The sequence below is a fragment of the Pollicipes pollicipes genome, unplaced genomic scaffold, assembly GCF_011947565.3.
Source record: "Pollicipes pollicipes isolate AB1234 unplaced genomic scaffold, Ppol_2.1 Scaffold_3087;HRSCAF=3621_pilon_pilon_pilon, whole genome shotgun sequence".
Classification (NCBI taxonomy): Eukaryota; Metazoa; Arthropoda; class Thecostraca; order Pollicipedomorpha; family Pollicipedidae; genus Pollicipes; species Pollicipes pollicipes.
In genome coordinates this window covers 16,049,456-16,120,495 of record NW_023596225.1, presented here as the reverse complement: position 1 = coordinate 16,120,495, position 71,040 = coordinate 16,049,456, and the positions used below count along the sequence as shown (strand labels likewise).

Sequence of the window (71,040 nt, the reverse complement as noted above, 5' to 3'; positions counted from 1 at the left end):
TCCCGTACCATGTCCGAGTCGCAGCAGCAGCTCGGGCGCCAGGTAGTCGGGCGTGCCGATGATGCGGGTCTCCTCTGAGCGGAGCCGGCCGCGCAGCACCGACTTGGGCGTGCGGAACGGAGTGCGCGGCGTCACCGGAGCCGGCTGCCGACGCACCGGCGGGCGCCGCGTCACGGTGGGGACGCGTGGCCTCGCGGTCAGCACGGCACACGACAGTCAGCCAACACACCGCGGAAAATCTGGACGAGCGTGGGCACGGAGCTGATATAGACGATGCATTGGATGCGGGACTTAACACACCAACAGCATGTGTGTGAGGCTCCTCAACCAAAGCGACATGATCGTCACGGCTTCCCAGGCGCTCAGGCACGACTCCCGCTCGGTCAGCGCGGCTGCACACGGCGCGCCGCACCAGGACGGCCCTGCCGCCGCCGCGCGCGTACCGTGGCGGGCGTGCTGCGGCAGACCCTCTCGAACGACACATCCATGGGCGAGCCGAGGCTGGCCGGGCGGCGGGCGGCCGGGCCGCGGCGCGGCGGCGTCTGCGCCAGCGAGTTGAAGCAGACGGTGCGCAGCGGCGGCCTGGCCGGCGCGGCCACGCGGCTCAGCTTGGCCGGCGCCGGGCCCGACAGCCGCACGCCGTTGAGCGCCGCCGTCAGCCCGGTGCTGCGCGGGCTGGCAGAGTCGGCGCGGCACCGCTTGGTCGGCCGGCCGGGCTCGGCGGTCGGCGGACGCGCCGGCTCGGGCGCGTGCTGGCCGCGCCGGCTCGGCGGCCGTGCCTCGGGCGTCGACGTGAGCGGGTCCGGAGCGGCCGGCGACGGGCCGACCGCTGCCGGCGGCGCGGCGGGCCAACCGTCAACATGTAAGAACGGTCGTGCTTTATCCTGTAACTGGCTTACCAGGCGCACGGGGGCCGACGAAAAAGCTGACGAAACGCTTCCCTTAATAATTGGCATACCGTGCGCATTTTTGAACGATGAACTTGGTCTACAAGTACATCATACCACCGGCGTTTGTGCGGATACACGCGGTATCATATATCACGCTGAGCATGACTGAATATGCTCGACAAAAGCCATCAGAAATCCGAGCAAATTTATGTTATTCCTACACACGCCTTTGCCGTATGCCCACAACATCGTCCAATCCATAGTTAATCCGTGTGAAACGACCACGGTGCTCATGTGGGCAGCTTTCGCGGCCGCTCGGGCGCGGCCGGCCGACTGACCGTCGTCGATGGCGGCGGCCACGCTCCGCAGGCGCGGGGTGAGGTGGGCGACGGGCGCCGCCAGACTGCCGGCGGCGCGCGCCCGGGCCGCCCGGCCGCAGTACGAGCCGCCCGCCTCCAGCGCCGAGTCGGCGCAGCTCAGCGAGCCGGCCAGCTCCATCGGGCTGCCGTCCGAGTTCTGCCCGGGCGCAGGCCGGGGCGTCGGTGACGGGTGATGGCACGGGGCGAGACCATTCGCCTCTGCTGCGCGCCAGTGTTGGCACGCTCGAGGGACGCGGAGGTGAAGCCTCTGATGCCGGGCCGGGCGATAAGCTGTCGCAGCTCTGTGAGGAAGCAAGCAGGAGCACCGGGCCGACAGCGAGGTGGAGGTGGACAAGAGGAAATATGGGAAGGCAGGGATGGACCAAACATTTTCTGATAGTTGATAAGAGGATGATAAATACAAAGTCCACAATCGAAACAAGTCATGTCTACAGCATCTTAAAACATCACACAACATACCGAGCTGAATGGCCAGAAGCACACATAAGACAGCGAGTTTGCACCAGATTACTGCCATATGTCTAAAAGCGTCTTATCATACTTCCCAAACCTCTTCATCGAAAGCCCAGACTGAAATCACATACGTATCGCGTAGGCAGCAGAGGCAGCGCTGCACATTTCCCTGAGTCGCACCCACGCGCCGGCCACCCCCTCCCCCTCCGTGGCCGTCGGCCGGAGCTCACGAAAGAGAGGTGCGAAGTGAGCGACAGCAGCTGGCCGGGCGTGCGCAGCAGGCTGCTGCGCACGACAGTGGGCGTGGCTCGCAGCAGGTCCGTCACTGAGATCTCTGTAACGGGGGCCGGCGAGCCGTCACACGGTCAGCAAAGCACGGACCGGTGGGATGGGCACAAACGGAGGGCGCCTCAGACCGGCAGCGTGGGCACGGACGGACGAACAAGACGCTCGCCGGGCGGGATAAACACAACATACCGGTTTCATATCGCCGTTGCTGACCGATGAAGCGGCAGTCCGGAAACTCAAGTCCACAGAGGCAGTCACTCATTAAGTCCCCTCCCCCGCTCGCCCTGATTCCGCTGTTGATCACGGGACACGGCAGACAGCTGAGTGCCATGGGTCTGGTGCACCAGTGGACGGTCGCGGAGGCCTCACCGCGGTGAGCGTTGATCTTGCTGAGGCCGAAGTCGGTCAGCTTGACGTGGCCCTGCGCCGTCAGCAGCATGTTGTCCGGCTTGATGTCCCGGTGAGTGATCCCGTGGCTGCCGATGTTGGCCTCTGGTCAGCCGCTCTCACGCATGGTGCCTGTGCAGCTTGCGTGCGAGTCAACGACCACCAGAAGCAAATGCCACAATAGCATCCGCGTAACGGCATGAGGTCAGCACAAAGACGAGAAACGCTCACCATGACTTTATACGACACCGCCTATGACGGGGTGATGTACAACAACAGTTTCTTCCCAGACGGCTATAGCCCTGATCAATGCACGGCACTGCATGCTGGGTTCAGCAGCGGCCACCGCCGGGCTTACGTGTGCAGGTAGTCCAGAGCCAGCGCCACCTCGGCCACGTAGAAAGCGGCCATCCGCTCCTCGAAGTAGCCGTACATGGCCAGCAGCGATTTCAGGTCTCCGCCAATCAAGTACTCCATCACCTGCGGACGACACAGACGCATATTTGCCGAACAAAGGCCTGATTACGCGGTCTGGTACTCATATATGTATGAGCGCACATGCCGTCCGGGCTCGATGACCAAAGCTATTTAGGGTGCGGAGCCTAAGCTACCTTACAAATAGCAAGATACACATGGCTGAATTAAAATTTCTTGAAACCACAAGTGCACCAGACCACAAGTGCACAACACGCATCAGACTGACGAAAGACATGGCACACTCAAAGAGTCACAGAAGTCCAGGAACGGCAAGTCGTCCCATCTCACCAGATAGATGTTGTTTGCTGACTGCAAGGAGTAGAAGATCTGGACGCAGAACGGACTCCTCTGGAGGGCCAACGCATCCCGTTCTGTGACCACTGCCGGAGACGCAAGGTCAGCAAGGTCACCGAACGGCGACACAGCCTCAATATGTTTGCCACGCCAGAGGGTACATCGATCCAGAGGCAGGTAAAACACGTACGTAACTCGACTCACCCTGCTCCACCATGTTCTTGTTGATCATCTCGGACTTCTTCACAGTTTTTATGGCGAACAGATGCTCCGGGTGACCTTTCTTGCAGCCCAAGAAGACCTTCCCGAATGCCCCGCGACTGATGGGCTTCAATATCTCGAAATCCTCTATCGTGGGCTCCTGAAAACATGCAGTTTCCAATCAGTTTGCAACAGCAACAGCTGAACCTCACATTATCTCTAACTGGGAAATGCATGCAGGCAATAAAATGCCTGTAAATTACTGGTTTGCTGCATGAAAAGCCATACAAGGTGTGTAGTTTAAAAAGCTTCCAAAAACTGTAGCTTAAAAAGTGCTTGGGCTGTGATGTACCAATGTTTTTTCACAGAAGAGAAAACCAAGTCCATGTAATCAAGCAGTTGAAGACATGGAGGCTTCCAAACTTGATGCACAAAACAAGATGAATGCAATAACCTTACTATGGCTAATGTCAAGTAAAGCAATCCCAAATGGGATCAAGATCATATGATTTACATTTGTTGTAGTGTGATCTAAAACAGGTGCAAGTGGAAAGGACTTCTTATTGCTAACAATGACTCCCAAATGACCACCAGTCACTATGGTTATAGTATGGGACATCCCATGATGATGATTATTTGGGGTTTTAGGGCACATCAACTGCTGTAGGTCATGAAGCTCCCATATGGGACATCCCATATATAGTTTCAAACTACATAGACCATGTAAACTTACCTCATGCTGTGCAGCTTCCATTTCTTCAATCTCATCCATCTCTGGACATCTATAGTGATGTGAAAGACAGATGATCTTGCTCAAAAAGATGAAGCTTAGCTGAAGCTTAGGCCAAAGCACCTTGACAGTATTTCCATTGCTGCAGCATATGCATAGTTGTATCATTTTCACACAAATGTGTATTAGCTGCTAAAATGTGAATGAGCAATGAACTATTGGAATGCATGAGAAAACCAAGTGGTCAGTAAGTACTATATCTGTACCTCTCAGGCATGATTAAATACCAATGTTCTTTTGTCAAATATTTCCCACCATGCTGAGGATGTATGCATGAAACCCCCTATTTAAAGAAAAAGTTGCAAACCCTGATGAAGTTTTTCAGCACCTGCTACTAGCCAATTAATAAAACCATCTGAATGTACTCCACTATAAATGAAGCTCATCATTTCCATGCTTGCAATTTTTATTGTCTAAACTATATCCATCTTGCATCTGCAATTTTGTTTTACATAGGCCACATTTTTCCATGAATTATGCTTTGCAATCAGGGATTGACCATTTGATATAAGAAAAAAAGCATGTGTTGCCAAAAACATGCCAACCAAAAAATATGGGCTGTGTGCATGATTAGGGCACACAAGTTACATGTAGTGCATCAATGTATACCAAAACACCACTTGCAACTATATCCACAAAATATTCTTGTGAAACCAAAAAGCATCAGACAAGACAACAATGTAGGTATCATCATTATCTCTGAAAAATGCACATGACATGATTGCACTGCCATCATGAGAAGACTATCACAATCCAAACAAACAATTTCTGGGATTTGCCAGCAATCTTCTGTGCAGACATGCAGGTAGATGAACACCTAGGCACTCGAAGGCTACTTTTAGAGACTTGGGTGTAACCAGATATCTGAGACAGGGAGAAGCAAATCAGGACTGCAGGGGTCAAACTGGACTTTGGAGGTCAAACATGATTTGAAACTTATGTTTTCATTGTTAAAAAGCATATAAGTTTCAGTATGAGAAAACTGGGGGGTTCCCCAGTCCCCTCGCTCCAGCAATAACACCCATGTGGTGGGTCCAAACAATCTGAGGGGAACAAGCAGTAGGTGCCAGGGGGCAGTTTAGCAAAGAAGGCCTGTTTGAGGAGTTCAGCAGGGGAAAATGGCAAAAACTACACCCAAAACACACTAAAAAGGGGTTTCTCTCCGGATTCGACACACTGCTCACAAAGTTGGCGGGGGCCAAATGGATAGGAAGCTTCTCCTACAATCGCGCACAGACTATCGTGACAGCGAACCAAGACGAAGTAATCCGTCCTGCACAAATTAAGGAGCAACTTGGAAGAGCCCTTCTTGCCGTATCACTTGAGGCTGGAATGTAGAACTGCTTGCCTGCTGAGTGACGATCACATCCAACGTGCCATCCCCGTTGCAACGATTCAAACTTTACGCCAGATGCGCTAAATTTGCCGAAAGTGGGCCAGAATGGCAAGCGTCAGCTGATCCGCCGTTCGTTTGTTTTGATCCCGGAATGTCTTTTTTTGTCTTCCTTGTAAGCCATTCGGACACATCTTAAACCGTCGTCCGAAAAAAAATGCACCGGAATCCATTCCAATCTAGATCTTGGACAACGTACAGCACGGTGAGACGAGTTCCGCCTGTCAGGGCCCAGTTCCCAGCAGCAAAACACCCACCGCTGCTACCTGTCTATGACGTCACAAGCGCTGCGTTATACACAAGCATTGACCTATACATACACAAGCGACTCATGCCGTATGGACTGCTGTGAAGCCCTTGCCTGGAACGTCTTATGTTGCCATTTGTGGACGGCGTTCGGCCATGGGGAACGCTACCCAGATGGGTCGGGGCGGGTATGAGTGGGGTAGTACAGGCTGGACCAGACCAGACCAGACCAGACCAGACCAGACCAGACCAGACCAGACCAGACCAGACCAGACCAGACCGGACCGGACCGGACCGGACCGGACCAGACCAGACCGGACCGGACCGGACCGGACCGGACGCACCGCACATGACTGGACGGGACGGAACAGGATAGATGGGACAGACAGGACTTCTTTGTTTATTTAATCGGATTATTACCGTCGAAAAGAGTGCATTTGGTAGTTATGCTACAGCAACTAGGTTCGCCATAAGGTAGGCGCAACGTTTTTTCGAGTTCAATTGCCAGACAATTTGATAGAATGCCTGATCATCTGACATCAGCTGAACTGACTCAGTGCAAATTAAGCTATCTGAGATTTTGCATAACTTGATCCACCATTTAAAACATCTTTTTAAAACTAACATCATTCACCGCCTAATTCTTAACGATCCAGTGAATTTGCGTCCGGCCTTTTTTCCAGTGCATCGGTCAGCGTCAGGTATCTTCGAAAAAAATTATTGTTATTCGGCATTGGCCACCAGCTTTCTTGTGGTTCCTGATGCAGACTCTGTCCTTCGTCATGAAGTTTCTGAACGCATTAAGTTCCTATGTGGGGGTATTTTGCAGCGCCAATCATCATGATTAATTAACAAATGCATATTTCATCGCCCTTTCCTCTGGCCCAGGCGGCGCAACGTTACGCTCAGGTGTACCTACAAACATTGGCGTAAGGACATCTCAAAAATTGGGGGTGCCAATGTCCGTTTTGGAGTCGATTCTTTCCTTCCATCGTCATAGAGTTAATGATAAACATTCTCGGAAAGCGGGGGTGCCACGACACTAGCGGAGCCGCTGTTCCAGCGTCTGGCTACAAATCATGTTCAAGTCATTAAAAATAGAGCCCTGGAAACAAAACCTTTCATTGTCTCAAAAACTTAGTCGGTTGGAGCGTGTCCTCCCACTCACCCATCCGTGGCGGAGTGGGCTCGAGTCGCTGTTTGCTCCCGACTGAGATGCCCTGCGGCCCGTGGCATTGGCGACGCTCATGGGCAAGTGACGTCAGAGGACAGGATGGATCGTACCCAGCATTAAGTCACATAAAATTTTCGCCGTAGAATTTTACCAGTTGGCGATTGGATGATGTAGGCATAGCTCATGCAACGAGTACTGCTTAGTGTGGGCTCTGATGCTAGAAGTCTGCCTAATGAGAGGGTTTTACGGTTTTAGTAAGATGTTTTATATCAACTTTATGATAAGATCGGGTTCAAACCTTTTGATTCAATGGATTTCTGGGATAAGCGCACGCGCTCAGCGGTGTTTGTCGCATGAGCATTGATCCTGATCCGATCGCGGAATTCCAGGTCAGCGATATATTTTGCGGCGATGTTTTGCTCAACGCTCGGCGCGGTCCCTCCTGTCCCCTGACGTCACTGACCCATGGTGCGGCGACTGCCATCGGCCGCAGGCCATCGTAGCCAGGGGCAAACAGGGAGTGCCCGAGGCAACTCGAACCCAGCCCACCGCGAGTCGACGAATCGGAAGATATGCGCTCTTTAACCAAATGAACTATCAGAACGGACAACACGGATCTACTCTTATGGCGAGCAGCACACTCGTAAGCTGTTACGCATCAGTTGTGGTCAAATTGTGGTCAAATTGTCAAATCCAATCAAATAAAGAAAATAAACAAGTGGTCAAATTGTCAAATCCAATCAAATAAAGAAAATAAACAAGTGGTCAAATTCCAAAAAAAGATGCCATTTTCGGAATGTTACACTTAACACAGCATAGTGAGGGGAGAGCGTGTTCTAGCCCAGTGTAACCAGTGCGTAACCAGGGGAATTGAGAAATGGGTAACTATGCCTAAAGGAATGTATGGAGAATGCGATGCACGTGGAGAGCTCACAGCGCACGGTCCACGAATGCCAGCTGCCGCGCTTCCTCAATGTCAAATGCGAGGACTTTTCAAGGACTTCATAGCGATCCCATAGTACAATGATTTCTTCATTCAATAGATTCTGTTTCAAAATATTTGGAACGAAAAACAGTGCATTTTTTTCTCGCAAATCCTGCTTAACATGGAAGTGCCACCAGACTCCAAGTTTTGAGGAGGCGCAAATTTTTCTCATTTCCCTCACATGACAGTGGTGCCTTCCGCGAAGATTAGCGTACACATTCGTGGTGGGGGCACTTGCCTGATTGCGTCTCACGATCCAAACAAGGCATGTTCTTAACTGGGAGGCAGCATAACCCGCTTTTATCGCAAACTTTGCTTCAACTGTGCTCATGGGCACTCTTTTAGGAAGGGGGTCTATTTTTATCACAAAATTCCCTCATCACAGGGGCACCTCCCATGTACAGGGAGATTGTTCGCACGTGCTTGCCCCGTGGACACCTGACCTGGGGCGTTGTGAAAGGTAACGAATGTGTAGATGTATTGAAAAACACCCGAAATTCGTCTTCATCTTTCCACGGGCCTACTATAGCGCCCTTTACGAAGTCAGCGTACCTGCTTGTCGTTACGATCTCACTTTACCTTACAGCTGTGTTCACTTTCAACGTGCATCCGCGCCAGGTGGTGTGTTCTTTGTGGAGAACAAATTATGGCCGCTGGATTTCCTCCAGTCGGGTTCTCAGGCCAGGTCATCTGGCCCCAGTCAATAATATTTTGATATTGCATAAATCTGGGCGTCGGTTTCACATCTCAAGTTCCATGGTTTTTTTCCGCGGAATACCTCAATATTACAGAGAAGCTGTCTCATAAAGAAGCCGTTTATTTTCTCAAGATGTTTCCGGAGATGCACATAACCAACGCAGTTGATACGCCTACAATCACGAATATGCCTGCATACTCAGTTCTCGTTTATTTGCGGGCAACCGTTAATGAAGAGGGTAGACACTTAATTTTAGCCGTAATTTTCCGTTGTAATCACGGGTGACGTGCTCTGAAGCACATTTTATTCGCGAAAGAAGAGAGAAGGATCTGCTTTTTTTGTGCCACACGCCACCCCTTGCTTGGCTCTGTGGAACAGCTAGCTCCTCGCTGTGCCATGAATGGTAATCCTGCTTTTCACGCCTGCTGAAGAGGCCTGTGCAGCCATGCACCGGAGACATGGCGTCTAAAGGTTCTGAGAGGTTCACATTTGCACCAGCTAGTTGCGCTCGCGGAGGCTCTTGTTGGCGTTCTCTGAGTCCCTGTCTGCTTTAGAATTTAGGCGTCATTGAAACACTTTTGCCTCTTTATATCATCACTCTTTCACTATCACCGTATGCTCCATTATCATCAGCACTGTTTGGAAACCTCGCTGCGCTTGAAAACCACTCGGTTTGCTGTAGGTGAAAGGCTCGCTTCCAGACGAGTCCTCATGGCCAGTTTTATGAAGTCTGCTCAACAATCCTTGGGGCCTCGGTGGCTCGGCCATGCAGTGGTCCTTCGGATCCCCACGGGTTTCGCCGACTGTCTTAAAGGGTGCCTCGAACAATGATGGGCCGGCCGCCAATTCAGATGTCTTGCAATCCGTGTACGCTTTGGCTGTATCGGGTCTGTGATCTATTGTTAGGGTAACTTGGTCGTCTCGTAGCTCTGATCGGTTAGACCATAGACGCAACCAAGGGAGGAGGGCGCTTAAGTCAAGAAAATCCATTCTCACTGAGCTCCCTCTCTTTACTCAAAAATACTTCCTGGACCCCTGGGCTAGACACTGGTATTAGGATGGCTATCACCTGTACTTTCTACAAATGTCCTTGGCTTCTCCGGGCTCCTCTTCGCCCAACGGGACGATTGCTCCGCGATTTCTCCGGGTCTGTAGGTTCTCTCCGAGTATCCCAAGCGCTTGGAGACCATAGACGCCAGAGGCCTGTTGACGGGTTTACGGGACGGGTCTCTGATCGCTTCAGGACCCTGAGCGCCTCAGAACCCCTTGCCATCCTCTGGGAAACATGCCGTTTCGATATGATGCGTGAAAACGCGCCGGCGTCTGACAGCGTCAGCGGTAGTATTGAAGGACAAACTTTCTGCGTTTTCCAGATGTCAAAACTATAGGATGCTAAAAAACTATTTCAAAGCTATTAGGTAAGTTTACCCATCTAGAAACTTGATTTTCGTCGTTGTGTAGAAGTGTCCAAAGAATTAAATGAAATCGAGCCTTGTTTGTGGGCACGATGATTACGTTGAACTCAGTTAGCTTCATTGGTCGTAAGACCACATTGAAGTGAGAAAACAGTGGCGATGTTTGTCATTCCAATGTATTGATGGAAGCGGTATGATTCGTTTTATTTCTTGCCCTTCTTTCCTTTCTTCTTCCCAGCACCGTGCCATTTAAACCCTCGGTAATGCAGGAAGTCGGCTACATCATGACAGATGTAATAGGCGTTTTCCATGGCCACGGCACTGTATGCATCGGCTTTAACTGAAACGAGAAAAACAATGCATGAACAGCATAAACAGCAGGACGCGAGCTTATGCGAGCCGCGCAAACGGCAAATTAGAATAAACGAGTGCATGGTTAGGCCGACGAATGTATGCATGAAAAGCTGTTGCTGGTCCTATGTACTGCCGTTGGTCCACGAGAAGAGTCATGCAGCTGTTCAGCGATAAAATGGTGACCGCATGACATATTATTTCATGGCCGCATGAGATTAACTTAAGAAGCGAGAATTCCGAAGAAGTGACGAGTGCCAATGGCGTGTGAAGAAGCTATTCATTGATTAAATCTTCATGGTCGACCAACGTGTAACACTCAAATCTTATGCCCAATTCACCAGCCAATCTACCATTTCCACAAACGGCGTTACATTTGGGATTAATTTTGATATACTCCCTGGCGGGCCATATAAATCGTGCCCTATACAACATATATTACATATGGAGACTTTTACTGCTTCCTAAATTGATGCTCCTTCCATTAGCCAGCCACGGTCCATTTGGAATGACCTTTCGCTAAAATACCATCCAAGCCTCATCCATATTTGTTGAAAATTGTGTTCTTCAGCTGAGTCAAATTCACTGATGGATTAACCGCCGACCCAAGGACTTTTGGACACATAAAGTTATGGATCCGTGTAATCAATGCATGGCTCTATCCAGCCCTTCAATATTCCCACGTACATGAGCGTAGGTCTGATGCAGACGTGTGCCTCGGTGAAAAGCGTGGTCCTGGATCCCATGCAAGCCCTGCATTACACAATCCCAACCCTTGGTCTTAGACTGCAGATTTATGACGCACTTTCTGGTTTGCTCCTATTTCCACGCATGAAGACTTTTGATCAGTTTCCACGACTTATGGGACAAATTCAGTACTTTATGCTTGTCAACCGCACTTCAAAGCTGATCGTTACATAATAACTTCGGGCATGAGATGACCATGTGTTAAACAAAACGAAATGCTGCCATATTCACACTAATACGCACGCCTTCATCTATTTTGCACCTTGAACAAAGACTTACTAAAAAAAGTCATGCAACCCACCGCATGTGATGCGGCAATTTAAGTCCTCGCCGACGTTATAAAAAAATCCCCTTTGCTCACCTTTCTCTTTCTTCTCCTTTTTTCCTTTTCGCCCTTTGTGCTTTGGTTTCTTTTCCTTTTTCTCCTTTGGCGCCTTATTTTTTCCTTTGCCCCCCTTCGAAAAAAGACAGAGGCAGTTATCGGACTAAGTTGCTCTTAGATGGGGTTGGGTCTTTGCGTCTCTGTGATAAGGTACGCTTTGAGGGTGAACCAGACGTGGATCCAGTATTCAACAAAACTCAGAACTACAGATGGAGCAGACAAAGACTTCAAACATCAAACATCAAACCCTTCAAACATGAAACCCTCATATCATTTCAATGGCACACATACAATAGCATCCGCTAAATGATGCATATCGTGAGTACATCTCTAATTTAGTTAATTATTTGTCCTTCTAATGAGCTGATTAACGAGGTAAAATTATATGAGTGTTAATAGATTACAACTTTTTTATAATCTCACATACCTTTTTGCCGGCCATTGCTTCGCGATTTATCACAGCTCTTACCAATCACGAACAGTCTGAAACAACCCAGTGAGTAAACCTGCGGTTTAAGGCTCCATGCCAGTAAACAAATTAACCAACACAGCGCTCAACTTCTCGAAATTTTTTCCTGCAGCAGCTTTACGGTGATACTGTCACAAGTGATAGAAAAGTGAGGTCACATCTCAAAAAAGGGATACGTAGGCGAATATCCCGGCTGGGTTCCTGCTTTCAATGAATACGAAGCTGAAGAACATGCAGTTGGTGGATAGTATTTTTATCTATCAACACCAGATAACTCACCTTGAGATTAATCATATGAACACCGGCGCCATATAATGAATGGTGTAGCTCTGATGCTCATAATTTGGAGCGCTGGCGAAATTGCTAAATATATGAGATCCCTCGAGTTCTAAATGTTAACTGATTGTTTTGCCTTGTGTCTTCGTACTGAAGTTGCGTAGAAGCTGCACCTTTCAAAATGTCCGAATATGTCTATATCTAATTCCCATTCCCATGCCCGAAATTGTGTCGATTAAGCCATTCCCCAATTTTGTTGGCTCTAAAGGAATTTAAAGTCAAGTAAAATCAGTCATAGCTCAATTTATTTTCTGTAGGTGTGACGCGAAGAACGTGCCAATGATGAGCACTGGTCCTTTTTAATTGCCGAAAACTAAGAGACCGTCCTTGGCGCCTGTTCCCAATTGCGTCGTCGTTGGTGGCTTCGGTGACTTTTTGATTCCATATCCCATATTTCCTTATCGTCTTTCAGGCCCCAAGAGGACTCATAATTTTTTAAAGCGTTTCTGAGCCCTGCATCTCCCTCCCTCCCCATGTGTGCCTCCCTGGACGCACTCTCCGGACGAACGCGAAAATGGATACCGCATCGCAACACTACATAAACTGTAACGAGTGGTTGAAAGAAACCCTCCCATCCGCCAAGCGTAATGTCAATCTCACCTCCAGTGTCAGCGGCTCATACTGCGATCGCAGTGTCGCGCTCTGGAAGTGCATGCATAAGAACATTTTCACAGTCAGGTTTTGCTGATCTGACCGCGGTTGGTGACGCGAACAGCAATGCCTTCTCACTTTAGAGCCTATCAGTGAAAAGTTACCTCCCCCGGACACCACATGGAGTTCCGAATTGAACATTGATCACACACGGCGCCCATTCACGGCGATATTGATAAAAAGCGGTGCTGTGAAAGACCAACGAACCCCGTATTGTTTTATCAATAGTGTTTAGATGAGTCAGAATAAGCGAGCAATATGGCCTAGCGAGCTTCCTATGGTTGCAAAAAGATATCTCACAACTAGACGCAATCGGCTAACGCTGGGGTTACGTCTCGCACAAACACTCTGGAGGGCCCGGGCTATGGTATTAATGCTAGCTGGGCATCCCTGGGACCCTGTTCAATCCACATTCTTATCGCGCTCTTGTGAGCGAGTGACCACACAAACTGACTTCCGGTCTCGAACGCGACATACAAATACGAAGTCCGCCGTTTGCCAGGTCAAGTCCTGGCTAGAGCGAAGCCATGCAGGTACCGGTCCATACATTCCGGCTGCTTGGCCCATCCCGGATCAATATTACCTGCGCGGCCGGTGCAGCAGGTCACAACACAGCCGTCGTGGGGCAGCCGGCCAGCTGAAACGTCAACACACGGCGTCGCACAGTCGTCATGGCAACGGGTCGGCCGACGGCATGCACGTGGACCGGCAGCGCCGCGCCCGCGCGCCGGGCGCGAGGACCGTGCGCCAGGCGCCAGGACCGCGCGCCAGGCGCCAGGCGCCATGCAGCCGCACCGCAGCGGGTACGAGGGCATCCTCAACATCCTGCACATCTGCATGGTGATCCTGGTGTCTCTCTTCTTCCTGCTCACGCTGCTCTGCCTGTGGAACATTTGCCGTCTGGTCCGTGAGATTGTCGTCGGGTGGTGGTCACATCGATCCGCCGCCAAGGAAACGACCGAAACACAGTCCGAGGCCGACGACGGAACGGCCAAGCCCAAGCAGGACTGAGGCGGACGGCGTGGTCCCCTTCCGCGCGGTTGTCCGTCGCCCCACGTGGTTGAGCGCGCCGGACCTGTGACTAGCCTCCCCTGCCAGCTGTCAGTGGTGTGAGCCTGTGAGGAGCGCTCGCGGGTCATGGGTCGCATCCCGCTGCTGCTGCTGCTGCTGCTGGCGGCGGGCCGCGCGCAGCAGCGCTGCTCCTCGGACGTGGACTGCCACCAGCACGGCTTCTGCGACCTGGTGAAGAGCGGGCGGTGCCGGTGCGCGGCCGGCTTCACGGCCTGGTTCGACGGCTGCCTGCCGCGCCGCGGCCTCGACGAGCCGTGCCAGGTGAGCGCGCAGTGCCGCGCGGCGCTGGAGCACGCCGTCTGCCTGCCGCAGCGGCTTGTCTGCGGCTGCGGCGAGGGCTACCGGCGCGACGGGTCGCGCTGTCTGTTCCAGTTCGCCGTCAGCACGCCGCCGCCACCCGCCGGGGACGAGGCTGACGGGCTGGCCAAGCTGCTCGGGGTCTCGCGCCTCGACAGCCGCCGCGAGCGCGACGAGCACCGGCGCTCGTTCGTGCGCGGTCTGGCCGTCACCGGCGTGCTCGTGGGCCTCACGCTGATCGTGTTCGTGGCGGCCGGGATCGTGTCGCGCCGCGTGCGCCAGCGCGAGCAGCGCGAGGCGGCCGCCCTGCCGGAGAAGTATGCGCTGCCGCCGGTCGATGCTGCGCCGCCCCCGTACAGCGTGGCTCTGTCCGAGGGCGAGGTGGCGGCGGCGGCGGCTTACGCCCAAGCTGGCATGCTGTCGTAAGGAGGGCGCTCTGGCCCCGGGCTCGCGCTGCTTAAACCGTGTGATCTGTCGCCTAGGTTGGTGCTCGTGTGAGTTGTGCGTTCCGGTTCAAATTGGTACTGTTTGGCCAGTCCATGTGTTCGCCAGGTTCGGTAAGATTTACGGGATTGCCAGTGATTCTCTCTCATCACGTACCAGTGCTGTAGGATTCAACTCGCCTGCAGGTAATGGCCGAGCTTTCCCCGTGTGAGACACCAGTGAGGCTATGAGAGATAAAATCCCATATTTTCTTTGTCAGACTGTTCGAGGGGATCCAGAACGCCCGAATTGGGGGAAATAAAAAAGCTGTTCTGCTTTACAAAACATTCGTCGAATTGGCATCATTTTTTCCCAGTGTTCTAAAGCAGACTTTTATTTGTCAAAGCTTTAAGATTTTCTCCAAAGTCCCCCCCCTCCCTTAGATCCAGTGGTGTAACAAGCATGTCGCCAAGTATGGATCCAGACGGGATCAAGGCGGGTCATTTCAGTCTTTTTCGCTACAGGAACCCTGTTTTTTTCAAATGAGCGTTTTAGGATCGGAATCCTATGTTCATGCCGAGCGACCCGTTTTTTTAAACTAGGCGACAGGCGTCTTAAAATGCCAAACAAATTATGAGACATTCACCAGGGGAAGAGGAAGATAGGTGACGCCAAGATCTTTCCTTGGCCACGCCACTGATTGTGTATGCCCTTGAGATCATTCTCTTACCGAATTAGTCAGAAATCCGCGTCACGAACATTTTTCAAATTGTCTTTTTCTTGGTTTCCGTTTAATTAAGCACATGGTGCAGGGCCGATATCATCTGCTGGTGCGTTGCAAAAGCCGAGAAGTCGATTATTTCGCATTATATCTCCTGACGTTATTGGCGTTGTTTCACATTCCCTCACGACTTGCTGCATGTATCATGTACTTTGATGATAGCTATTGAGTACACTGTTTGGTGTTAATGAAACGGCGATAAGAACATCAAAACAGCAAATGATAAGCGCCTTGACCATTTTTCATCTGCGGGCTGCAGTGCCTTTCTGTCAACATGACTGCGTATTCATAGCCCGCGTTTGTTTATGAAAACAGCGGTAGGCGCCTGTCTAGTTTTGCACGCATCTAATAGGAAAATAAACTGACGCTTCTACATCACGTGTGTCGTATTTATCTTCCGTGGAGACGCATGCCGGTCGTCATACAAATCACAGATAATCCTATTTGGTTTCAACTGACACATGCATGACACAAACAGCCGTGATATCATGCGCTTCTGAGACCCCGCTTCACATTTTGGAAGCATTGCTGTGGGTACGAACACCAACACACATTTAACGCAAGCTCCTGCTCACCACCCGCACAATGCGCTAGAGCGACCAGGATTCTAGTGAAAGACCAAGTCAGTCAGCAATTTGAGTGGGTCTTGATCACTGAGCCACAAGTGACGTCACACTGCACCCACAGCGAGCCGCGGCCAACGGCACCCGTCGGGAGCGCGTCCGCGCGAGCCAGGCCGCTACTTTAGTCCGGAGCCCACGCAAACGGACGGGATGTAGCCCTCGCGGCCGAGCACGTCCTTCACCCAGAACCAATCGCCGACGGACGTGTTCAGCAGTATCACAATGTCGCCGCGCTTCACCGTCAGCGTGTTCCGTCCGCAGCTCACGAAGCCGTCCCAGATCACCGCCTTGTTGTTGCTGCGCGGCGCCACCAGGCGGCCGCGCGGCGGCGCTTCCGCCTGCCCGCGCGGCGGCGCCACCTCCGCACGCCGCCGCGGCTCGGGCGACGCGTCGAGCCGCGGCGGCTGGAAGGCGCTGTGCCGGGAGCGAGTCAGATCGGCGGGGCGCGCGTCGCGGCCGCCGGGGGCCGACTGGTCGCGACGCGGTGGGCTGCGGCGGCGGCCCGGCTCCCGCCCCGTCGAGTGGCTGCGCGCCCCCTGGCGGCCGCGCGCTCGCTCCCGGCGCAGGTGCAGTTCCACTAGCAGCCCGAGTGCGCGGCCGTCGCTCGTCACGTTCTCGTACAGCTTCTCCGAGTCGGTCTTATTGACGCGGACGTCGAGCGCGTGCCGGTCGCCGTCCGGCGGCGGCGGGCTGCGGGCTCCGGCCGCCAGGGGGCGCGACAGGTACAAGTCCCCGGCAACCTCCCAGGCGGCTGAGCCGCGCGGAATGACACCCAGAGGCGTGCACGCGCTGTAGGCCAGGTAGCCCTCCTGGCTGTGCGGTGTCTGCACGTATAGCCACTGGCGGTGCTTGAAAAGCGCGTTTACAACGAGACCTAAGTGGATGGGCACGGTGGGCTCCTCGGGCGTGGCCGCCGGTGTCAGCACGTACAGCTCGGTCCGACTCGTCACCACCATTGGGATGTTGGCTGGCGTGCGCGCCGTCGCCTGCGAGAGGAAGTTGTTAATGTCGTCGATGTCGTACCCGAAAACCGGAGGCGATGGAAGCTTTTTCCTCCGGGATCGAGAAACGTGTGGGACGTTCTCCTTGTCGGCCTCCAGCGCCCCCTGATGAACTTGGCTATCACCATCTGCGTGCCCACTGGACCGCTTACTCTGACTGGAAGCGTTCTCTCGCTTGGCCACGGCTTTGGCGGCAGGCATTTTAGCACTCTTCAGTGCGTCAGTTCTCATTTTCACGCCCCTGCCGATCGGTCGTCTACTGGCGGAGCACGTCGAGCGCTTTCCGACGACAGCTGGTGTATGCAGCTCTCCGGCAACGTGAAGCGCGGCGTGGTTCAACTTGGCGCCGCTAGGGGTACTGAGATCGCTCTCGCCGCACGAAGAGGCGCAGCTGTCGATGTTTGCGTATTCGGGGCTATCGGGTGCCGCCTTGGGGAGCATCAGCACATAGTCGCTCTCACTGGTGTTGGCCGGCGCTGGCGCCGGCGCCGGGGACGGCGGTTCAACTCCCGCGCCAAAGATCTGGCGCCATCGCTCGGTCGCCACACAGCTGCTGCCACCTGCCGGCGCCCAGCCGGGGTCAGCCGGAGAACAGGTGCTGCCAGCTGTTAACGCCCCGCTCGGCTCGGGCGGCGGGCACGTATGGTGTTCTGTGGACGGCCGGCTCGGCTCGGCCGGGGGACATATGCTGCCGCCTCTATTTGCTCCACTAGGCTTGGGCTCCGCACAGGCGTTGTTATCTGCTTCTTCGGGCTCGGGTGGGGGACACGTGCTGCCCCCTGTGCGCGTCAAGCCGGGCTCAGCAGCCGTGGGGTGAGGCCTGGCTTTCTTGCGGACCGCACAGGGTACCAAGTCCGGCAGAAACCCCTCGCCCGACGGCGCGCCATCATTGTCCCCGGTCTAGAACAGATGACGCCAAAGTGAGGTTAGAGCATAGAGCATATGCACACACACACACACACACACACATATATATATATATATATATATATATATATATATATATATATATATCGTAAGCTTTGGTTGATACGCACGAAGCCAGCGGTAATCAGTGAAATGACAGAAGATAGCACAGCATAAGTACATGTCGCCATTTTTGTTGCGAGCATCCACTTCGTGAAATAAAGCACTTCACTTCAAAAGGAGCACCCCAAGCTCGGATCATATTACGGGACTCAGAATAACAAATGTGGTGCCTTCTTTGGCACGCATAAGGGTTTGGCCTTCTCATATCTACTTGCATGTGATGTAACACGTTCCATGACTCGTTCCAATGTAATATTAACCGGACACATTGCTTTTAAACGCAAGCTTTTGCAGGAGAAAACATGGCGTACCAGCTAGCTGACGACCTCGGAAAACGCACCGATCTCATTCGTAGCTATCAATGGCAGAGAGGGCTCGTTTCTAATAACGAAGCGAATTGCATTGGCATGAGGTGTTGTAACATAGATGAAAACGCTGCAATGTGCCATGTTCGTAATGTCATAGGAATGGTGGCGATCCGTTAGTGACCCCTACGCTGCGCTGGGTCGTGAGAAAGAATACGAAATCGCTCATCAAACCAGCTTTGTATTTACCTATTCACGACGTGCTTACACTGCTAACGTCCTGACCCACCCGAGACCGTTTCCTTGATGAGGCACAGATGATGTTCGTGCCCAATCCTCCCAATCAATACCAATCATCCGCTCTCATGCCGGCTGCCACGACTCCGCCGCGCACGAACGCGGCGCTCTAAGACGAACTGGCATGCACTCGCCAGCGCCGGTCAGCGACCTGAGCTGGAGAGCACGGTCGCCGCACGGCCCGACCCGTGACCCGAGCGGGTGGCATGCGACCCGACTAACCTGGGCGAGGCCCGTCGTGCTGCGGCTGTCCTGGCCAGCTCCTGCGCGGGCCTCCCCCTGCTTCCTGACGCCGCCGGCCGCCGGCCCCAGCAACCCTGCGGCGACGACAGGGGTTCGTCAGGGCGTCACGGCGGCGGAACGGGGCCGCGGCGGTGAGCGCTGCGGCGGCGCCGGCCGGCGGCGGGCGAGACAGGCGGCGGCGGACACCGGCGCTGCTGCGGTCACCCCGGCTGCAAGGCTGCACGGAGCTGGTGAGGCGGTCGGGCGAGTCTCGCCGTAACTCGGAGGTGTTGTTGACATAGGCTGGACGTGACACAGGCTGGGTTTGCGGTCGGGTGAGCATGGCCGCGGGGGCCGTGTTGGCGATAGGGACTAGGGACAGTCTGTAGCCTCAGCTGGGGCACAGTGGTGGCCAAGGACAATATTTTATGGTGATAAAGGTTGCGCTGCCCTGGTGGACAGCACACGTAGTTTGAGTCCGGCCGGATTCGGATTCGGACTCGGACCCGGACGCGCACTTGGACTCGGACTCGGACTCGGATTCGGACTCAGGATCGTTATAGAATAGAATCTAGAATTGGGACACATATGTGCCCATATATTTTACAGATGAATTCCCCACAAACTCGGACACATCTGTTTGACAAAAATGCACGGGCTCGGACGCAGAGAAAGAATTGAAAGCAAAAGTGCCAGGGCTCGGGGCCAGATGTAAAAGATTCTAGAAATATGCACATCGCATTGGACGTATTTTCATGCAGTCTCCAACGATGGTTGGGAGGAAATTATAGTTGAATAGAAAACGCGTGCTGTGGAAGAAAAAGTTGGATATAGATCCCATGAGTGGCTATCCCCGTAGAGGACGTATGGCGCGGATGGAGTGACTTCGTTTTATTTTTATTTTCGTTAATTTTGGTTGATGTGGTTGGGTTTGGGCAGTGTGAGTTAGTTTGAGGTAAGTAGCGCGTCTTTACTATGACTCACTTAACCTCGTTAAGGCTCGACAAGGGGGCACAATGGCCGAGCGGTTAGTGCCTTCGGCTTCCACGTCGGGGCCGGGCTCAAAACCCGGTTGCGCCAAAGCCCCTGGGCGTTAATATGGCCTCTGCAGCCGTTGGCGCTCCATAAAGGGTGCGCGACGACGTGCGCTACGTTTGTTGTCCTTTTTCAAAAGCACCGCGACTTCGACTCAGATCTAAAGCAGAAGTTTGATTAGTTTGAGGTTAGTTTAAGTGGAGGTATCTGTAAATTCAACCCGTTGCAACAGTTTTGGTCGGGGGAACCCTTTACCGACACCAACTGCTGTGAAACTTTGCTTGTCTTGTGCTTTACCGTAAACGACGTGGACCCGGAGTCAAGACTTTGGATTCAGGCACAACCTCGAACTAAGATTCAATTTCCAGGAAAACGGATTTGTCCTCAGACTTAATCTCCAGTCAGGCGAACTTGGAGTCTGGCTCAATCTCCAGGGGACACCAACTCGTACTCAGATTCACCCTCCAGGGACACGAATTTCGGAGTCAGACTTGATCTCACGGGACAAGAATTTCGGAGTCAGACTCGATCCCCAGGGACACGGATTCGGAGTCAGACTCGATCTCCAGGGCCACGAATTCGGGCGTGATCTGATGCGCCCTGAGAGCATTGGACTTGGGCCCGGACATGTGACCGCGACAAGGGCAGACTCGAGCCCTGAATCCGTCCCCAGACACCAGAACTCGGACACGAACTCATGAGCTTGAACCAGTGTCTGGCGGGCAGTAGCAATAGACAGCCTCCTTTCGATGACATAAATCAGGCTTTGAGTGGCTCGACTCCAGCCGGTGAGGCACGCCATCCCTCACGATGGTCTCTGTGAGTCCCCTGAGCGATGCGCTGGCGAATGTTGGCTAACTCGATACTCACGGCCACCGTCTCAAACCGACTTTCAGTCATCACAAACGCCGGAGACCCGTAGCGTTTCGCACCAGCGCGCGATCAAACGCGCGGGCGATGTTGCGAGGGCTCACGATCCGTGCAAAGATCCGCTCTCTCCCAGGATACATCGCGCCGTGTCGAGTCGCAGCACGCGCGCCCCAGACGTGTCCTCAAACAAACATTAAACCCACAAACAGCCACTGTGAGGACGTGCCGCGACTACCGCGCCGGTGCAGCGGCGACGGCAGTGACCTTCGCTGGCCGCCCGTGCAAGACAGCGCCCCACGCGATCAGCGGGCGGCGGGCAGCCGCAGCGGGAGCGACCGCGCCTCCCAACTCCAGTGACAGCTTAAAAGGCTGTGCAAGGCCCGCTCAGGTAAGCCCGGGAATCGCGGACGCGGTGTGGGTTCGGCGGCGTGCCCTGCTCGCCTTGCCGGGGCTGCGCACTGGGGGGATGCACTCCGGCGGACGTCAACACCTCGCATCGCTCCTGTCGAGACAGGTACATGGTGTCAGCGATAGCGGATGGGCCGGTGGGGTGGACATTGCAGGACTCTGCAGGCGGGCACCACCGGACTGCAACACACCGCAGCCTTGCACCATGCGATTGCTCATCATGCGAGGATGCAGCAGACGGACGGAAGCTTTTGTGTTGTAATGTTGCTCTCGTTGCAACAACGAATACATCCATTTTACAACCCCTTGCGGTCGCGACATCCAGCATCAGACGGATTTACGGGCTGTCCCGATGGCTGGAGCGAACGGAGCTTCAAGTTTGCTTTCTTCTGCGCGTTGAAAACTGTCCTACAGTGTGACAGCGGAAAAGCAGGCACGGTGTCTCAAAAGACAAGAGAATTCGATATCGCCGCACCGGTGTTTGAGACGCGTTGAGACCCTATGACACAGTCAAGCGTGTGTGAGGTCTCACGCGTACTCAGCTCACAGCGCGAGCTCCGTGCTTCCCACTCGAACGACCTTCAGAGCCGAGGGCCTACTGACCCCGCGGGCTTGACACGTTCCTTCCCAGGGCTGCAGGGCGTGACGACGTGGTCGCAGCCCCTCTTACCCGTCATCTCTCGGTAACGACGTCGATACCGTGGTGTCCACGCGTGACCCATCCGTGACCCGCAGTCCAGCCGCTTTGACCGCGGGGCTCCACCGACGAACCACTACAGGCCGCTCGCATGTGTCTGGGCCGACAAGACCTCAACGCGCCTCTTGAAAGTGTTCCCGGTGCACGCAGCTTATCGACACGTGTCGGGTTCACATAGAGGGTACATATAGACGTTTGAGCGATAAACCGAGTCATATTTGTAGCTGTTCTGAATAAAACGGTAACTGTAACCACGCGCTGCTAGCAGGATACTGTCGCATACCTAGCACACCGATCAACGCACCGGCCGCTGTGTCTGGAGTGGCCCATGCAGGACACAGCGGTGCCCGGGGATTCCCGGAACTCCAGCCGTCCTGTTCTCCGTCGCCCCCGACCCCCCCCCCCCTCTTCCGCCCTGCGCCGCGACCCCTTCTTCTCGTCGCTAATGCAGTGCAGACCGCCCCATCTGCACCGCGCTTTGTTCGAGCCGGCCGTGCATGAGACAGTCGGGACAGTGACTGAAGCGGTCCTAAGGTCCGCCTCCGCGCTCCAGTTACACACGTGATGCGTGGCGCGGTGTGCGCCAGGGGTCATGACCCGGCACCGCGCCCCGTCGACACGTGCTGTGATGAGGTGCTACCGGATGTACGACGTTGCGGTCCCAATAAATGTGACCGCGGCCCCGTCGGCGACCTGGGAGAGGTCTGGCGGGTTGGATGAGAACGGTATTATGAGTCTTGGCGATAAGGAAAACTCACTGCAGAGAGAGCGGTATCAATTTCAGTGCATGAGCTCGCTGTTGACAAAGTTTGGCGATAAAGGGCTGTCAAGCATGTACAACATGTGTTTTCTCAGAATATACGTGTACTTGTCAAGGATGGTCTCGCAGGTGCAATGTATACACATCCATTCTAGTTTGATCCCAAGTTAAAATTTGCAGCAAAATTATGCGAATCGTAGTTTCGTCTTAGCCATTCTCCAAACCCACCGCCTGCCTAATGAGTCCTAGGACACAAGCCCAAGCCGTCGAGACAACCAGTTCGAAATCGGAATGTCGCTTCGAACCGGAGAATCGCCAGACCAGTTTAGTCTATGTCTGAGCAATCAGGTTTGCGCACATCCCCAGCGCGCACAAAAACCAGATCACCAGAAGTCAGCCGCTGCTGCCATGGCAACCAGCCGTTGGCCAAGGCGCCTGGCAAGAGGCGTCAGAGTCCCGAGTCAAGAAGCGGCCTTGCGTTAGACCGACCGGCCATCTCGATTCGGGACGTCACCCTTCACACGGAGGTGGCGCATGGGCTGGCCTTCATGCCCGATATAGCGTGGGAAGCGCGCACCACAAGCGAAGGGTCAACAAATCTGTAGAGATTGAATCTAGTTCCCGCATCGCCATTAGGGCTAGCTTAATCGCGAGGGGATGCAAGGGTAGTCCCTGGCCTTCGCGATTGACAGGCGTGGAGCTCGAGCCTCGCTTGCCATCTGCTATGCTGTCTCGACATGTCTGGTGGTGACAAAGGTGCTTGAGATTTTGGCAATGATGACCCTGACAATTACCGACGACGATTCATTATTGAAAGGGCGCGTCGCTACGGCACCACACCGCCAAAAGTGATGAGCCATCAACCATTTCGCCTTTCGACTCGATGCTGATGCATCGATCCACTTTGATAGCGTGTCATTCATTTTATATATATATATATATATATATATATATATATATATATGTATATATATATATAAAGTATATATAAAAAGTATATATATATATATATAAAGTATATATAAAAAGTATATATATATATATATATATATATATATATATATATATACTTTTATATCATCTCATCAAAAATAGCCATGATTACCAGACTAAGCACTAGAGAGAGCAGACTCTCTCTCATGATAAGCACTAGAGAGAGCAATTAGCACCAGAAGTACTTAGTACGTAGAGGTGGCCCCAGCAGGCCATGCGCACAAAGAACGGGCACCTCGTGGTGCGTGTTCGCACACAGCCAGCCGGACCGCCCCCTCCGTCTGACGTGGCCAGCTCTTGGATGGTGGTCCCAGCCGCCCGCGCGCCCCAGAGCCTGGGAACAAAGCTCGGTCCTGGACGACGCCAATGATCGCGGAGGAACCGGTTCCGTGCGGCGGGGCACGACTGCCAGTCCGGCGAGCTGACCGGGGGTCAGAAGGTCCGCAGGTCGGCCGGCGCCCGGCGCCGAACGATCAGCCTCTGGACAGAGGAAGTCCGGCTACAGCGAAACCATTCACGTGCGGAGGCCTGCTCAGGCTCGCGTCGGGTGGAGAGCCCGCTGTCCACCCCGAGGCCTCGCTGGTTTGATGTGACTTTGCGGTCGCAGTGCTAGTAGGGGGTTGGTTGGCTGCTGTTGCGGTCGTGCCTGCCCCCGCTAGCTCTGACGTTCGGTTGCCAGTTCCCCCGGGAAATCAAGGTGATCTCCCTGTGAGGCCGCGCTAGCTGTAGGCCCGTAGGCCGACGGGCTGGCCGACAGACGCGGATGTGGTCAGCACCGCATCAACAGTCTGTTTAGCGGGATGGTTGATGTGAGGCAACAGAGCCGAACTGGGACCGGTGGCCACTGCGGGAGCCACGTGCCAGTGCTGCTGGCCGGGCTGGTGACGCTCGGACCGAGCCGGCTGGGAGATCCCGGGCTCCGCGGCTGGGCCGGGACAGAACCAGCCGGACCGCAAACGCGGCAGAAAACACGGATGGTCCCAAGTTCCCGACCTTGTCAGATCTACAGCTATCTGAGAGGTGCTGTTCGGAAGGCCCTGGCCGCTCGCTCCGCTCGTCCTGCAGGGTCCGTGCCAGCGCACTCGCGGGTAGGGACGCGATGGCTCCCCAGTGGAGCACGGGCAGGCCGGCCGCCGCCGCCACTCCCAGATCTGATAATGGCCCTCCGCACCTCCGACCGTGGCCTGGCTCGGGTTCCGTGCCTCACCACCCCTGACGTCAGAGGGGCCGGCGAGGGGCTCGACCGCCCGAGACGCCAGAAGGGTCGGCGAGGGGCCGGGACGCCCGAGACATCAGAGGTACCGGCGAGGCTCCAGGCTGTCCCTGACGTCAGAGTGGTCGGGGAGGGGCCGGGACGCCCGAGACATCAGAGGTACCAGCGAGGCTCCAGGCTGTCCCTGACGTCAGAGGGGTCGGCGAGCGGCCGGGATGCCCGAGACATCGGAGGGACCGGCGAGGGGCCCGCTCCGCCCTTACTGAGGGTCTCCAAATCGTTCCGGACCGTGAGCTCGGCCACGTGACGATGGCGCCACGCGTGGAGCTGCGGGGTGACCGTATGGTGTGGACCAGGGACCCGACCAGAGACCTGATCTTCGGACCCACCGCTGTAAAGGTCCGGGGACCCATGAGGCGAAGATATGTGGTGGCGACGGTTCCGTCAACAGGATGTGTGACACGACTAACCACTTAACGCTAGTTGCTTTTTAATTAGGTCGCCGTGGTCAGCTTTAGACTGCTTTACACCTAAAATTCAAGTTTAGTTCTTGATTTGAGACTCGGCGACACACGTCCAATGTATTGTTTAACGGTTGCCCTTCTCGCGATGGGCCACTAATATTAATGACGAGGCAATGTCACACTTGTAGAGACGGCGGCGGACAGCGGTACCTCCCGGGTTTGGCACCGAGCTCGTTTGGCCACCGAAGCCCAGCCAGTGAGAGAGCACGCGCTGCAAGCCAGTAGTTTGCGACACAAACCCATGCGGAGTGGCAAAGAGAAGGGCTACGTGACGCAACGCTGATCGTTAGACTGGCATAGATCCAAGTGTCGCTTGAAGGACGCGCTCGTGGAGCACCTCGCTGCCGGTGGCAGTCGCCGCACTGTTGGGTAACGCCTGCAGAGAACGGATGGACGATAGAGCGAAACTAGCGGCTGCGATGATCCACTGCGACTTCTTCTCGTCAACGACTGAAACGGTGCACCGAGGGATGGAAACCCCATGTGCTAGCACGGGATCCAGTAAAATGTGGTTGTGTATGGGCACTTGTAAGCGGCTGCTGAAGCGTCTCTTCACTTTGGGGCAAAGATGGATTTTTCAGGCCGACTTCCAAAGTACATCGCAAAAATGTCATCAATGAGTTTAACAGAATTAAATATAACTTTAACCGTAAGTTATTTGTATCACATTAGGCACAATTTTTAACTGCACTCAACATGGCTCGATCGCATGGGCATCAAACAAAAATATATGTATTCCTTGTTTTCCATCGATATGATTTAGGTTGTAACGTGAATGTTAGGCCCCTTGCATACATGTTTTTAGGTACTGCCGACTTGTAACGCAGAACTGAAATGAGCACAATAAAAATGTAATGTTTTCGGAGAGAATGCAGAGATAACGAGACTGCCGAAATGGCGTGGATTTCGAATCTTGAGTACACAATAAATCTGTCTCAAAGCGAGATTAGTCAGCCAGGCGTGGGCCCTTAACACCTGGCCTGTAAGACTGACAGTTTAAGTAGCGTATCTCCATGCGGTATCCAAACACAACGAACACAAACCATATTTGCCGACGTTGCCTTCAGCCGTGGTTTGTTTTCTCAACTGCTTGACTACTATGCGAAGCATAAATTCCAAAGTTTTCTTCACGTTCACGTTCTCTGGCAACTCGACTTCAGCAAGGAAGCATGTTGTTCGAATGCGGCGGACGCAAGTGTCCTCCCCGCGATTGCAGCACGGTCTTCCCTGGCCTCTTTCGTCTCCGTCGCAGCGTGCGCCGGGGCTCCAGTGGTCCAGTTTCGAGCGGCCCCCGCCACCGGACGCGCACGAGCCCTCCCCTTGGGCCGGCCGGCATTCAGGTCTGCAGCCGGTTTCTCCGGTTTGATTCGGCGCCGCCCGGAGAGCGGCAGGAGCGCGCTCGGTGGCGCCGGCGCAGATGCAGCCCCTCCCCTTCTCCCTCCCGCTCTCCACTTGCGCCCGACGTGCGCTCGCCGCAAGTAATTGGGAAAGTTTGGTCGGCGGCCGGTCCGCTGCGGGGAGGGAACGGGGCGCGAGACAGGGTGTGTGTGAGATTGGGAGAGAGCGAGAGGGGGAAGACAGAGATCGGGGGGGGGGGGGAGGGGGGCAGCAAGCATCATCTACGGAGTCCCTACCAAACCCGCCGCGAGCCTGATGACATACAGTCTTCCATTGTCTTGACGGCGATGCGTTGAGGTACTCATTTCGTACTCATTTTCCCGCCCGGAGCACTGCTCGATATCCATGCTCGCGGTCAGCGGACCGGACGACCTTGACAGGTGTCATTTACCGCGTCGACTTCAAGGAACAACGAGGATTAGAGCGATCGACAGAAGCACGCATAGTGAATGAGATACGATCGGACCATTTATCTTGGTCGTTCCCTCTTGAGATAGGCTGTTGGAGAGATGGAAAGCAGAGAAGAAGATGCAGCACTCACCAGTTTCAGGTCAGTTATGACCAGAGGAAATAGGGAGCGTTTCCGTGCATCGAGTTGCGTCCGTGCAGGAGGACATTGCTGGATTACTGGCTATTTTTACATCATGCAAATCATGGCAAATTAAAAGGTGGGACAGGTGACTTTGGAATGATTTACCTTTTTGGCAACCGTGACCAAAAACATTGAGAATACACATTTAAAGCTGGTTGCGTAAACAGCGGCTTTAAGAGCGCTCTGAATAATTTGCACTTCCTTCTGCACCGCACACTGATTTCACACATACACCTGCTCTGATTGTCTTTTATTATTTATGTATTATGACATATAAGTCCTCAAAACGCCTCACAATGGGCAGGTCTAGGGTTTGACCATGACAGTGTATAAGTGCCCAGGCGTCGATCCGCACTTTTGTCAGCACGACTGTCCGTTTTCTCTCACGCCTGAATGTGTCTGCCTCACTGCAACGCCAGGTCGCCGATACCCGGACCTGGTTTTCCGCCGCGTTCTTCAGCTCTTTCGCGATTTGAAATTCGAATGGGGAGATAGGATCATCATAATATTGCAACGTCACAGGTGTAACCTACCCGGTAAGACCCCTCGAATTCAAATGTACTGGAAATATTACAACACAGCCGCCTTTTAAATGTTTGCTTCTCTTTGATGAGACCTCAGTGGACGCGCGAGTAGGGGTTGTACATATTGAATCTCGCGAGAAATGCGACTGACGGCACTGGACCAATACTGGACCAGACTGGACCAACACAGGACCAGACTGGACCAATACAGGACCGGACTGGACCAATACTGGACCGAATGGACCAGCACTGGACCAAACTGGACCGGGCAATACCGCAACACCGAAGTTATATTTCCGGTTCATTGGCGTCATTTACTCGGGCTGCCCGCCGCTCAAAGAATCAAAGTTACATAAAAAAGAAACAAAGAAATATATAGAATATGTAGTGTATACTATACATATTATAGCATACATCACATATAATGTATATAATACATCAAAGAAAGTTACATCAAAGAATGTGATGCGTTGTGACACTGCTGATGCTTGTGTGACACTGCTGATGGTTGTGTGACACTGCTGATGAAGTTCACGGGGGGAGGGGGACTAGTGAGATGTGTCTTGTGGCGTGGGGAAAGCCGGATGATGACAGAAATGGGTGCTGTTGTCACGTATAAGTTAGAACATGAACCAGCCATTTTTTAGCTTTGCACTAATGACCTTTATTAGTGCCTTGTAACGCTATGTAATGCCCGCTTCTCATGAGGTTAACAGGTAAAGAAGTTCATTGATATATGACGTTTACGATTACTGGTGGCACTGCCTGCAAATCAGCCGGCCTTGAGCTTGGCAAAACCCAGCCACTTAAATCGATGAAAATGATGACCGGGATGATTTACGTTTTTGGTGGCGCGGCCAAAGCGCTGCAAAAACGCAATACTTTTGGATCGATATGGGTCATTGTGAACTAGGTTTCATCGCAGGCACTGTCGTGGATACGACATTCTCGGTTTGGGTGGTAGTGTGCGGTGTTCGAGACCAAGTCTCAGAAGGCGATTTTAGCCTCCTCCTGGTCGAAACTCGCGGGCGGCCGCCTCCTTGTCGTAATTGGAGGTCGGACGGTGTTGAGCTCGTCCAGCGTTTTGCAAACGGTGCATTCATTAGCACCGCGCAGTTGCGATATCATGCCTCATCTGCGCTAGCTGCGGTCAACATTCACCACATGATTGTTAACAGGGACAGCAATCAGTCCGAGCTAAGGCTGTGGTAAAAAGTTGCCGTACGCGAGGGACATACCTAAAACAAAAACGCGTGCGACTCACGCAGTATGTGACTGTCAAGGCCGGCCTTAAACGCACGAATACCGCGGGAGAGATCACAAAACTGACACGTATTTTTGAGCCATACTTAGAAAGTGCCACTCACTCCAATAGAACACCGTGCGGTGTATTTGTGGGAAGACGAGGGATTATCAAAGAACCCAACGCTTGGGGAGAAGCAATGGAAGATGCCACATTGGGCCTACTCTTGTGAAAAAGAGTTATGAATGGCGTTGATTCAAGCGAAAGGAATGTGCCAGGTGTAAGAATTATGTTTTTTCTCTTGCACATACGAAAGCAAGAGAGAAAAACCGAGCTGTTCAGTTGTCCGTGAAACAAGCTCTAAATGACCAAGAGATCGTGCTGGTGAAAGCGTGTTTCCATCGACGACGCCTACACGCGCTCTTGGAAATGAACGTTCGCAAATTTGTAATCTGGCGTTCAGAGGAGCGGGTCAGCTAGGTCGAGGATGTGTGTTGGCTTTTCGTAAGCCGTTCAAGATAAGTTTGCCTGACTCTGACCTGACCACGCCGTCATATTCAACTAGAAAGAGAAATGTGCGTCGAACGTGTTAAGCAGGGACTATGGCTGTGGTGTGGTCGTCAAAGGCAGCTTGGCGTCCACGAACTGTGGATAGTAAGACCAGCCTTCGCCTCGATCTGGTGTATGCCAATCCACATGACTGGCAAAAATAAACATCGAGTCTGGACAAAAGCGCTGAGGCCTGGCTCAAAAGCGCCGCAGTACTCAAAAGCGCCGCAAGTCTGACGCGTCCATGGTTTGCGATCAAGGCACGTGACCGACTGCGCGCATCCACTCGCCCTTGAGAAACTACGATTGCCCGTTCTCTCATTCGAAGGGTTACGTCGGTCTCAGGTTGTTTTGACCCTGGGTTGTCGAGACCAGACCCCGGCGTAGAGCGTGTGGCGGATGAATAAATTACTTGATTTTGATGCAAGCGCAGCAATGATAAGCAAGTCATGTAATTTTAATAAACGATGTTTTATACAATTCATAATAATGATACATTTTCAATGCATGAAAAATAAGAATCGGTAATGTTAGCATCTTGCGGTTCATGGTTATATATCATAAATACAAGTCATAGTGATGAACAACATTCGTATATCATAAGATGATAATTTAAATCATCAAAAAACTCATCAAGATCAAATACCTAGCACATCAGCAGTAAAACATGATGGCAAATCATTCATCAATCATTGTTTGTCAAACGCCAGTCATTCATCACTGCGATCGAATGATCAATCGATCACATTCATCAACGCGATCAATATGTCAGTGATCATCAGCCTGTTGACGACCCTGACGTTAACAGTCGACAGTCCGAGCGACCACAGAGGATGGCCACCGCCCAGTTTCGCGCAAGGGACGACCTACAATGCATACGATTTCTCCGTGGTCGGCAATAAAGCGCCCGCCGCGCCTGGCGCGAAGAGCATCACGGGCTGGGCCTCGGGCGTCAGCAGGGCCCGACGCGCGGATGACGTGGCCCTAGACGCGGATGACGTGGCCCTAGACCGGGCAGCCGTGGGTGACGTGGCTGGCACGTCCTGGCACTCACACAGCGGCGCCGCTCCCAGCCTTGAAACAAACGGCGTCCGCTCCCGAGCGCTTCACATGGGAACCCCGCGCCGAGTATTCGCCGGGCAGCGCGCATTGGCGACGGCTCTTTGTCCGCGGGCGGCGAGGCGGCGCCCGCGGGACATCAGCTCTGATTTGTGTGCGAAACACCGCCCGGCCCATTACGGGCAGCCATCGGCGCCGCGGGCCGGCCGGCAGCCAAGGCTACGCCGTGGATCGCACGCTCTTCGACGGGCGTAATTCGACGTCGCCACTCCGGCGGCCTTACACCTCAGGCCGCTCGTGGTAGGTGTGGCACGCGGGGCGTGGACTTCGGGCCTCACTTTGAATTACCCAAGAACGGTCCCTGCGCTCGTCGGAAAGGCTGTCCCGCCTCGGTGGCGCCGGCCGAGGCGGTCACGTGCGCGTGCGTGTGGCCCTCGCGACGACCGCCCCACGCGCAGGACCTGCCGTTGCAAATGAATGAACGGTCCGCCGCAATTAGGCCGGTGCGTGAATCAGGTGAAATGGACACAGATGAGAAGGGCGCCAGCTGCGCAGTGCCAGCTCATACGCGCACGGCGCGATCGAAGCACATCGTAAGTCGTGCACGCTACTATCATGGCGTCGTGAAAGCCGGCACGTAACAGTCTGAGTGCTCCCCCGGCCGATTTTCCCACGTCGTGCGGACGCCCGAACAAACCCGGTTCGCTTACGGCTCGACCGCCCTCTAATTCGCCTCCAAAAGGCATGCAGGCCGCCGTGTAAAGCATTCTTCAACTTTTTGAATCCCAGGCCGTGTCGTCTGCAGGCGTCACGTTTTCTCGATAGCACTGCCGCGCCGAGAAGGTCGAACAAGCGGACAGATGTCGCTGTTTGCAAAATCTGAGATCGCGATCGCGGGATCAAGGGCAGATATCAGCAGCGGCAAAGTATGAGAGGCAAAAACAGCGCACTTATTAATCGCTAAATCATATAACATTTGTACGCCTACATTGCATTGCATGTGCGCCTGAGGTCAGGTAGCATTGCCTAACCCGGCAGGAAGAGCGAGCACATTATCGCCGTGCTCCCCTAGGCCACCTCGCTCGGGGCCGGTACGCTGGTGACGCGGCACGTGCTGCCAGACGCGCCGGGTCCGGCGGGTCCGGTTCACACTGTCGGATGGCGGCGGTGTGGTATGCTGCAAGGGCCCACTCGTTGCCGCCGCCGCCGCGGTCCCGGCGGCAGGTGATGCCGCGGCCCGAGCCACGAGGCGGTCGGCATCGACGGAAGCAAGCCGACGCCAGCACGCCCAGCTGACCGTGGTCCAATCCCGGCAGTAAGTGCAACCAGGGCACCGTGCTCGAGCCCGTCTCGTGAGCGCAGAGCCCTCTGAGCCGTCGAGTCGGCGGGTCAGCAGGCGCAGAACCCTCTGAGCCGTCGAGCCGGAGGGTCAGCGGGCGCAGAGCCCTCTGAGCCGTCGAGCCGGAGGGTCAGCAGGCGCAGAACCCTCTGAGCCGTCGAGCCGGAGGGTCAGCAGGCGCAGAACCCTCTGAGCCGTCGAGTCGGCGGGTCAGCGGGCGCAGAGCCCTCTGAGCCGTCGAATCAGAGGGTCAGCAGGCGCAGAACCCTCTGAGCCGTCGAGTCGGAGGGTCACCAGGCGCAGAACCCTCTGACCCCTTTGAGCCCTCTGCGCCGATGAGTCGGCGGGTCAGCGGACACCGCAAGCTGTCCAGGTCGTCGGACACCAAGTCCAGGCATTCAGTCTAGGTTGCAACGCGTTATGAGTGCTAAGTTTAACTGAACGTGGCGGTAAATTTAAGTACGCTTTTTTAGAATGATGGGTGTGAGCACCTCCGCAGAGATTTGGGCCAGTCGACCGTTGCTCCCTTTGCCTGGAAAACAAGGAGGCGGAAACATCCGGGATGCCAGGGTTATGTCGCAGTTTCAGATATCGTAATGTTTTGAGAAACAGCTCGAGCAGCCTATTGCATCAGCAAAACCCTTGCCTCCTTTACATCCTCTTATATCATCTGCGGTACACAGTCCACGCTAATGCTGGAAAGTTGCCAAGGCTTTCTTAACACGTGGAAATGAGTTGTGGAAGCATGGACATAACGGGACATATCGCCATGGAAGTTTGAATTCGGAAACACACTGCTCGTGACATCTTTCCTTTGCGGTCAGTCGGGTACAGCACTCCTTTGGTGGCCTGGTCACATAAATGCTCTATCTTTCCATCGCGCGGCTAGCTTATTTCATTATATTTTTGTCAAACACTGAACGTTTTATCACTCGTTACATAATGCATGACGCCCTGCATGCAGCAGATCTTTAAGAAACCCTCGGCGTAAAACGAAATAAAAAGCATCATTCGTGAAGCAGTGACCACACAGGCTTCGCGTAACAAAGGAACGACGCTCGCTCAGAGTACCGCGCCGCCCTGATGAGCTACGCTCGCTCAGGGTACCGCCCCGCCCTGATGAGCTACGCTCGCTCAGGGTACCGCCCCGCCCTGATGAGCTACGCTCGCTCAGGGTACCGCCCCGCCCTGACAAGCTACGCTCGCCCAGAGTACCGCGCCGCCCTGATGAGCTACGCTCGCCCAGAGTACCGCGCCGCCCTGATGAGCTACGCTCGCTCAGGGTACCGCCCCGCCCTGATGAGCTACGCTCGCTCAGGGTACCGCCCCGCCCTGACGAGCTACGCTCGCTCAGGGTACCGCCCCGCCCTGATGAGCTACGCTCGCTCAGGGTACCGCCCCGCCCTGATGAGCTACGCTCGCTCAGGGTACCACCCCGCCCTGATGAGCTACGCTCGCTCAGGGTACCGCCCCGCCCTGATGAGCTACGCTCGCTCAGGGTACCGCCCCGCCCTGATGAGCTACGCTCGCTCAGGGTACCGCCCCGCCCTGACGAGCTTCACGGGCCGGGATATCTTGTTCTGACAATAGTCGACCTCCAATACCTATCTGTCTGCAAACTCAGTGGCGGGTCCAGGAATTTGTCAAGGCGAAGGCCTTGACAAAGCGTGCTGTCCCCTGGAGCTGGAACGCGCAACATCCCGAAAATCATGTCATTTCTGCCAGTAGATTATCGCGTTGTTGTGTTTGCTATTTGTGTACGGGAGCTACGCCATCTGTTTGTGCGCAGCCCTCGGAAACTAGGCGTGGTACGCGCGTGCATGCATGTCAGCTTGGAACGCGTCCATTTCCTTCAGACCATAGAAGATCCTTCCGTTTGACGCTCAGTCTTTCGGAAAAGATATAGCACAATGAATTAAAATTGGCTGATAAATACCGTCAAAGCGATACTCAATACCAAGGCTGGTTGCGGCCATTCGGATTCCCGCGGCTAGCCGGCTAATCGATGATATGATCAGCTATTGGCCAATTACTGATTCGGAGTTGTTTTTTTTTTTGTCTAAATGTAATAGCGCGAAATACGCTGGTATTCAAATTGAATTAAGAATGTGCCACACAAGAACGGGTGACACAAATTTAACTACAAAGCGCAATTCAATATGCGATAACGATGGCGCATAAAATTATCTTCGGTCATTGCGCGTACATATTTACGGGAACGGAAGTGGCTGCTGCTGTCCGCGGATGATACGCCAAGGAACATCACCATCATGTAGGTCTCGGACTTATGTCCATGAATTAATTTAGCCAGAACCGTGCACGTGAACAGGCGAAACACAATGAGTGACAGACGCGCTGGCGCTCACCAGCAGAAGCGGGGCTTTCAACAACAGAGTAAGATCCTTCCAACCTCATGGAAAGAGCCCAACTTCGAGGGTGCCGGTCGAGGGTGCCGCGGCAGGTAAACAAGCAGGTTGCCGTCCACAGTGAAGGGTCCTTCGAACAAATGAGAAGGACATAGAACCAATGCGGTGGGCGCCAGAACGATCGGAAGTGCCCCAGCAGGTTAACACACAGTGTCACAGCCAGAGCGCAGGTCCCTCCGAGCAAACGTCCCCCAGGTCCCCCACGAGCAAAAGCACTTAAGACCAATGCTGAAGGACCCTGAGCAGCCGGGGGTGCCCGGAAGGTTAACATACTGAAGCCTCCGACACTAGAATAAAGCCCTTCGGGCGAACGGAAAGAACCCGTGGAGGGTTCCTGATCGGTCAAGATCGATCCTGATCGATCAAGGCTGGCATGTAGGGACCCGACAACAGCGTACTCTAAATAAATGCGAAGAAATCAAGGGCAGCGTGGAATGCTCGTTAGCGATCGGAGTGCCCCGGCAAGGGGACATGACGGTTCCCCGGAAAAAGCGTAAAGCCTCTGGACTGCGTGATCAGCCCCGAAACCTTCCCATTTACCACCCTCTCAACCTGGGAATCATTATTTTCTCCTGCTCAAGTGCTTTTATTTTTGATTGTGACCCTTTCTGGTCACAAGCAAGCTCACGTGCGCCCATTTTTTTTCATATTGTGTGCGAAGAGCTGCGCATGCTCGGCCGGTTATGGATTCCTGCGGGCCCAAGAATGGGCCATGGCCCCGTGGACCCCCTCTGGATCCACCACTGGTAAGTTCACCTGCGCCCACCCACGTCAGTCCCCTGCAGTTAACCCCATCAGTCCACGTCAGACACCGGCCACAGGATGCGGCGAGCTCGTCTGGCGCAGCCGTGCCGGCCGCCAGCCCGCCGGCCGGCCACACAGCTCGGCGTCGCCCGGTCTGGCAGCCGCGGTCGCGTGCTGGCCGCCGGCCGGCCGCTCGCGACACGCTCTGCCGTGCTGGCGGCGGCGCGGCGCCAGCTCGTGCCCCGTCCAAGGCCGCCGCGGCGCGCCGCCGCCGTGCCGCCGCCGCGGGTTCGGCACGGGCCGACGGCCCGATGAATAAGTCAGGCGGCGATGCTCTGCGGATAGGCCCGAAGAGACGGCGGCGACGTCCGCAGACCGAGCTCCAGGCGCGGGGGTGAGGCGGGACGCGCTGCTATTGTTGGGGCCCGGAGCGCGCCGCGGCGGCACGCTGTGCACCCGCGAGACAATGGGCAGTGAGCACGCCAGGGGCATGTCGGATTACTGGTGGTGGAAAACTGGGCACGAATTCGTGCTGGACGGGAGGAGGGGTGTGTGCAGATCAGCAACGGACGCACGTGAGATCAGAGAGGCGGAAACGAACGGAAGCTCAGGTGAATAGCTTAATGCATTTATTCAGCCCCTTGCCAATACAAATGACAAAACATGTGATTACTCGTCGTATAACTGACGTGCTAATGCAATCAAATGCACTCTTGTGTCGAGTGGTCGATCGATAAGTAAACAACAAACACCGAAGTGGCCATTACCTTCGCGGAGTTAAGACATCGGATCAACGCGTGGTTCCAGTGGCCGAGGCAACCGCAGATCGGTGGCAGGACCAAGGCGCGCGACCCGCCGGGCCGCAAGAGCCGGCAGTGAGGAGACCGAGGGGGGAGGGGGGCAGGCTGCTTATCACGGCGTAAAGGCCACCGAGCCAGGTGATGGACAGAACTGAGCGGCGTAGATGGGCGCAACAGCGCAAGGTCAGCCCCCGGATGATACGCTCTGCTGGCCCGCCAACGACCGCCGGATAAAAACTGGTCAAATGGATGAAATGCTGTCCTGAGGCAGAGCAAAATCACGAAACACGGCACGGTCACAGAAGAAGCGAGGTACCTGCCGAGCATTGGCAATGACTGTGTAAGACTTCGCGAATCTGTCAACGCAAAGGCTGAAAAGAAAACGACAGCAATACGACAAACAGGAAAACTTCTGGCAAAGAATGGGTACGAATTAATCCGAGATGGCTCGTCTGGTTTGCTTTTTATCTGCTGTAATAAAAGCACAAAGGTGGGAAAGATCGATGACAATGGATCTGGACCCATAAAGTACCTAAAGAAGAAAACGTAAGCATCCGATGGTGTTGCGTATTCTTTTTCTTCAAACCTGCCAGGTATTCTGCCACGGCAGGCCGTTGAAGCGTTGACGAGTAAGGCTTTTGTACGCGGAAAACCAGCGTTATCTGCACCTCGCGACGTTTATCTTAAGTGTTACTGCATACAAACATCATTAAAACATCTCGAGCAACTGCACGTTAGCCAACAACGCGGACTTTCACGAGAAGCCCGCCACATCAAAAGCACCCCCTCAGTACGTTGCACCCAGGGATCCTGTGCCACGGCATGGATGGTGGCGCCGACTGGAGTGTGCACTGACCTCGTCTGGGCAGCGGGGTCGGCCGGCGGACGGTGACGGGGTCCGTCCTCCGGGCGGCGCAGAGGCGCGCGGCCACGCGTCGTGGCTCCCACCTCATGGCGAGTCAGCGACTGACGGCCCAGGCCGGGCCGCGCTCTCCCCGGCCGCGGCCGGCCGGCTCGGCCAACGGTGCGGCAGGCGCGCGCGCCGCGCCCCGGCCGGCACCACTGCAGACGGCGGCCGGCACCACTGCAGACGGCGGTTTGCGCGGCTACAGACGGGGGCGGCCACCTCTACGGACAGCGGTCAGTGCAACTGTGGACAGCGGCCAGTTCAATTGCAGGCAGCCACTGGAAAGAGGGGCGGACACCGCTGCAGACACCGACAGGTATCACTGAAAACACGGACGGGCACCACTGCAGACAGTGGCCGGCACTAATACAACAGCGCCGGGCACCACCGCAGACAGCGGTGAGTACCACTACAGACAGCGGCGGGAACCACTGCAGACAGCGGCCTGCCCTATCGCCGAGCCGCCTGCGGCCCGCACGTGCAGCGCCGGCTGGAGATGGCGGCACCCGTACAAGCCCACCCCCTCCGTTGTCCGGTGCTGCACCGGTTCAGCGTTTGCCCGCCGGCCAGCCAGTTACGCCCAGCTCTCGCCACGCGGCTGGCTTTCGTTGGGTCGCTTAGGATGCAAACTGGCCTCGCGAATCACGGCCCTGTACATGCGGGTGGCTGGCACCGGCGCCGCGGAGACGGGCGGCGCAGCGTCCCCGCCGGCAGCGATCGAGGGAGAGATGCGGTGCGCGGCGGCACGTGTCAACCAGCGGGAGCTGTGCTCGGCCCGAGGCCCAGCTTTGCGCACCGCAGCGGTTTTATCTAGTGACCGGCGTGAGCATTTTGACTGACAAGACCAACATTGGCGCTATGCGGAATGTTAGTGCGCGGTGCCAGCACCTTCAAATTGCTGCTGGTCCGTGGAGTCACATGCGATAGCAAAGCGCCTCTGTGACAATACTGCACTGGTTTGCAGTTGCTTGGAATTGATGTTTTCCAGCAGAGCAATCCGCTCGTTTCAACGCCGCAATTAGAATCTACCCGGATGACGCATATTCTTGAAGGGCGGAACAACTGCTATCGACCTATGAATGCATCCATGACACGCTCCACGCTCCAAGTGACACACCCCGTGTGACACATGTGGCACTCCGTGACATGTTCCATGTGACACACAGGACACTCAACGTGACACATCGGACACACGCTCCATGTGACACATGCGACACACCATGTGACACTCTTCGCCTTCAATTTCAATTTCCATTTTTAGCGTTCTTCTTTTCTCTTGCAAATGTCGGCTTGAAGGCCAGCGAGCCGGTCACATCGCCCCGGAAAAGCGGTCTGCATCGCGAGAGCCGGCCGCTCAGTGCTGCTGTGGCGGCAAAACATGTGTGGACCGAGCGTGACCGGGAGATATATGATGCGAACTCCGCGCCTGAGATGTTCGTGACCACCGCCTGAGAGATTATCACAGCGAGCAGGAGCGGCAGTCTCACCAGGTTGTGTGAAACAACGTGACTTTGACCCAGACACCGGTGCTCAGGCAGCTCGCCCACGTGGTGATCCAAACCTCAAACAGTTCGGCCCTCCGGTTCGGTATCGCGCAGGCTCCGAATCAAACCGCGCCGTCCCACGCCGTCATCGCGTACGTCTCCACAGCACGACCTCTGACTCGTCCGAGTGGATGGACGCCGCCGCGCGGACTTCCGGACGCGCGGGGCGCCAGCGCTGGCGCCGGGCGTCGCCGGGCCCGGTGCGCCGTCCGCCCGGGCGGGCCGGCACCGATGCGGGGCAGTGGTGCGCGACACGCCGGCGGCCAGTGTCTGCATAGGTAACGGGCGTCATTTGAATGCCGGACCGTTGACGGGAGCCCAGCACCGGCAGCCGTCGCCCCGGTGCGGAGCTGCCGGTGACACTGCGGTGCGGGCTGTCGGTGTCGCTCCGGCGCGGGGCTGCCGGTGTCGCTCCGGTGCGGGGCTGCCGGTATCACTCCGGTGCGGGGCTGCCGGTGACGCTCCGGTGTGGGGCTGCCGGTGACGCTTCGATGCGGGGCTGCCGGTGACGCTCCGGTGTGGGGCTACTGGTAATGTTGCGGTCCGGGTTACCGGTGCCGCTCCGGTGTGGGGCTGCCGGCGACGCTCCGGTGCGGGGCTGCCGGTGACGCTCCGGTGTGGGGCTACCGGTAATGTTGCGGTCCGGGTTACCGGTGACGCTCCGGTGTGGGGCTGCCGGTGCCGCTCCGCTGTGGGGCTGCCGCTGCCGCTCCGGTGTGGGGCTGCCGGTGACGCTCCGGTGCGGGGCTGCCGGTGACGCTCCGGTGCGCTGCCAACCTCTGCCCCTGGCTTACAGCTCCTAGCCGCTACGCTGGCGCTTCGAGCGGGTGGGAGGCTCGCCGCAAAGGACCGGATGCAGTGGAGGCAGGTGGTGGAAGCGGAGGGGGGGGGGGGGAGAATGATATAGCCCACGAGGCGAGCCCTTCGGTGACCAGATGACGGCGTGGATCAGCAACAGCACGAGGCGAGCCCGTCGGTGACCAGATGACGGCGTGGATCAGCAACAGCACGAGGCGAGCCCGTCGGTGACCAGATGATGGCGTGGATCAGCAACAGCACGAGGCGGGCCCGTCGGTGACCAGATGACGGCGTGGATCAGCAACAGCACGAGGCGAGCCCGTCGGTGACCAGATGACGGCGTGGATCAGCAACAGCACGAGGCGAGCCCGTCGGTGACCAGATGACGGCGTGGATCAGCAACAGCACGAGGCGAGCACCACACAGAGTAACGAAGTCACAGCAGCTGCTGAGGGTGAACTCCTCACCGCTCGGTGTCTGCACGCGGCCCGTTCCACTTCCCTCCGCAGGTCACCCGGGCCAACGCCGCGAAATGTGAGCCGTACACACGCAAACACTCAATGAAAGGCCGACCCGTGAGGCCGGATGCTCACGGCGCCGCCGAAATTGACCCGTAAAGCCGGCTGGTTCTCTTCTCCCGTGACCAATAAATGAGCCCAATCACTCGGCGGGCAGTGCACTGCAGCACGGCCCGGCCCGTCGTGAGCGGCGGAGAGGAGGCACTCCACTCCAACACACGACCGAGCGCGGCTGGCACAGCCAGCTGCTGAACCTGGCGTGCCTTGAGCACTTCAGCTAACCAGGACAGACCAGACCCGCGTGAGTTTGCCCAGAACAGCAGACAGCATGGTTTTGGCGTTTTATTACTGCAAGAAAACGAGCGCTGCATAATATAAACCCTAAGCTACCGTTTTTCTTTGCCTCCAGCTAAACAATCGGCCTCCAATATGCCAGGAGACACGGTTTATCAACGTTATAAAAACATCAACAACGTTATAAAGTTGCCAGGCAAACGTTGGTTCTGTTCTTAACGTCCACGTTTTAAGCTGAGTTGATGGTCATGACACGCGGACGGAAAGTATCCACTCGTGACCGTTTGAGAACAGAAACAATGTTCGCCTACTAACGCTGTTTTCCCAGTACCTTCGGATCTACTGAAGGTTTATCGTCGTTGGCATATGAATACCAAATTCATAAAATGAACGTTGCATGAGATGAAGCATTTGTCACTGACACAAAAAGACGTTGCCCTTGATATCTACCTGACCGGTGTTTCGTCCAATCGCGGCGCCACAGGTGCTTTTGGGCTCAAACTTGCCCAACGCTTACGCCCTTAAATAAATCTGCATCACAAAAGTGGAGATGAGCAGTACCTTAAAAACTACAAGCGCAAGGACACTGATTAACAATGACACGTGACAAGCGCGGCTTCGGAATGTCGACTATCTGATGGTTAAACTGGATCTAAAACGCATACAAACGGTCACGATCACTCGCACAGCGCACGGGAATGTAAGGCGGACAATGGACGGCGGTCACACCAAACACTGCTACGGCGACGCCTCACGCTCAGAAGGCAGTCAGAACCAGAGGACGGACGCGGCCGCTGAGGCGAGCCGGGCCGGAGTACGACGGACGGGCAACACTTCCGGTGCGCAGACAGCACGCCCGCCGGCACAAAACGCCTGACACACGACGCTTCAAACAGAAGATGAGCTGGTTTGTAACAGAGATGTCCCGTCTCTTGAGGAAGCGGAGTCACGCGCTCCGCGCGACGCCCGCGGAAATGACGTCGACTACGCGCTGGACGGGGGTGGGCAACAGCTTCAGGCACGGCGTCGGCGCTCCAGCCGGGCCGCTCACATGGACGGAACGGATGTACGTCATCACAAGGGTCCGGCGCCGGCGCACTCCACGGCGCGAGATTGGCGCGAGATTCGGCCGATCGGCGCCCACACAGGGGCGGATCGCGCGTGCCGGCTCAGACGGCGCCGGTGGCGCGCAGCCAGGCCAGGCCGGCGGCCAGCGGCACCAGCACGTGCAGCACCGCCTGGGAGGGTATCGCCGCGTGCGAGAGCTGTCCGCTGTACCTGATCTGGTGCGTGGGGCCGCGCAGGACGTCCGGGTCACCTGCCGGCGACCGGGGGCCGTCACAGGTCAGCTCGACACACACAGCCCAAGGACAGGGCGCGATGTCTTGCGCCGTCTAAGCTGGCAGTCCATTCGAATACAACAAAGCAGCAAGATTAGCAATATCACGAGTACAAGTCCTGGGACGCCGGCAGCAACCGCCCCAGGAAAGTTGGGGCCTCCCCGGGTCCGACCCACGGCTGCACGACGCCGGACGGTTCCGGCCACCAGTCCGACGCGACGCTCCCCCCCCCCCCCCCATCCGAATCCATCCTCTTGGGACTCCTCTCGCTGATAGCCCGCCTTGGAGCTCGCCACTCGTCCACCTGGAGCACGCAGGCCAGGACCCTACCGCAAGAGACCGCCACTCGCCCTTGTGGAGCTCATAGCCCAGCGTCTCTCCCTGAAGACCTTCAAACACCACCCTCCTGCCCTCGAAACAGCCCATTCACAAGTTCATCCACTCAACCATCAAAATTCCTTTCCTCAGCCTCCGCACCCCTCCGGCACTGGTCTGGGGCCGCGGCCCGGGACCGCCAGACCCGTGCGACAGCCTTCCTGCGACACTCACCCATCTGGAACTCCCAAGCGGGCGAGCTCATCTTGCCGTCGCCGCCGGCGCTGAAGGCCAGCACGCGCAGCTTGTACCGGCCGGCCGGCTCCAGGTTTTCGATGCGCGCCCGCAGCGCGTTGCCGAGCTCCACGATGGTGTCGTTGGCGTCAGAGATATCCTGGTCTTGCTCCCAGACGCGCACCTGTCGCACCCAGCCAGCCGTCAACGCCGGCCGCGAGCGAGGGGGCCAGGGTCAGGGCGGGAAGGGACGAGTGACGGGCGCGCCGCGGGGGCGCGCCCCGGTGGGGGCGGGGGCGGGGGGGGCCGGGAGGCGGGCGCGAGGCCGGGGCACGCCGGGGTCAGGACAGGGGCAAGAGGGACTGGGTGAAGGGCGCGCGGCTGGGTCAGGGTAGGGGCAGGAGGGGTAGGGCGACGGGCGCCGTCGGGGCACGCACGGGCCCCAGGGTCAAGGCAGGGCAGGGCCCCGGGCCCAGGGTAGCGGCGGCAGGTGTAGGACGCGGTCCGGGCCGCGCCTGCGCGGGAGGACGACCGGGGGAGACGTGAGACAGTGAACTCATCAGATCCGTCGCCGATCTGACCGTTCCTCGGCGCACGGGTCAGACCAACAGTCGACGCAGCAGGCGACATCGCCTCTACAACCCTGGTCCGGGGGAGCTCGTGTCGGCACGGTTCGTGGGTTAGCTGCCTTGCACAGACGAGTGGGAGACGGCACGAAAACATTTGCAGACCAAAGTGGACGACGTGGTGACAAGTGCAACATACTGCAACATTTCACGTACAAAAATGTGCCCGGCGGCATCGGACACCTGACACGCCAGCCCCCAGCTGGACAGGGAGGCCAATAAGCCGCGGCGCTGCCGCTCGACGCCGCAGCGAGCCAGGACCCGTGACCGCAGCGGCTCACATCTGGTACCGCACGCCGCGCCACACCCCCGCGACCGACAGAGGCGTTCCGCGAACCCCTTTTCAGCGACGTCCCGCCCGGGTCCACCAGCTAGATATCGACATGGACGAGAACTCGGCGGGTGCCGTTGAGTTGAAGGAAATCAAACGGCACGCCACTGGCGGCTGTCAGACCGAGCGGGGCCACGCAGACGACACTGGGTCACGACACAGGTACATGACCCAGACGGCATGAGTGACACAGGTAGGCCCGGCTGCCACACCGACCAATGTTGTGCACAGTCGCACCGCATTGATTATGGCGTCTCGTCACACTGGGAGCGAAGCAGCGCCATAGAGGCCTCAACCCATCAAACTGCAACCACACTGCTCACGCGCACCCAAGCTTGAACCAATCGCTCTTTACCGTCGCCAAATGTCCGCGCACATTGGCTTCCTTCAGCTGCAGGGGATCAGAAAACAACCAAGGACAACACCAAGAACGACGAGACCAAAATTTTGGCGGGGCGCGGCGGCCGAACCCACTCCACGCAGCGGACGCGCGGCGGCAAGCCCGCCACTTTCTCCGCGTTCGGGACCACTGCCGCGTAAGTCCCCGGCCGAGCGGTGATGAGCTAGTGCCCGCGTGTAGCAGCAGCAGCACCACACACGGATACCGGGGGGAGCTCAGTCCAGCTACTATCACTAGTGACAGCGTGGACTGCGGCTAGCGGACGTCGGAGACCGCTGCCAACGCTGGGCGCGCTCAGGCCACACAGCTCCCAGTCATTATGCATGAGGACAATCAGGAGTCATCGAATGAATCGCAATGTCCCAACTGTCGATAACTAACTGGGACTCGCACGAGACAAAATATACATCAAATCATCGCGAAGCGGAATTCGTTCGAAAACACGACTTACGTTACCCACGTGTAGGGCACGAATGAAAAACTACATATTTTCTATCATTATTATGCTCATTTCGGTTGTAAGGCGCTCCGGCCAACCTGGCCATATGGCGCCCATTGATATATATATATATATATATATATATATATATATATATATATATATATATATATATATTCTAAAACTGCTATACTGGTACACGGAGGCGGCGCGGTGCGGGCCGTACCTTGAAGCCCTTGAGAGGCTCCTCGTTGACACCCGGCGACGCGATGCGCCAGGTGACCTCGACTGTGCGCGGGTTGATGCCATCCACCCGGACGGCCGTGGGCGGGTTCAGCGGCGCGTTCTTGTAGGTCCGCTCTGGAACGGGCGGCACGCACGGTCAGCGCCCCGCTCCCGGCGGCGGCGGCGGCGGCGACGGCGAGACAGGGGCCGCGCCACGCGGCCGAAAAGTCGGCCGCGGCGACGGCAGGCGACGCGGAGACGTGACTGGTTTGAGTGAGCCTCCCCTGCTTCCCAATGACCGGGGCGTTTCACGCAGCACACAGCACCGCTAAGCTCACACACGGCGGCTCAGCATCTGACACGTCCTGCAGGCCCCTCCAACCCCAACAAGCCAGTGCAAGGCTACAGGACGCCGGACGGGGGCGGCCGGCGGGCGGCGCCGGTCCAGACAGCGGCGGCCCGACGGCGGGCGGACCACTCACCGAGGAATCGCTCGCTCTCCTGGCCGGAGCCGGCCGAGTTGTAGGCCATGACGCGCACGTAGTACTCGGTGAAGGGCTGCAGGCCGACCACCAGCGCCCACGGATCCAGCGACGACTTGAGCAGGATCAGCGAGTCGGTCGCCTCGTCGGCGTCGCGCGGCCAGTACTTCACCTGGCGGGCAGCGAGGCGACGCCGAGTCAGGCAGTGAGGCGACGCCCGGTCGAGCGCGGCTGCCCGCCACCCATCCGGAACACTTACTGCATCTGCCTCGACGGCCGACGCGACACACAAACGCGGTGGATCTGCGAGGCCCCCAAACAGACGACAGCAGCTCCTGACCGCATTGACGTCGGTGCACAACCGCAACGGCGCGCGCGTAACTGCGAGCCACCGCGTGCTCAGTCCTCAGCCTCTCAGTCGTCCGCTGATGAAGATCCAGCCTCAGCCGCGGCGCAAGACGCGATCCCCACACACGCACAAACATCGCTTCTCCTGAAAGCGAACGGTTACTGGCGCGAACACAGCGGGCGGTGTGGATCGCTGGCGCGCCGCGGGGCCACGCTCCACTCACCCTGTGCCCGAGCAGACGCCCACGGAGGCCCTCGCGCGTGTGCTCGATCGGCTTCCAAGTACAGTTGAGCGCCGTCGAGTTGTAGGCCTTGGCGGCCACCTCTGTCGGCACGGCCTGCGGCATGCCCTCGGCGCTGTAGATGATGTACTCCTCCGATATGGGCCCGGCGCCCAGCGAGTTGAAGGCCTGCGGGCGGGGCGTGGCGTCAGGCGGCGATTACCGGCGCCGCGACTGAGTGATTGGTGTTTGAAGGAAATGTTTCATATTTGAAAATATTGAAGCAAGCATCAGATGTGGCGAAACAGACTTATTTATAAAAGCTGGTATAGCTTTTAGGTGGAAAAGGCTGCTCTAGACAGCACAATTCTCAGTTTAGTAAATATATTCCTCAATGCGTCATGGTTTGATCACGTCATCGTGCCTTGCACAACATTGATTTAGAGCCAATTGACGGCCATTACATCTGGAAATCATGCTCGCGAGCGCCAGATATGAACGCCTCGATAATTATATTGTTCTCGGCCTTATCGCCGCATGGCTTATGAAACGGCAGGATTTGAATGACGTTATCATGGCGTCATGAATGCTAACGTGCCTGAACTACTCTCCCCGACATACCTTCCCCATTTTCGCGGGCGTGTAGCTCAGATACTAGAGGGACTTAGGTCCTAAGAAGAGCGGATTGTGAACAGCGCCGAAAGGTCGTCAAGCCGGCTAATTCAAGTTCAAAACCGCACATAAATGTGCAACACCCCTTTTAAGGGTGCGCCGACAGCTGGGGTTGCTTTGCACCTACTCATTATGACAGGTGGGGTTATGAACGGATTGTCAATGGAGACGACGATTAAGCCCTGGAGACGAGTTCAACACGCAGATACCTTGTCACACTCGAACATGCGTTGGTCACCGAAATTACGTACAGGTGTGTCACAGCGCAGCGGACAAACAAAGCGGCACGCTAGTTGGTTCGGGTTTTGGAACAGGCACGTGATGTAAGCTCAGGTTACAACGAGCAGTGTATGTTTTTCCGAGTGGAAAAACTGCTTTCCCCAAGCACCTGGTAACGTACCACACAAGAACCTGGACGCATCACAAGAGTCGTGCCCAATCCCTCAGTACGCACGTCCTGACCGGCGCTCTCACCTGGACCTTGACCTTGTACTGGCTGTAGAAGTACTTCCGTTGGATGCCGACCACGTACTGCCCGATGTTGCCGTACTCCTTCAGAACCCTCTCGTTGTAGTCGATCTCCTTGTCGATCTCGTGGCGCATCCAGAACACCTTGTAGTAGACGCCGGGCGCGTTCCGGTACCGCTCCGTCAGCGGCTGGCGACGCGGCACCGGGCGGTGAGCGAACCCGCCCGACACATGCCGGCGACCACGGCGCCGCGGCTCCCGCCAGCGTGCCGTGTCACCAGCCGACCATCTCGTCACGAGACGGACGGGTGACGGAGAGGGCGGCCGACGGCACAGCCTACGCGATGCGAGCTAACGGCAGGCGGTCTGGATAGTCAGAAATGATTCTGGGCCGTTGAGTATTTCAACTGGGACACGCTCAAATACGCTGACCTCGTCTCCGAGTGTCACGTCCATCCACGACTTCAAACTGAAACCCTCCGAGCTGGCGCGCTCCAATGTGAAAACGTTCCGTCTAACTTCACTCGCATTCATACTGAACAAGGCAAATGGCCGGCCGGCTCGCGTCCAGCCGACGGCGCGCCGCTCACCTTCCACTTGATGGTGAGGTCGCCGATCTTGCCGCCGCCGCCGTGGATCTGGATGGGCGCCGTGAACGGCCGCGCCGCGTCCGTGTTGTAGCGCGGCGACGCCGGCGACGGCGGCCCGTAGCCGAGCGGGTTGGCGGCCGCCACGCGGAACTCGTACCACGAGTACGGCACCAGCAGGTCGGGGAACACGTAGTGGCGCGTGTCCGAGGTGGAGAGGCCGATCCGCTCCACGGTGATGTCTGCCGGCACGCGCGCGGCCCGGTCAGGCGCCGGCGCACGGCCCACCGACGGCAGCGGTTAGCCGACGACCGACACGCCAACAGCGTGCCATCAAAGAAGATTGTCCCGATCAGGCACCGCCTGGCGGCCAAACGACCAGCAGGTGCGCGACGCACGTGAACTTTCCCTCAGTACCCTCACAGTGCGTGACGTTTTCGCTGCCCCGCGCTGGCACCCACGCTACGTAACAAATCCGACCAGAGACCACTGCCGCCGCGTACAACCGAGTCCCCCCCCCCCCCCCCTCCCCCTTCTCAGCGGCCTCGCGCCGCAGCCGGGCCGGCGACTCACTCTCGGCTATTGTGAACCAGGTGGCGTTCCAGTTGGTGCGCGCCTGGATGCGGTACATGCTGATGGTGCGGCCGTTGTCAGCGAAGTCCTGCCACTCGAGGCGGCCCGAGGTGGCGTTCAGATCAAACGCCTGCACACCGCCTGCAAGGCCGAGCGCCAACCAAGCGGGGTCAGTCGCGGACACGGACACCAGGCGGGGCGGCACGGTGACGCCCGTCCCTGCTCCGGACATTCACCACCAGAGATTCAAGACGCGCACACCAAACAATCCCCCGAGCACAGGTCCCGAAGTCCCCCGGCTGGGCGCGGCATCTGCAGCCAGCCGCGATCGGAGCGCCGCTGCGCGCTCGCGTCCCGCTCGCCGGCAGTCGGCCGCGTCCTCGACGCGCGCGCCGCACGTACCGGGCGCCCCCGGCGGTCCGCTGATGGTGAGCTTGGTCTCGGCCGAGATCTCGCCCACGGCCGTCTTGGCGATGCAGCGATACGTGCCGCGCTCCTCCAGCGACACGTTGCGGATCTGCAGGTAGCCGCGCTGGCGGATCTGCGGCGCAGAGATGGCGCGTCACGACGGCGCCACGCGGCCGCACGGCGGTGATGCCTGCCCGGAGGCGCGGGGACACCCCGTCGTCGGACGTTAAAGCCGGCTGTGGGGGTGACTTCGCGACGCGCGCAGTCACCCCGTCACCCATTCAAGCGCGTCGATCAGATCCGGGTGAACGTACGGCTAAGATCACCACGTGAAGCGATTCGGCTCCGTCTGGAGTGACTGTGATGCTCTCAGAAGTGACCAGTTTGAAATGGAGCCCTGACCTTGCAATTAGAGTACATTAATAAGCTAAGCTTCGCCCACGCCGATGAATAACTCGATGCCATTTTGGACATCGGGGCACCGAAGCAAACCCTGCCCCACGCCACCACCCTCAACTGATCCACGGCCGTGTGTAGCGCGGCAGACCCTCGGCCTTTCCTCCGGATCAGCCGGCGCCGCGCGCTCGCTCACTCTGAAGTAGGGCGTGTCCGTCTCGTTGTAGTTGATGACGAGGCCGTTGTGGGTCCACACGTAGGCCAGGTCGAGGTTCGGCTCGGCCTCGGCCCGGCACCGAATGGTCACCACGTCGTCCACCACCTTCACCATCTCCAGATCGGGGCGCTCGACCAGGACCGGCGCCGCTGGGGACGGGCGGCGCGCGTCAGCGGGCCGCACGCGCTGCTCGACCGCGGCGGGGCCGCACGCGCTGCCAACGCAGCGTGAAAGAGGAACTAAACAGGTGAATGAGTGGCACGTGTAGCACGGGTGGACGGAGCGCGCGAGACCGGTGCGCGGGGCCACACGGCGCGGCGGCGACCAGCAGAGTACTGACCGAGCACACGCAGTCGGCCAGAGCTGGAGTCCTTGCCGTAGCGGTTGGACGCCACGCACGTGTAGGTGCCCTCGTCGTCGATGCCGACCGGGTCCAGCTGGAGGTAGCCGTTCGGCAGCACGCGGCGCCGACCGGCTGAGGCTGCCGGCACCGAGACACCGGTACAATGTACGGCTGCGTCACAGGGCATGCTGGCGCACAGGCACGGCCGAGCCGCCACGGGCCTGCACAGGGCGGGCTGGCGTGCTGGCCGCCACGCTAAAACACAGCCTGGCAGACTGGTCCCAGTCAGGCCGACACACAGAAGGGGTCGGCTTTCACCACACACGCTGCAACGCATACTGAACATAGGTGTCACGGTAGGCAAGGCTTGGCAGACTTGTCACAGGACAGGCCGAGCCAAACTGAGCAGATGTCATTGGGCATAGCATAGGGCCATAGGGCTGTACCAATCAAAAGCGCCAGTCTGTTGTCCGCACAGCACGAAATGACGGACCACGGAGACAAGAAAATAGCAGTAATATTCCACGCTTACGTACTACGTGTGATTTTCCATGGGAAGCAAATCCCACCAAAAGTGATTGCCAAGCACCGCATGTCACCCGCAGCCTGTCGTTGGCCCAATCGCGCCAGCTCATCACGTTACTTGACACGGACCGTCGGCATCTCACCCATCACGCAGCATCACGGGGCCAACCGCGCTCACGGGCAGCCGTGAGAAAGGAATCCGACCCTCGACAGATGGCAGCACCCCTGACAGCGCCGCCGTCCGCCACCCGGGCCTCGGGTCGCAGGCAGCACCGAGCCGACTCGCTCCCACCGGCGCTGAGAGTCCCACGGCCCCCGGGCCTGCGCCAGCCCTGACCCCGGGCCGCAGGCAGCATCGAGCTGACCCGCTCCCACCGGCGCTGAGAGCCCCACGGCCCCCGGAGCTGCACCGGCCCGCTGCGCCACCCACCCGGGTTGGAAGTCGAGCCGATTGGCCGGCCGTTCAGCTGCCACTCGATCTTGGGCCGCGGCGCCGCCTCCGGGTCGCAGGCGATGGTGTGGTTCAGGCCCTGGCCCGAGAACATGAGCCGCTCGAGCGGCTGCTTGGCGAACGTGGGCCGGAACGCCAGCACGCGCAGCTGCCCCGACGAGTAGGTGCTGCCCAGCTGGTTGGTGGCGCGGCACTGGTACATCGCCTGGTCCGTATCCGTCACGTTCTTGATCGACAGCAGGCTGTCCTGCACCTGGATGCGTGGATCCCGCTCGAAGTCCTGCGGGCGGCCGGCCGGGCGCGTGAGGCGTGAGCGAGAGCGCGCGCGGCGCGCTGAGGGGCACCCCATGGCCCCGGCGGCTGGGCTCGGGTGTAATCCGGCCGATGCCGGTTGGCTACGCGGGTGGCGCTGCGCTCCGTGACTCGTTTAATGGCGCTGTTCCCTCCCGGCGGTGATGGCGACACGGGCGTGAAGCAAATGCGGGGAGACGGTTAAGCTACGCAAAGCAAGCGTCGTGTCGACAACATTCTACGTGCACTTATCAAGCGCCTTGTGTTTGTGGGCGGCAGGATCGCACGTAGGTGTATTGGCAGGCTAAAGAACTTAATAATATCTGCCACGTTGCGGCTGCATGTTTGAAAAGCATCACGTCAAAATGAGACATAGATAGCGTTTCACAGCCGGACGACCAACGAAACCCGGACCATTCACACGGTTTTATACGCGCCAAATGAGAACCGACTGAACCAAATCAGTAGCAAAACTGAGGTGAACCGCTACAACAAACACGCCGTTTAACTCCGAGCCCGTCTGCTGAGTCGCGAGCCGGTGACGCGCCCGCTCCAGTGTACCCGCCGCCGCTGGCTCCGCCTGCGTGGCGCCTACCTTAGGGTCGAGCACGACGCCGTTCCTGAGCCAGGCGTAGGTGACCTCCGGTATGCCGAACGCCTCGCACGTCCACGTCAGCTCGATGCCCTCGTTGATGTGCTGGTCCTCGAGCGGGATGGTGAAGCGCGGTTTGGCTGCCGACGGAGGCGTGCGCGTCAGGCGCGCCGGTCCCGGCGAGGGGCCGGAGGAGGCCGGCCGCACGCGCCGCCGCTGTGACGGCGCCCCGATGCTGCACAGCGCCGGCGCGTGAACGTGACGCCGTGTCAGCGGCGTCTCACCACGGAGGGACAAGCAAAGGCACTAACCGGACACTTGCCTGCCCTGCGGGGCTTCCTGAGCGGACACCAGAAGACAGCTGACGCCTGATGAGCCACCGCCGGACGCGACACGGCCGCTCAGTCCCCACCCGCCGCCGGCGTGCGGCCGCCCCGACCCCACTCACCCTGGATGCTGAGCGTGACGGACGACTCGGACGAGACCTTGCTGTTGCTGGCGCGGCAGACGTACTCGCCCTCGTCCTCGACGCGCACCTCGTTCAGCGTGAGCACGCGGTCGTAGTTGGAGAGGCGCGCCGAGCGCGGCAGCTCTCCGCCGCGCCGCGTCCAGTTGTAGTGCGGCACCGGGTAGCCGAAGGCCACGCACTCCAGCCGCACCGGCGCGCCCTCGCGCGGCGCCTCCGGGAACGACTTGGGGAAGTTGTGCGCGAACCGCAGCTGCTGAAAGTTGGCTGCCGGCACGACGGGCGCCGTCTCAGAGCCGGTGGCACGGCCGCGACGCGGATGTGACGATGGGGAGGGTAGAAACCTGTCTGGTGTCTACTCGTATGCTCGCATGAGGACGTTTCAAATCATGCTAACACCGAGAGGGCTCTTCAAGTCAAGGTCAAATACAGTTGCGCATTGATGGCCCAGAATCGAACCGACAATCATGCCCTGCCATTCGTTATGTTAAAACACACAGCATTGCCATGGTGGGATCCCTTCTCCAGGTCAACCCGAACTAAGGACCTGCCTTTGCCATGCGTCACCTCAAAGCACGCACTCTGAGCATCGCCACGATTGACTCCTCCCAGCCGTCTCGACACTAAAGGTGCGGCGATCCAAGCCCTATCGAACACCGCCTGCGACACCAGTCAGAGCGCTCAGAGCGGGCGCCACTCCGCCAGCAGCAGCGCCGGGAACATCCGCATCCACTCACAGTGCGACCTCACGTCCAGCCTGAACTTGGGCCCGATCTTGCCGTTCTCCGAGATGGTGGACTTGACGTTGCACATGTAATCCGCCTCGTCCATCGTCTCCAGCGACGAGAAGTAGAGGTGGCCGTCGTGGGACACGAACACCCGGTGGTCCTCGTCGACGAAGTTGGGGAAGTAGTCGCGGACCCACAGGAAGTGCACGTCTGCACCGCGCCAAAAGACGGGCCGATCAGTCACGCTCACGCGTCACAGGATGGTCGACAGATACGGCGCATGCGCACAGCGAGCACGTGGTAACATCATCCGCAGCAACGGCTGTACAGATTGGCCGGTGGATGTTAGCGACAAGGTGGTGCATGCCTGCTATTGATTGCTAACGGAGATGACACAGCTCTGCCCCGTAACACTCCAATACAAGCCACATTTCACCCGTTCCATCACACCTTGGGGACCCCCGCGTGACCAAAAATCGCGTCACATTTTGCGAAATAGGGATGAGAGGGATGCTGCCCCAGCCACACACATGCTTGTACTTGCGATTGCACAAGCATCTACGTTCTATTACATATGTGCAAATTAATGCACAACAGATGCAAGAGCACATCTACATTGCCAGACAGTGCATCTGATGATCATTACATTTGGGCTTTAGGACGCGCCAACTGCACAGTGCACCTGGTAAACTGTGTTGAACTGCCAGTTCAGAGCTGACAGCCTGGGCCCGCAAAACAACGGTGCTTGTGTTGTACCCTGGTGGTCTCGTGCTCAGTGCGTAAGGTGACGAGCCCCGACTATCCAAGCTGCCACACTGTGCCCACTGCTGGCCGTCCAAGCAGCGTGCAAGGTATCAAGCTCTGGCATCCACACTTACTACCGCCGTACGGCACACTCAACACCAAGCTGTTATGTGACCACAGCGTCAATACTCCGCACCTGGCTCCCCGAAAGCTGACGATGGAAACCAAATCAGCAAAGCGTCACACCCACACCCACACCCACCCACCCACACACACACCCACACACACATCATATCTCATTGACCGCACCATATCTCATCACATTCCATTGCGAGCACCTGCATCTGCCCCCAGCGGCGACATGGCACGCCCAGCCCAGGAACGACACCAGTCACCCCCCCCCCCCCCCTCCCTTACACCCCCAGATGTCTCACTCACCAGGGAAGTGCTGCGGCGGGTCGCAGTAGATGGCCTTGCCGAAGTTCATGTTGCCCACCTCGTTGGAACGCTTCTGGTTGAACTCGCCGATGTGGCCGAAGGAGAGCTGCACACTCTCCGACATGATGGTGCCGAACTTGTTGGAGGCGCGGCAGTGGTACTTGCCGCGGTCAGTCACCTGCGGAGGGCGGCGACGTCGGCGTCACGGCCTCCGGCAGCGTCACGCGGCATCGACTGCAACGCTTGTCGCGTCCGGGTCCCAACGTCTGCGGGCCATCTCCCGCGATCCGAACAGTACCAGTAACTGCGCCTCCATCAGCGCCGGCCGCGCCATGCAGTTAGGTTGGTTGCAACGGGCCAACGGCAGCCTTGTGAAACGGAATTCATGGCGATACGGACGTTCCCGCCACAACAACACGCATCTAAACACGGCCTCCGATCCCACGTCGGTTGTCCCTGTACCCAGTGAAATATACACGAGGTGAAAACCATTCCGCGTGCTTCATCGAACAGCGCGCTTCTTCGCGGCCCAGCCGTGTCGGACGTAGAGGACAGACACCGGCGAGCCACCCAGCCGGCGGCGCCCTGGCCGGCGACGCCCACCTGCTCGGGCTCGGAGATCATGAGCACGCCGCCGCTGATGGTGACGCGACCCTCCTTCAGCGGGTCCACCTTATTGTAGATGACCTTGTCGTCCATGTACACCTCTGCGTACCACTCGTACGTGGGGTACGGGTACGCGTCCGCCAGACACCTGCCAGTGGGAGGGGGCGCTCGGTGCACGGTCTCGTGCTGGCAATGCACGTGATGCGTACACAACCGCCGCACTTTGACAGCTGTTAGGGGACGGGCGCGGGGCCATCATCACAACCGCAGATAATCGGCACAAACCGAGCGCTGCAACCGCCCGAAGCAGTGTTGGAAACATCAACGTTTCCTGGTATAATGCGTACCAGAAGATTTTGTAGCCTAGGATTGTGACTGGGTACAATACAATATTTTGTACTCCATCAAGATGCAACAAAAACAACTTTAGGAAAAACTCATTTTACCTCTCTGCTTCAAGACAAAATGGAACCAGAAGGTGCAACGGCTTGGGATTCGCTGTTTCCATCATGAACCATGTATTAATACCTTCAAGAGCACAGATTCTGCACCTACCGACTTAGATGCCCAATAGCAAGCAGCCTGTGTTGCCACCTAGCTGTACGACAAATCACGTACGGAAATGTGAAAAATGAAGTGTGAATGTTGAATAAAATCGCCTTTGAACATTGCCCAAAAATGAGACACGAGTAGCAGAATCGCACCGGTCTGTCAATAAGCAACGCTCTCACTTCCTACCCCCTATGCAGACCAGCTCAAAATTGAACATGATTTAACGTACCATTAACGACGAATCGCTTTAATTGCCACGGGCGGAACGAAAGGTGACAAAAAAACTGCACATCCAAACATCTACACGCGCTGTCTTGATAAACTGGTTCGGAGTGCTGCCTGTCTATTATTACGCTGGGACGTGCCGGGCCTCGTGCTTTTTTCCGGGAGTTGAAAGGTGAAGGGGCATGAAAAGGTGTTGCCGTTTTCAAAGCCAGTTACCAGGTGGAGCGTGAGTAGCGTGATCGTAGTCGAGCGTGAGTAGGTGGCCGTCTGTGGCACATTCACTGGCATTCTTTTGCGTTCCATTTTCCGTGGTCAGCTCCAAACTTATTTCGCGAAACTCCGCACCCTCAATGGGTGACTGGTTGGTACAATTGACTGGCAATCGTTGGAAAATCCCACAAAATGCTTACTATTTGCAGCAATACTTTGGGCGGAAAAACTTGCCTAGATCCATGGTATGGTAAGCTTTTTCACAGATCGCTCATATATATATATATATATATATATATATATATATATATATATATATATATATATATATATATATAATAGACATGCATATGTGTTTTATGTCATGAAGTCTGGGACTGTGTTGTTTCAGTGTGTCATGTTTGATACTGACATTTTCTTTCACTTCAAGTGTTTTTACATGACTTGCTGTACATGAAAAGTGGCGCTTCCGTTAAACACTGCACACTGTACTGCAATCTCCCAAAGGTATAAAAAATGTAATGACTCACAGAGCCTGGAAAACTTTGTACTCCACTTTGGAAAATTTGCACTCCGTTACTAGGAAATTTTTCGGAACTTCCAACACTGCTCCGGAGACTTCCGAAGCCACGCTCGCCAACACCGCGCGCTCTCCCGAGGCGACCGGCCGCCATGGCGGCGGCGGCGCGGCGGACTGACTTGATGGAGACGTCGTTGACGGTGGCCCGGGTGCTGATGTCGAAGACGGCCGGCTTGGGCTGCAGCACCATGGTGGGACCGCGCGGCACCAGCCGCCGCTCCATCGCCGGCCGGCCGTACGTGTGGTCGCGTTCGCCCACGTCAATCGAGTTCAGGTCGGCCAGCTTGATCTCGCAGATGTAGAGCAGCCGATCGGAGCCGGACACCTTCAGCAGGCCCCACTGGTTCGACGTCTCCGAATAGCTGGCGGCGGCGGCGCGCGTCAAGGCGGCGTCCGGCCAGACGTCTGTCGCGACAGCGTCGACAGGCAGTGAACGGGGTCTGAGCGACCGGTCTGCCGCCGGCAGCACAGCTGCCAGCCAAAATGCCCGGCAAGTCGGCGGCAATACCGGCGAGATCAGGATCAGCAGCTATCGCAGAACCCGCCACCGGCCCGAAGCCCCGGGAGCGGGGCGGTGGTGGCGAACGCATTATCAGTAACAACGCAGGAGCCGCATGGGTGAACAGCAGCGACACCAACGATTATCGAATCCGTGGTAATTACAGTCAGTACAAAGTCAGTGCGAGTCAGTACAAAACCGTTGATACGAGCCATCAGAAATGACGCGGTCCGCGGCATTATTATTAAGTCAAGTTTCCAATCCACTCACCGACAAATTTCAGCACAGGTCTGGACCCAACACACGCCATCAGCAGTGTCCACCAAACACAACATTACCAAGACAGCACCCTCCGGTAGCATAGTGACACGCAACGGGTTGAGTGAATGGTCGACTAAGTGATGAAACAAAGCACCCTGCTGTGTTGAAAACATACTGCTAAACTCGCAAACCGCGGTCCACAGGCCAGCAGCGCCGGTCTACAACACTCGAAACGAGTTCACAGGCTGTATGTGTGCCGTTCCCGCCAGCACAAGCACATGGCGGATGCTGACGCACATGCGGGCTCACCACCACAGCACACCCCTCCCCCCGCCCCTCCCACGTGGGCCCGGCCACCCGCTGACCTGTACGCGGCGAAGTTTCTGTCGGTGATGCCCTCCTGGTCGGGCAGAAATGCGGCGTCGAGGCCCTGCAGCGGTGTGTTGTCCGGCTCGTTGGTCCACAGGTTGGACGTCTGCTGGCGCGCGCCCATGTACCTGCGGCGGCGGGGACACGGGTCACGCAGGGAGTCCAGGGCGCGGTCGGCTTCTCTGCGCGACCCATGCACCTAGTGGGAGAACAATATGGGCTGAGATGATGAGGCGATAATGTCAGAGAGCCACTGTGTTTTAGAGGGTCGTCTCAAACGGCGGGGACAGTCAAGCGTCCTTGTGCGAGTCACTCGCCCAGGGGTGAATGACTCGCAAATCCCACGAAATGGGACTAAGTAGTAGATATGTATGGCGCATCTGACTGCTGAAGATCACGGAGAATGAAACAGACCTCAATTAAATCTTAGGCCAGACTGATCTACTGTCCTGGGCACCAGAATGAAAGCAATGCCAATATTTAGTCAACTGCAGCGGCCCAGGTCTCTCAAGATCATTCACCGGGAGCACTCGGAGTTGGAGTCAGCCAACAGCCAGTCATACTGAACACAAGCTTACCATACTCTGTGCTGCGGGTCGTGAGTGCGCAGCCAGTTGACAACAAAGGCATGCTCTTCCATCGTGCTGAGGCTCATCAGGTCGGCGGCAAACACCTACAGCAGCCGCATTTGGCACGTTTCCAACAGGCAGTATCTTTGTTCAGCTTAATGACACGCTAAGGACGCAACTCGGCAAAGCAGGGCCTCACTACTGCACGTTTCAAAACACAATGCCATGATCCTCGGCTGCTTAAGGAAAACACAGCATACATGGATGATGTCTGCTACTCCGTAGACCATGCAAGTACTCAATACACTAAAAGTCCATGAACTAATTTAACATGGCCCTTTACAAACCCTGTCAACTACTCCATAGTACCAGCAAGCAACCTATATCATACAATCCCCAAACAATGACTCAAAGTTGCTGAGCAGCCCACTGACCCGGAATAATCACTTACTTGGCACGCATCCCTGGCATCATCCCGGTCTTTCAGTGGACTTCGAAAGAAGCGGTAGCAGGACTTGTCGTACTCGACCCAGTTTTTTCGGCAGGTGGGGTCATAGCGGGTGAGCTGCGAGTAGCAGAGCCCCAGCAGAGGCGCCAATACCAGCCACTTCAGCATCCCACCCTGCAAGCACAGCGTCACATGACAATCTGATCATTGAATCAAAATACCCCTCTTTCCCTGTTCAGCAGCCAGAGGCATACTGGTACAGGAGTGTTCACACATCAACTTCGCAATTCAGAAGTGCCCCACTGCTATTCACACCAATGCAGGGTTATTTCCTGGCTTCCAGGTATTGGTTGCCACAGTTTGGGCCATGTGATCCTATTCCATCAAATCAAGGCACTTGCAATGGTTTATATTTTGGGTGGCTTCACCAGCATACTGCAAGCATGCATACATTCTGGGTACTTATTACAAACAGAGGACTTGACCTGTTCAGTGCAGTTTTCATCACCAATCACATTATTTCAATAACAGCATGTGGTCTATGATGCTGGTTTCCAAGGAGTTGACGTCGACTCTGTTTTGGTTGCCCACTGGCACCCTTACATGTTTGTCAGCATTGACATCTCCTAATGAATGGTAAATGGTATAACCACCTGCATGCTGCCATTTGTTTCACATCTTTCCCTGCCCTGGTTGCCAAATCTGACAATCCTTATAACTTCCACTTAAACAGGTGGACGCATGGATTGCATTCGACACTAGTGACAGGGTAAAGTCATCAACCCATGTCTCTGGAGATATTATTACCCTTTTTACTCTACATCTGAAACAATTTCCTGCATTAAAGCCACTTGGGTTGTGACCTATATTTGGATTGGCTTTGACCAGTGGTCTATGTCAATAAAATGTTTAAAAAAACATTTTCAAATTGCAATGCTGCAGGCAGAACTACACATGGTAAAACATCTTGTGTAGTGTACCAAGGCCACAATGATTAGACTTAATATACCACCCAACAAGGCCGGACAGAAATTTTATCTATTTTGCAGCTCTAATCATATTCAGTTGGCAAAATTTGTTAACAAAAGCTGCCATGAGCAGCAACTGGCCAAAACTGGCCCAAATATTACACAAGATATTGAAATTAAGTAGAACCAAATATAATGACATAAACCTAATGCGTGTGGCCAGCACCAAGATAACTAAACCACTAGAACTAAAGTATAAAACCCAAACACTGCTAGATGCATAAGTGATATTGGTATACCGAACCTGTCATACCTATCAACACATGAAAACCTAGAGCAATATTGGTTCATGCTAAATCTAGCAGAATTCACCATTTTGTTTGCTCTGATAAATAGTTTGGAAGTATGTATGCTTGCCTTTCCATCATCACGTGACTCTACATGCTGGCATTGTTGATCACAGCACTCTTTAACTAAGGGCATTTCGCCCAGCATTGAGCGGGGTGTGGTCAAATCTGCCTCCGCCTGTACAATACTTGTGATAACTCAAAAGCTTCTTGAGATATCAATGTGCAAGATTCAGTGGCTGTGAAATGAGAGTTCTACACCTAGTGCCCAAATAAAACCATGAGACTGTTATAGATTAAACATGTAATAAATTAAGCACAAGTGACACCTAAGTGCCATCAACTGTGGTGGTATTTTTACAGAGGCGCACAGCTGATAACGAATTGACACATTCCCGTGTCAAATAACAAAACATACTGATTGAAAGTACACTGAAAAATGTTTTGGTTTCAGACTCAAAATTTCAAACCATGAAAAAGGAGCCGTACATAAGACCATGAAGGATGACTGTACATTTCAAACAACTTACTACAACCATGACTGAGCTATGGCTTGAAATGAGTAACGGCACATGTTGCCGTGCTCATGTTGTCCCTGGCCCGTGACGGCGGGCGGCGGCGCTCTGCAGGGCTGCAGCAGCGCCGCCGCCCAGCGACCGGGCGGCGGAAGCCGTTCATTGGCTTCTCACACAGATCGACGACCACATGACTGGTGGGGCGGGGGGGGGGGGGGTTGAAGGGTATCAGGTTACACTGTTGGCAGGACTACAGCCGCGAAAACAACGTGAAAATCGATCCAGGCCCTTATTCACCACCAGGTCTCCCATTTGGCCTTGAGCTTAGATGGTTTATTAACGAGTAACACACTTGCTCACGTGTCTGATGCCCGTGATTTCGGAAAGCTCTACCACTTTGCATGAAGATTATTTCAATATGATGGAACTAATTCAACCAAAAGAGACATACACAACAAAGTTTCAGACATCATTTGCATGGCACCTTGCACCTTGGCTTTGGCCTGGTTGGCATGTGTAATGTTGAATGGCTTCTTATGTAACATGTTTAATCAGAGCACGATTTCATACCATGAGATGTGCTTCAAAATTAAATGTGTTGTTGAAGAGGTCAGCCATTTCAAAGAAACTTTTTCAGAATTTGATTTTAACTGGTGACCTAAATGCACACCTAGAATTCAATTTGTTGTGTGGTGTGGGATTGCATGCCCAGCACTTTTCATTGCCACTTGGATTTTTTAATTCAAGAAGAGTTCAAATCCGCACCCCTCCAGTCACTGAGGACCCTAGTCATTAACAGGTTAATATCACACTTATGGCATACATGAACTGAACTCATTGTTGGGATGCCAGTTCTACTCTGAACATCTCCCAGCTCCCAAGCAACATATATTTTGGTAGTCTGCCCTGGTCAAGGGCAAGGGTCACCAATGAGTATCTGATATCCAGTGTCACTCAAGATGACCCTGCAAGGGTTACTAATTCCACAATGGCAATCTATCAAATATGTTTAACACGGAGAGGATGACAGTGAGGGCGACAGGGTTTGGGACATGTGGCGCTTGGGCATGGTCACATAAAGTCCAGTCTACAAAGAATCCATCCACTGTGCTGTGTGCCTATGCATTATCTCTGTGCATCACACTTGTGTGTGCTGAACTGATGCCAGGCAAAATTATGCCAAATTTCCAACATCAAAAAGCATTTACTGAGCATTCTTTGCTTAACATGTTTAGAGCAACATGGATTTCAACAGCCTGGTAAAAAGCATTAATATTTTATACACCAACCAAAACCTGCAAGTCAGATATGTACAATCATCCATTGTTACCATATTCATAATTTATCTAATGTGCCTAGCCTTATTAAGAGTTAAATGTGGCCCAGTTAAAAGAACCAAACCAGAGGGGTGTCGGCTGAAAATCCCCCACTGAGGTCAAGTGGAACTGAGCATCAGCATACTGAACCTCCCGTCAGGGTGTACTTTCCTACCTAACATTAGAAAAAATCATTGTACACCATTCGTTGTGTTTGAGGCAGGACAAATCGTAAATAATCACAAAACAGGCAGATTCATGCTCTTACCTTCGAATTTTTTACAATTATGATGGCGACCTCCGAGCACCGCACATACACAGCAGCCGCGACACCGGCGCTATTACTGCGCGCGGTCACAACATTACTGCGCATGAAGCAGCAAGAACCATAAAAATGTACCGGGCCAAGATAACAAGAATCCATGAAATTTGATCCTCGACGCCAACGGGACGATGGGTTGCAGGGGAGGTCAGGTTAGGTTAGGTTAGGTTAGGTTAGGTTAGGTTAGTTAGCTTAGATTAGGTTCTGGTCTATTCTCAGTTAGGTAAGGTTAGGTTAGGTTAGGTTAGGTTAGGTTAGGTTAGGTTAGGTTAGGTTAGGTTAGGTTAGGTTAGGTTAGGTTAGGTTAGGTTAGCTTAGCTTAGGTTCTGGTCTATTCTCAGTTAGGTTAGGTTGGTTGGGTTTGGGTTGGTGGGTTGGGTGGGTTGGGTTGGGTTGGGTTGGGTGGGTTAGGTTGGGGTTGGGTTGGGTGGTTGGGTGGGTTAGGTTAGGCAAGGTTAGTTTAGGTCAGGTTAGGTCAGGTTAGGTTAGGTTACGTTACGTTACGTTAGGTTAGGTTAGGTTAGGTTAGGTTAGGCTTGGTTAGGTTAGGCTAGTTTAGGATATGTTCTCGACTATTCTGGCCTGTGTGTTTCATAAACGAACCTAAACACGATAAGAAACGATTTTGATTGATTTATTATTGTTACCTTGGTCCCATACATTTTTTATTTTATGGTTCTTGACAAGCAGAAATATTGTACTTATGTAACAACGCAGAAACAGTGCTTGGGAGTTGAGGCGGTGCGGTGCGGGCTCGCTATCGTATTTACTAAAATTTGAGGGTAGGAGCATGATTCTACCTGTTTTGAGATTATTTACGATATGTTCTGCCTTAAACACGAGGAATGGTTTACCTTGGTCCCGTACATTTTGTATAGTTCTTGGTAAGCAGAAATATTGTATTTACGCAATGGCAACACAGAAACGGCACTGGGGAGTCCAGGCGCTCGGGAGCTCCCCATCATAGTTATTGAAATTCGAAGGTAGGAGCATGATTCTACCTGTTTTGAGATTATTTACGGTATGTGCAGCCTTGAACACGACAAATGGTGTGCAATGGTTTTTTCTAACGTTAGGTAGGAAAGTACACCTACACCGAACCTCCTATTGACTTGACAAACTAAGGTTGACAAAATAAATTGAAAGTTTAAAAATGTTTTTTAATGAAGCAGTAAATCAGTCCAAAGTTATCTTTGTGCAATTGCAATGCCCTGACACATTGGTTCTCTGTGCACTTGATGACTGTGTGCCAAGACTCTGAGCAATAAGAGTTACAGAATTTGGGCCTAACATCATTTTCATGATGTTGCTGCTGTGTCAAACATGTTTGGCACAGCATATATTTTTGCCATTCCGGACCCGGGGTAAGAGGGTGTTTCATGTAGCACCACCAATGCATAAACACGGGAGTGAGGAGGGAGTATTGAGAATGGCCACACATGCTAAATGTGATTCATCGGTGGCCACACATATTCGACAATCGTGCAAACGGCAGCTTGCCACCCGAATATCCAGTCGGACAGAGCACCTAGACGAGTTCAGCTCGCACTCAAAACTTACCACACACAAACCAAATCCGGATCCAGGGAGAAACCTATAAAATTGTGGTAGAATGCGACCACAGACAGAGAGAATAAATTGGAATGTAGATACAACTAGCCTTGCACCGCAAAGCCTCGCAACGCACTCGACGCAACTTCAAGACCGTTCAAACCTACGATTCTTCCTGTAAAAACACGCCCTTCGACAAGCCCGTATAAGAGGTAAAACCGTCCGGTGATTCTCGCTTCACCACCGCTTGACCTTAATATGACGTCACTGGTGCTGAGATTTTAACGCGCGGCAGGCCGCTGGGCGCGGGACGTAATGCTAAAGGTCAAACGGAGCATCGTAACATTCGAACAGACAACAAAAAATTTAATAAAAAAGCAAACGAATATGTTGGCATAAGGTGCGTTTGGCCCGGGAACCGCTTATACACATACATAGAGCTGTATGACGAATATGGTGCCGTGTTATGCAAGCATATGCAGCACCATTAGAAGGAAAATAACGTAAAAGACTAAGGCGTGCACACGCGGATGTGATGGAAAACCCACATGTCGCTATTGGAATTATGCTGTGATACCAACCTGCAGCTGAGTGGCAATGCCCTGTGTATGCATGCTAATGGGCAAGAGATTTCCTCATAGACAAAGCATGTTCTTTGTACCGAACCCTGGAAGCGCCAGACGGAGCCGCACGCAGACAGCACGTCAGCAACCCCGGTAGTTTACCTGTCTAGACCCGCCCTTCCATCCATTGCCCCTCGCCGTGCCTGACGCCGCCGTACCTGACCCTCGGTTCTACCGACGCTGGCCCACCTTGTGCCCCTTCTTGGTCGCAGAGCGAGGAAAGTGTCAAAAATTAGGGGGGGGGGGGGGGTGCAGAGGCATTTGAGGCGTTTCTTTTCATGTAGCGATGCAGCAACATTTGCCAAATTATTTTAGTTGTCAGGACGTGGACTCCAGCCGCCAAAGCGCTGGTCCCCTTCCCCCAATAACGGAATAGTTTCTTCGCGCACGCTTGGTCCCATCGCCCGCGCACCGGCGTCCTGGCTGCTACGCAGGCGGCGGGCGGTCTCGGGCGTTGGCCCGCTCCGTTCTGTGGCTCGGGAAGGGCTGGCGTGTTGGACGGACAGTCCGGCCCACGGGCCACCAGGCCGAGCCGGCGCCGGAGTCGACAGGGCTGTGGGGTCAGTTCCCAACTCGCCTGAGTCGTTTCCTGGAAGTGTTCACGGTCGTGTGCTAGGTGCATCGGTGAGTGCGCGTTGCGCGATATCATCTTCATTTCGCATGTTGTGCTTTCGTGTGACAGCATTCCTTTTAACTGATTTGGTGTGTTTGATGCGACTGGTGCACTCACCTGGCCTCCAGCGTCGGGCATTCACATTTGGTGTGTTTGATGCGACTGGTGCACTCACCTGGCCTCCAGTGTCGGGCATTCACATTTGGTGTGTTTGATGCGACTGGTGCACTCACCTGGCCTCCAGTGTCGGGCGTCACATTTGGTGTGTTTGATGCGACTGGTGCACTCACCTGGCCTCCAGTGTCGGGCGTCACATTTGGTGGAGGGCGAAACCCTTCCAGTGTCATGCATCTCTCTCCCCAAAGTGGAGTGAAAACCTTTCTCCTGAGTTAAAGAAGGAGCATTCCAGCCGTTTTGCACTTTTCATGTATTGTTACCTCAGACCTGCATGGTTTGATCAAAAATACCAGCTGGTATTGCGCCTTGGATCGAGAATCGCTAACTCGCGAGGAGTTCGAGTCCCCTTATCACTGTGTAAGTGATGAGACAATGAAAGAAGTGGTCTTTCACGTTCGACTTGCGTCCCCCACTTAGACTACACCTGCCATGTCTTCTCACAGAGTCAGATTAGAGTCAAGCTCAACCGGTCTTCTTTCCCCGCTGACGCTTCCAAGCCCGTTCCCTTGGCTGTGGTTTCGCTAGATAGTAGATAGGGACAGTGGGAATCTCGTTGATTCATTCATGCGCGTCACTAATTAGATGAGGAGGCATTTGGCTAAATAAGAGATTCATAGTTACTCGCTTGGCTACGCCGTTTGCCCTGCGCTTGGATGAATTTCTTCACTTTGACATTCAGAGCACTGGACAGAAATCATATCGCGTCAACACCGACCTTGGCCATCGCGATGCTATGATTTAAGTAGTCAATCATATTCCCCTGGTCCGTGCCAGTTCTGAGTTGCTTCTTAGTTGCCCAACGACACGGTTGTTCCCGTCGACCGTGCGCGCGCCGCTCACGCGCGAGCGCTCGCGACAGCGCGCGCGGCCGGACATGCCGACAAGCCAAACCGATCCAATGGCGGGTAGCACGCGGACAAGGTCCAGTAAGTCTCGTGACCAGCACAAGACCTAGCCCAAGTGATCGCGGCACCTTAGCCACTTCACAGAGAGGCCCGAACGACCGAAGCCTCAGAGTCAATCCTTATCCCGACGTTACGGATCCATTTTGCCGGCTTTCCTTACCTGTATTGGTCTATCGACCAGAGGCTGTTCCCCTTGGAGACCTAATGCGGTAGTTGTCTCGAAATCCTTCTGAATTGCCCAGTTTTAATTTGAAGTAGTCGACCCTCGGGGAGAAATCTCGTTGGGCCTCATATTCAATTCCGACTTTTTATGGTCGACATTTCTTTACTTGAATTTAGATGTGTTAGATGTGATGTAACAATGTGTTAAGGGAGCACGCATCCCCATCTCCTCTCCCCCTCCCGCCTTGAATGCAGCACTGCCAATAAGGCCCCTGTTAGGAGACCCAATTTTGTCCAGGAGGCCCATTGTAAAATCCTGTGAGGAGGCCCATTATGTCCAAGAGACCCACTGGAAAACCTGTACCATCCTCAAACGCTGTGGCGCAGCTCCTGTTGGTACCTCTAGTATTTTACGTAAGTTGTTCAGTGCCTTAGCTTTGAGTTAGCACCTTCCTTGGTATTTGTCCCCAGCAGTCGACATTTCCTTCCACGTACCCCGACCCGCCCGCCAGGCCTGAGCTGACCCTGCTTGGTCCGTTGCTAGCATACCCTGCGTGGTCAGTCGAACAGACCGTCGCGCCCGCCCCGAGACTCGAAACCGGAACGGTCGCGCATTGCGGCTCCGGCACAGTTCCGCTCGACCGCAACATCCGTCAGCACCACGAGCAAACAATGCCTGCGCAGACCAGTCACGCTGAGGCGGTCCACGGCCCTTCACGGATTCCAGCGATGTACAGTGCATGCTGAGACTCATGTCCCGGGTGCCCGTGACCCACGGGGCCAGTTTTGATAGATCTCGGGTTATTAGACACCTGACCCCTCTCCAGTAACACCACAGGAATGCATGTGTTCCTGTGATGGGTGTGGCTCAAGCAGCTACCTCGGAATGCAGTCGGCTCCGACGTGAAGTGCGCTTTTATTCTGCAGACATGTGATATAGCAATTCGATAGGGCAACGACGCATGACCGCCTTTCAGTTGGCCCGAGAGGTCAACCACAATACGTGACTTAAAAACAGTTGTGCATGATTAAAGGCACGCTACCTCGTTCTCCTCTTTTTATTGCCTTCCGGGCGAGGTATCAGCAGTAAATCGTACTATCATTCTTCCTATGTTGACAAAAGTTTGGAGACCGCAGAGGCCGTGGGTAGTGGGGGGAGCTTAATGTTTTCTTTGCTACTGAGCCGACCGGATACTTACCGCGGCCAGCTCTATAGCATTGCACTCACACACGCGCGCTTCTCATTCGCTCAGCTCTTTGTGTACCCCGCCAGTGCGACGCTCTTGTTTACCGGAGGCCGGGGAGGACAGACGGCGCCATGGCATGCGAGACAGCCGTAAGCCGTTGAGCGCGCCAGTTGCCGCGTCCGCTGCTATGCCATTGATTGGCAGCGAGCTGCCGCTGGCTGTTGTGGCCGGTGGCCTAGTGCGCCCCCGTCATCCGGAGGTGGCGGGCGGCGGCGGCGGCGGTGGCGGCGGCGGCGGTGACTTCACCAGCGGAGCGCCGGTGAAGCGCACCGCGCGCGCGGAGCGCAGTCCGCCCTGGGCGCGCGGCCATGGAGTACATCGGCGGCCTGCTCTCGGTGGGCGCCACCTGGTCCGCGGAGCCCTTCAGTGGACAGAAGATCGACAAGGAGATTCGCGTCACGGCCATTCACGACCCGCCGTACTTCGCCATCTACCCGCAGCTCGATGGCTCGTACAGGTATGACGGCTACTTGTACGACTTGTGGCAGATCATAGCGCGAGAGTTGGACCTCCGCTATAGAGTGGTGCCTCTTATGTCAGGCGGCTATGGGAGCATGAATGAGAACGGGACATGGACAGGCATGGTGGGGGAGCTGGCGTACAATCGTGCAGAGGTCGCCCTGACATGGATCGGCATCAGACAAGATCGCGCAACTGTAGCTGACTACATAGACGCCGTGCCCGTGGAGTATGACCAGTACACGTTCTACGTTCGTCAGGGATCGGGAGCAATCCCACAGATCACACCAGGCATGTTCAGCTCGCTGCTGAAGCCGCTGCACAGCTGACGTCTGGTGGATGCTGCTGGTCTCGCTGCTGGTGCTGTCCGTTGTGCTTCGCGTGTCGCTGCGCTTCAATCCACCGGCGAGCCGAGAGCCGCGACACAGTGGAGGACATGACCTGGGGCTCGTGCCTGCTGTCCACCTTTATGTCGGTGGTTGGTCAGGGCTGGGCCAGCACCCCAGACTCTCTGGCCGCCCGCACCGTAACCATCTCCAGCTGGATGATGGGCATCCTCATCTACGTCAACTACACCGCCAACCTGATCTCCTATTTGACCATCGTCACCGTTGACAAGCCGATCAGCAGTCTGCAAGAATTCTCCGAGCAGTCAGGTTGGACATTTGCCATGGAACCAGGCATTGGTACTCTGAACGACTGGAAGGTGAGCAGTAACCCGTACGAGCGCGAGCTCTTCTGGCGCACTGTGCGCAACGACCGCTTCATCGCGGTCAACTTGAGCGGAGAGAGTGCCCGCCGCACCACCCAGGACATGGTCATGACCTTTATCGACATCCGGCGGCTGTTCTACGCGCGCGGCAGCGAGGCCTGCGATCTAGTCCCGCTGCTGTCCACCCTGCCTCCGAAGTCGTCCAGCTACATGGCCATGGCCAAGGGAAGGGACGAGATGCGCAAAGCGATCAATCAAGTAATGCAAAAGATGAACCAGGCGGGCACCATAGCGCGTCTGAAGACGCAGTGGCTGGCAGCCGGCAAGGACATGTGCGACCCCTCGGCCAACTTCAAGGAGCTTTCCTTCGGCGATCTGCTGGCCGTGCTTATCATCATGCCTCTGGCGTTCATCTCCTGCGTGGTCATTTTTCTTGTCGAGTGCGTCCTGGTCTAAGATGGGATCGATGCAACGAAGGAAGACGGCGTCCTGGGGATGGCCGTCCCACAACGGCAAGGGCTCGGTGCCGAACGCACGGGCCACAAAGCTCCGGCCTTAGCTGTATATGCAGGAGATCACGCGTTGCTCGAGAAGAGCTCCACCGTGGTCGGAAGAATTAGTTCGACGGACATCTTTTCTTTGCTGCATTTTACGTGTTATGCACAGTGACTACTCTTCATGCATACCCTGCGCCAAGCAGACCTCACTTTAGACTGGAAGAACAGCTGTGATTTATTAAGTGGCATTTCGCCTAATTCTTACATCCCAAGACCGGTGGCAAAGCAGAGAATAAACGGCATTGCATTGATGGTGAAGACGCGCAGCTCACGCTCGCTGCAGGATAAGGTCGCATGACGCTGCAAAGGCCAGCGTCCAAGCTTTCTTGTCTGTGCTGTTGCTATTGCTCAGAGTATTGCTGCTGGTTGGTGGCGGCGTACACTGTGTTTACGCCATGGGTCCTATGAGCGTTACTGAACAAGAATTTTGGGAGCTTCTCGGGTCGTTACAGAAAACGATTTTTGATGTAATTTCGGGCTAAGCTAGCGGCCAGACGCAAGCCTAGATCTAACAAAAACTGACCTCAAAATTCCACATCTCGCTTATCTTGTGACAACTTTCAAAACAGATCGCTGATCTGACACGACTCTTCAAAATTTTGAAAACTTTTCCAGACCTCAGAGTGCCCCAAATGAGGGCAGATCCAAGAAGATCTATTGACAGGAATTTGACACTGCTAATTTTGAATCAAACAAGTCTACCGGATTCTGGCTCAAGGTTTGGCATAAGTTACGCGTCATGAGCGGGCATCTTGTGTGGAATGAGGAGCGCATGTTAGATTCTTGAACCTTGGTCGTCAATGAACGGATTTCCGTCTGTTTTAGGCACGCTTGGAAGCAGTATCCATGACGTAAAGCTTCGAGATCGTGGACTGTCAGTAACCCAGTAACTTTTAACTTTTCGTAAACCCATTAACTTTTTGATCAGTTAGCTATTTTTGTTTTGTACTAAACACAAAGTTGATTTCCCGGTACCTTTAATGTGTAGTTACGCCACTGGTCGTAGCATTACCCTGGATATAACCACGCCTGGAACGTTGTTTGGGTTTACTTCTGTTTGATATGCCATTTTGTATCGTCAAAAAAGTCAAACCTATCCAAAAGCTATTGCAGGTCCGGATTCTCCGGTCCCATATGTAGTTAAACACATGCTTATCACTTTTTCCTAGAGTAAAAAGCAAAGTAAAAGCGTGCTGAAGCAGCTTTGGATACAAACTTAAACTCAGCAGAGAATATTTAGGTCAGGCATCCACATCTTGTTTGACGACTGCAGCTGTTCTCTTACGTTCAATGATTGATGAATTCGCTTTTAAATTGAAACTCTTAAGATGAAATATTTTCGCGTTCCTGTGTACGGATAATTGTTTTGTGTCTTAATGCAACAAGCGTCAGTCTAGTTTTTGTTCAAGATAGCCTGATTGCGAACGCTCTGCTAGCTGTTTGCGTTATGCTGAATGCCTATATTAACACAGCAATGCAAACCAGTAGGCAAAACCGGTAGCAATACGTCAGCCCTCAACGAAAGCTGTCGCTCAAATGGCAGTTTCATCTGCCGATTATTTTTGTACGTCCTTGAAAAATCAACCAGCACTGGTTTGTGATATCTGTCGACCTCAATAGCTATGTTTTGTAGACGACTGCGCATACTACTACTGTGCCACTGCGCTGGAGGAGTAAGAGAGCCCATCCAAAAGTGGCGAAGTTTTCTACAGTAAAACGGGATAATAAATGCTTTAAGTTACGGGCAAAGGGTCACTCCCACCAGCAGCTGTGAGGAGTGAACTGCGGTGCTAAATATCGGGTCTGCTCATTGTGCTTCTGATGTTGATGCAAGGTGTCATCTCTAGCCAGCCGGTCGACTAATCGCCGATCAACCGACGAGCCGTCGATTAGCTGACTGGCCGCTTCCTGCGACCAGCCGGCACGGCTAACCGGCTTTGGAAAGGATGGGAAGCTGCATGAAAGCTGCTGCGCGTGGATGCGGATCGGGGCTTTGGGATGCATAGGTATACACGGTTTTACATTCAGCCACGATTAGATTCCTACCAGCGCTTAATTTAGTACGTCAGTTTTGGTAAAAAGGAATTTAAATGACCTCCTTATAATAATTATGTGCGTGGTGTTCGTTAAGTAAATTGCATTTTTGGTGAATTTTTGGTCACGGACCTTATTCACGGAATCAAAAATTCAAATACAAGACGGATACCAGGTGCTAGCCAGCGTTGAGAGAGGTTTTCTTCCCAGCATACACGTGATCAGATGGCACACATTTCCCATACTCTTGAACGAACAAAATTTCAATGAATCACTGACGAGAAAATACACTAGCTTTGCAAAAATGTAGACCATATTATTTCCCAGGATGAAACATCTCTATTTGGTAGAAGTTTCAGTTTGCGTATGCGGGTCGATTTACAACTCTGAGATTCATGGTAATTTTGTTTGGACAAAGCATATGAAATGTATGCCATCTGATTGCGTGTATGCTGGGGAAAACCGCTCTCAACGCTGGCTAGCATCTGCTGTTTGCCTTATATTTGAAGTTCTGACTCAGTGAGCGACTCTTTCTTAACGAATATCACGCGTATAATCATTTTAAGGAGGTCATCATCATTCTCTTCTAAAACTTGTCATGCCTTTGACTTGCCATGCCTTGCCATTGCACAAGCACTATACCATCAGTTTTATTATGCGCTTGTTAAATGACACGTCAATATTGCGTGTAATTAAAAGGCACATGCACAAATCTTTATTCGATTGAAGAATCGCTAGATGTAGCTGGAAAACGTCTTTCGGCTGGTGGAAACCAGTAGATAGGAAAGTAGGCAATTTTCGTTTATCTTCGGGCGGACTCACAATTGGGATTTCTGAGTGCCATTTTTCAAGATTTACTAATTTTACAGAGTAGCGAGATGCCACTCAAGCAATTGTCTGACTACCACACCGTCTGGCAGGACCTCATGAAATTTCCCAAGGCCTCCCAGGTCTTGGGAAGCTTGCCAAAAAGTATTGAAAATCGATTTTGAGGACACAAGCAATGCTACTCCGCGAAAATGAATGCACAAATACAAATATAATTGTACACGATGGAGTGTTT

The 71,040-nt window shown here is 55.1% G+C and overlaps 2 protein-coding genes across 2 annotated transcripts in view; both read right to left on the bottom strand.

Annotated features, from left to right (window-relative positions):
• The window catches only part of LOC119089793 (serine/threonine-protein kinase greatwall), a 6,567-nt gene extending 2,383 nt beyond the window's left edge, over positions 1-4,184 (bottom strand). The window contains exons 1-10 of the mRNA XM_037212609.1: positions 4,104-4,184; positions 3,374-3,530; positions 3,164-3,255; positions 2,757-2,878; positions 2,381-2,487; positions 1,954-2,057; positions 1,329-1,406; positions 959-987; positions 444-501; positions 9-144 (exon numbers count right to left, since the gene is read on the bottom strand). Of these exons, the coding sequence (XP_037068504.1) occupies positions 9-144; positions 444-501; positions 959-987; positions 1,329-1,406; positions 1,954-2,057; positions 2,381-2,487; positions 2,757-2,878; positions 3,164-3,255; positions 3,374-3,530; positions 4,104-4,142 (922 nt within the window). The 5' untranslated portion in view covers positions 4,143-4,184. The remainder of the gene's footprint in view (positions 1-8; positions 145-443; positions 502-958; positions 988-1,328; positions 1,407-1,953; positions 2,058-2,380; positions 2,488-2,756; positions 2,879-3,163; positions 3,256-3,373; positions 3,531-4,103) is intronic.
• A 36,140-nt stretch (positions 4,185-40,324) lies between these two features.
• Positions 40,325-62,690, bottom strand: LOC119089566 (contactin). Its single transcript, XM_037212314.1, has 22 exons — positions 62,498-62,690; positions 57,473-57,643; positions 57,031-57,125; positions 56,449-56,580; positions 55,443-55,685; positions 53,754-53,904; positions 53,151-53,328; positions 51,978-52,178; positions 51,223-51,507; positions 50,778-50,914; positions 49,871-50,171; positions 48,913-49,053; positions 48,552-48,721; positions 47,954-48,092; positions 47,552-47,692; positions 46,982-47,220; positions 46,398-46,580; positions 45,255-45,440; positions 44,683-44,854; positions 44,202-44,335; positions 42,180-42,363; positions 40,325-41,608 (listed from the first exon to the last, which is right to left on the bottom strand). Exons 2-22 carry the CDS (start codon positions 57,635-57,637, stop codon positions 41,460-41,462), a joined length of 3,726 nt encoding a protein of 1,241 aa, XP_037068209.1. The 5' UTR covers positions 57,638-57,643; positions 62,498-62,690; the 3' UTR covers positions 40,325-41,459.
• Positions 62,691-71,040: the final 8,350 nt, after the last annotated feature.

Coding starts and splice junctions, on each gene's coding strand:
- LOC119089566 (XM_037212314.1), bottom strand. CDS start 57,637: ATGCTGAAGTGGCTGGTATTGGCGCCTCTGCTGGGGCTCTGCTACTCG. Junction 50,915..51,222: donor CGTCACGCTCAGCATCCAGG/GTGAGTGGGGTC, acceptor CTCCGTCGGCAG/CCAAACCGCGCTTCACCATC. Junction 45,441..46,397: donor AGTACAAGGTCAAGGTCCAG/GTGAGAGCGCCG, acceptor CCCCGCCCGCAG/GCCTTCAACTCGCTGGGCGC.